Genomic DNA, 63,766 nt, shown 5'->3' on the forward strand with positions numbered 1-63,766 from the left:
ACTATCACAGTTGACCTCCGCCTCGCACAGGCTGTGTCAGGGGGCGCCGACTATCACAGTTGACCTCCGCCTCGCACAGGCTGTGTCAGGGGGCGCCGACTATCACAGTCGACCTCCGCCTCACACAGGCTGTGTCAGGGGGCACCAGCTATCACGGTTGACCTCCGCCTCGCACAGGCTGTGTCAGGGGGCGCCGACTATCACGGTCGACCTCCGCCTCGCACAGACTGTGTCAGCTCCGGTCATCCTGAGCATTCCACGACGATCGCAAGTAATCGGAAGGAGCTGGGTACTTCAGGGCCGCGTCCGGCCGCCACACTTAGAACATCCGATCAGACGTATCGGGAACGACGATCGCATGTCGGGAGGACTTCGCGGGGACTCATGATCTAAGGACACCATTAAACATGCACTTCCAATGAATCTTTGAAGGAAGACGGCGGTGAGCTCCCATCTGCATAAGCAAGTGCTAACCAACCGTATGCTGTCTCTACGCGTGGCACCATGTATGTTGTCCAGTGGTGCCGCGGAGGTGCAGGAATTCACGAAACGGTGGAGTGAAGTGTTTTAAAATGAATTTTTACCACGCAGTGCCGTAGAAAGAGTGTCAATTTTCTTCGATTCCGAGAGCCAAATGCGGGGTTTTAATAAAACTGTAAGACACTGAGCGGCCAATTTCTCCTTTCATCACTTCTGTTCCCATGCATTCATTTTTTATGACATTCCCGCCGAAATCCGTCGCGCCAACCGCAGCGGGGCAACCAGAATAGTAATAGTATGCTACGACTCAAAGACACTGCTTTCGCAAACCTGGGTGCGGCCACGCCGAGGAGACGGGGAGAGATTGTAGGTCAAGGCTGGGGGGGGGGGGGGGGAGGGGGAGGGGAGGCGACAAATTGCTATCTGAGGTCAGCCTGGCCTGGGATCCTGCTCCCGGTTAGGGCGTGACGTCCTGACCCTAGCGCAGCACACCGGGGCTGAGGCCACCTGCACATCAGGAAGCTCGACTCAACCGTACGCCAAGTCTGGACATTTTGACAGTGGCACTGGCGCGGGATGCCTTGTCAGAATGCATGCGAGTCGCGCCCCCATGCATACACTTTGCGCCGAATTTGTCGACAGGCCTTACGGTACCCGCACTTGGACTTGCATGTTCTGTTGTTATGTGAAGTGGGTTTCGTCATGGCTCTCGGTCAATAACGTGTCTTGCACCGTAAGCACCGGGCCTTTATGTTATGAATTGCAAACGCGTTCGGTCGCACGCCGCGCGCTGTTGTTTTGCTGCTGACAAACCCCAACCCCACGGTTTGCTAGCGTCGAGTTTCGCCCAGAACTCGAACGGACGGATAACGGCGAATTATCACAGAATGAAATCTGCAAAAAACATTGTAGCAACGCGTTAGGATCAGGAGTGCTGCTTGTGGTGCATGTTGTGCTAGGTTCCGTTTTGTTGCAACATGTGTTAAGCGTTAAACACTGAACACACGTTGTAAGATGCGCGATACTTGCGGCAAAATAATGCTTTGAGCGTAGCAGTTAAATCATGTTAAGTGATATTTAGTGTGAAGTTTAGAAATTCAACCACAAAAACGTATGTCAGATCAGAAGCATGCTTTATTCCGCTGTCAGATACCATGTAATGACGCATGACATTAATAATGTCGCGTGATGTCATCTATAACTTTTCCGTGACAATGACCATTGCCATTCTAACCATAAATACCTATTGCCTGTAAAAAACTGCCACTGCGGGTGATGTCCCTTTGTGTGCAATATTCATCACATATCTACGTGTGCGCCTGTCCAGATTGTGTGGTCGTTCTGACGAATAGCCGACGGCCACCTCCGTTCGCACGTCTTCAGGAGATACGTCATCATTGCATAAATTTTTTACCAGAGCTCACGCTTAGTGAGCTCTGACCCTTGTAATGCGGACCGTGATTTCACCGCCAGATCGAAAAAAACTCCAGCTCAACAGCATAATTTTGGAGAAATCTCGCGTTGCCGTCATATACGGCCTGGTTTGGCCCACCCTTTCGCCTCATTCACCCTTCAGCGGCCGCTGTTGCTGGCCGCAGGTCACCCCAGTCAAGGGCAACTAGTGAGCGCACATAGCGGCTCGAGCCCTCCACCCGTCACGTTAGGTTGGCAGGCAGGAGCTCCAACCGTTAAAGCTTTAAAAGTTTTAAGATTAGATCAATGCATCTATTCATTAAGCACAGATGAATGTACATTATATCTCGCCACCGAGCATCTCGCTTTCGAGGAGTGTAATTGTTGGATGTCCCGCACAGAGGTCCCGTCCAATCCAGGCCGCATTCGAAGGAGTGTGGACAACGGGTCCACGATCCCTTCCAAAGCATTAATTTGATGAAGATAGCAACAGCTATTGAACTGAGCCCCTAAACGGACTGGCCTTGCCCAAGATCGCATGCTGGATTTGCCCCCGCGTCCGGCGAGACCACTACTTTGTTTCCTTAATCGATTTGACCGCACAGGCATGCCATGCTCGTTGGCAATAAACTCGCTCCGTCTGCATCGACAAACAATCTTGGCAGTCCCTTTTTCTGCTGGAAAATGTGGCATGCGATACTGGTCCTCGACCGTTAACCTACATTTAGCGATGACGTCACCACCTCATTGCTTGTTGGCAGCAGCAGGTACAGTTTCACTAAGCAGTTTACCGCGGATAAGCGAAGCTGAGTTTTACTTTAGAGATTTGACATTCCCGTAACGTCGAAATCAGTCAACGGACAACTTCGCCTCGGATAAATTTAGGGTGCTCTTGTCCCACTTCGGGTTTCCTGAACTAGTATCCAAACGGAAAACCGTCGTTGACATGATGCTTGCAGTACTCCAAACTGGAAAACCGGTGTTATAATTTAAATTCGGAGTCACCTACCGCCATGCACAATGTCGTCACCAATTCGATCGGTGGCATGGCCTTACTGCCTGTTGTGTTATTTCTGTGTACGAGATGCTGTCACATCAACGTGCAAGACCACATCAATGGAGATAAATAAGTGATTCAGATATAACATGGCTTAGAACTACGGGTTCGTCAATTTCACCTCATCTAGGTCTTTCTGCGTTGCTGGGGTGCTAGTTTCGGTCCGGGATATTGATACGTAATGAATATTTAAGCACAGATACGGACTTTGCGCTACGATAGCTCAGTTGTTAAGGGCGTTTACAATTTTAATTCACTCGCAGCCGTCGATGTGGGTTTAAGTGGCTTTGGGCGCTCACTTTCCGTCCCTGACTCGGGATGGCTTGCGGCCGGTATCAGCAACCCTGCTACAGGTCAGGTCAGGTCAGGGCAGAACGGACCATGCCGGGTGTTGGAGCACCCTCAGCTTTCGCCGCAAAACTCTACCGTTGACCCGAAATTTTACGGTCGGAAATGGGGGTGAGGACTCGGGCAACAACCGCTGGTAAGCGTGGACGTTGAACCCCAAAATCCATCCAATGAAAATGCTTGGCCAAAGCCTTTGAAATGAGGGAACGAAAAATAAAGACACACAAATTTACGTTTCAAACACCAAAGGTCACGTTTAGATTTGGAATTCTTACGCAACTGCGACCTATAGTCGGATAAGAATAGACGGGTTGAATGTCTACATCAGCACATTCAAGAGATCCCGGAACTCTATGATTCGGCAGCGCTTCTTTTGCTATGGGACTCAGCCAACTATTTTCCACGAAATATTAACTAGCAGCTAGCCTGGTCTTTTACATCATCAACTACCCCAGGTGAAAACAATTTTGTGACTTAGATTAAACAACTTGGCTATCGGCTTTCGTTTTAACTGGCGTAATTGAGCGGATATGAAAGAAAGAATTGAGAGAAAGCGTGTCCCAGTAAGCCGTGCGCTGAGAAATGCTTCGGTGACTGGAAAAAAGAGCTTTGCAGATATATTGTTATTATGGTCGGGATGAAACAAGAACTTTGCAGACTGTTGTTGGGACTTCCAAGATGAAGCGAGAGCTTTTCAGAAATATTGCAGCGTAAAGAAGCAACGGATCGCATAGAAAATATGCACCACACTGATCAGGGGCCGGTGCCGCAATTTTTTTATGCAGCTGCAAAATATGCTTGTCACAAAGCTTGTAATAAACGAGAAGTTTGAGAACTATACGGTTGAGGGTGGGGGGGGGGGGGGGGGGCGGGGACTGAGCCTCGCAACATGCAGCGGAGTCACGACATGAAGCCGAGCCCTCCCGGTCTGATGCATTACGCTCATGAATAATTCAAAATCAAACAAAGAGCGAAGAAAAATATAAAAAACGGCATGCTTTTAACGTGAATTATTTCCGAGTTTTTGAATTCTCTTCACATATAATCCCAAAAACAAAACAAAAAGATGAAGACGGAAATGCAAGCATTGTTCCATCACTGTCTAGATGTTCACTTAACACGCGTACGAGTGGCCGTTCGGATACCCTTTGCTCGGGTGTGTGGTCAATTTGACCCCGTCCCCCTGAAATCTCAGTAATTAAGAGGACTAGACCAAATTCACAGGATGTGATGACCTGTATGTGAACTCACTTAGGTCAAAGTTTGAGGTTCCTGGGTCATGACCTCCTGACCAGATAAGGTCAAACAAAGTCAAATCCCAGGCTGGTCTTCAAAGAGCCCCTGGAACCTAGATGACTGTTCTAAGCAAAATGTCACATGCTCATATAAAGTTAGTGACTTTTTTACCTTTCGAAGATCATGGTGACCAAAAATGCAGTCAGTTAGAGGCGCCATACATCTCTGACATGCTCTCTTCGGCAACACAACAATTGAATGAACAAATTACGTGAGCCTAGGGTCAGGTGTAAAGGTCAGATTAAAGGCCAGAATCAACCTGCGTTATGACTCTAGGGGTTGCTGTATGGGGTAGTTTCTGGTGCTCCTTTCGAGTTTATTGATGACAGAAACCGCATATACACCCTCCATGGACATTTTAAAGGTCGGAATAGGTCGCTGACCTAAAATGACGTAAGTCAACATCTTTTTAGAACATACTGCCTAATGTAATCTCTGTTACTTATTCAAATGCAAAACTCAAAGCGGTCTTGTATCATTTTGGTCAATTTGGCCTTCAAAAGGTCACATAAGCTCACTGACCCTTAATAGCACGCGACCTTTTGCTTAGAACAGTTATCTAGGTTCTAGAGGCTCTTTGAAGACCAACCTGGAGTTTGGCTTTGTTTTACCTTATTTCACCCTAAGGTCATGCCCTATGAGCCTCAAACTCTGACCTAGGGAAGCTCACGTACAGTTTAACACACCCTGTGAATTTGGTGTCTCTAGCTCTCCAGTTCCTGATTTCTCAGGAGTCAAATTGACTCCCATCCGAGCAAAGGGCATCCAACCGGCCACCCGGGCGCGTGTGAAGTCTCTCAAAGTCGAGATTATATCTTTTGGAGGTACCGCGGCTTGATTAACATTGGCTGAGCCCCGAACTGATGTTGTGAAACTACAGATCTGGGTATTTGTTCTATTAACCGCAGTATATGAAATTCTAATATCCGCATATTTTCCAATGATCCCCAACACTCCCACTCCCCGAAGAGGGCTGGAAAGTTGTGCTGTATCTAGATGGACAGAACACGCGTGCCAGCTTACGCTTTCCCTTGGCTATCGCAGCGGTTGCTTAACATTTTAAGCTGTTCCACTTCAACGCGTACTGTCTTGGAATGCTCGCAACATGTTTCGCGGTAACGCCTTGCTGCTAATTGATACCATCGCTTCCATGATTGTTACGGTATCCTGAAACGCCATTAAGCGCTGAAATGTGCTCAGCTGACGTTTTAAGACAACTGGCTTACGAATGACGCAGCGCGTCCACTGCCAAGAGGAAAAAGCGATATAAGACACTAATGGCCTCTGTTTTGCTGGGTACTTGTACGGAGAACACGCAAGGATAGGTGTGGTATGAATGACGCGTAAAATTCCCCGTTCTGAAGCCCTGCGACTACGGCGTTGACCTGGTTGGCCGGTGTCAAATCCCACGCAAGACCCTGAGGCAGTGTCATTTTGCACTGACACAGGGTCTTTTGATTTCAAGGTCAACCACAACATGGTGGAACATTACACTGGCACTGTCAATGTCGTTGCCCACTACAGAGCCCTTTGACACTGGAAAAAAGACTGCGTCATTGTAGTCGAGGGTGTGGTTTCGCACCGGTGACACTAGTTGACACCAGAGTCAAACTACTCCGAAATTCGGGGAATTTTAGGCACCCAACTAACACGAACTTCCAGTAATTTTTAATCAGTGTGCAGGCAGCTTTGTCTCTTGTGGACAGTTCAAAACAAGATATGTAGGACCTATTGCGCACTTTACTCACGATTGCAAAAACTGTCAATTTTTTTGAAAATCCCGAGAATATACCACTGAGTCATCTAAATTAATGGAAAATGGAATGAAAGCAAATGCGCGATCAAACTGTTTAGTGTCTCTAGCCATTAGTTAGGTGGCCCATAGGCAGCGATTTACGCATTTCACTCTTAAAAATGTGCGTGTATTATTTGAGCATAACCCTTTTCATCAACCATTTTCCCATACAGTCGAATAGCGCAACTTGTTCGTTTGCTTACAGTAAACCTTAATCGCTAAGAGTGTTCGTGACAGGCGCATTTGGGTCCACAATCAATAACGTCTAGGTGAGCGATTCGTAGAATGCAAACAGCAATCAAATAGAGTGAGCTCACTGAAACACTTTTTGAGTCAAGTGTATAGGAAGTCATGCTTTGCTGCACTGACCAATCTGACAATTTTTCTTTTTGCTAGGAGTTTTCTTTTAGGCAGCACCAGCTTTTTGAAGTAGCGGCTAGTTAATTTACATCTAACTGGGCCTTAAAAGCAACGTTTAATGCTTGAAGATATTGAGGCAAGCGTCAGATATGACTCAATGAGCTCACATATAAATATTGGTACACTTTTAGTATAAAGGACTGCTCTCGACAACGCAATTTCTCTGTTTAGTAAACATGCTCCTCGATACCCCATTGTCGGATTACGGCATCCTATCCTGCATAATATTGATTGAGAGCCAATTGGCGGCCGTTATATCTGAAAGTCGTGCACACGAACGACAGACATGAACGGCTCGACCCGCATGGCTCGCGGGATGGCAGGATTTGAATGGGCTTATTTTGACGTCATGTATACCAAAGAAGCATCGAAACACTCTTCCCGAATAGTCTCCCAGCTTCGTCGGCGAGTAGCTCATAAGCTAGAGGGTTTTAGCTCTTAGGTCTAGCTCTTTTAGGTCTTAACAAGGGTAGGACTGTGAACTGCACCGAATGGTCTTCAAGATGGCGATTGCAGTCAAAATGCTATAGAAATGCGGAGCACTCTCTTTTGGATTGGCCCAGTGGGAGTTGAGACGAGTGGAAATGTCTTCATTGTGAGTGCTTAACCCATGGGATTACGTCTGAAGGTAAAGCGCAAATCAATCATATTTACGGCGCTTGTGTTGTTGGAGTTATACAACTAGTTTTTGGGGCCACAAACCCTAGCTCGATTTAGGTAGAATCAAATTATGGAACTTCTTTGATTTCCAGATTTCTTCAATGACGCTACCGGGCACAATCTCAATGCCACTTGAAGGGGGATATCAGCGTTAGGACACTTGGGTTGTGCGGAATCAGTTCACCTGCCAATAATTAGCCGATTCAAGTCCGTCGAAGAAGTTCCCACTCGGCTCAGATTGGTCCAGAGACGGTCAACTGCAGCACGCCGGTCGATAACGGCGCTCAGTAACGCATTCGCTCTTTGACGTCAGCAATTGTGGAGCCGTCTGCGGAATCCCACGCAGTGCGGAGCCGTCTGCGGAACACCACGCAGTGCGGAGCCGTCTGCGGAACACCACGCAGCGCGGAGCCGTCTGCGGAGCACCGCGCTAGCAGACGCGCTGTAACGTGACCAGATGGGCTCTTATCTGCGATCCAATGACGCCGCACCGCTGGCGACGCCTTCACGTGGCTGTGGGTTGTGATTATAACGGAATATCATGCCGGGTGCAAATGGAGGCGTGTCCAAATGAGAGGCATACTTCACGTGTGAGGCTGATGTGCCCCGTGAGCTGTGGTTGTAGTTTCGTGTAAGGCTGATGTGCCCCGTGAGTTGTGGTTGTAGTCACGTCTAAGGCTGATGTGCTCCGTGAGCTGTGGTCGTAGTTTCGTGTAAGGCTGATGTGCTCCGTGAGCTGTGGTCGTAGTTTCGTGTAAGGCTGATGTGCTCCGTGAGCTGTGGTCGTAGTTTCGTGTAAGGCTGATGTGCTCCGTGAGCTGTGGTCGTAGTTTCGTGTAAGGCTGATGTGCTCCGTGAGCTGTGGTCGTAGTTTCGTGTAAGGCTGATGTGCTCCGTGAGCTGTGGTCGTAGTTTCGTGTAAGGCTGATGTGCTCCGTGAGCTGTGGTCGTAGTTTCGTGCAATGCTGATGTGCTCAGTGAGCTGTGGTCGTAGTTTCGTGCAAGGCTGATGTGCCCCGTGAGCAGTGGTTCTGGTCATATGTAGGGCTGATGTGCCCCGTGAGCTCTGGTCGAAGTTTCGTGTAAGGCTGATCTGCCCCGTGGGCTGTACTGTGGTTGTAGTTCCCTTAGCGTTCATAAGAGCTACATTAATTATCTTATAAATGCAGCTGCGTTACGAAACACCGCCTTTAAAGACTTTCCTATGCACGAACTTCATGACCAGTTATGTTTATTCCCGAAATACATTTGCAGCTTTTAATGAAATCCCTTCATTTCATATTCCGTGGCCACTACCGCGCAACTTTGGGTAGCTTTTCTTCGCGCTTTCATGCAGACAACGAATATTAGCTAATGTTAATTGGGTTAGCGGCATGGTCGCGATGCACTGTTAATTACTCAATTACTAACAGTCGAGTGCTTGCTTGATGAGCATGTACTGAGCGAAGCTTACGGCTGAGATCTGTATGTGTTTTTTCTGGACTTGTTCATTCCAATATCAGCATAGGATTATTCCTATTTTCCTCTAGTGGTATCTCTCACGCGGGGTTACAAACGCCGCTTAAAGAGAGTGTGTCTAGTCAAGTTGGGATTTTGAATGTGCACGTAGGATGATAAGGAATTTCGATTTACAAATTGTATTGTTATTAGTTTCTACAAATTCGCCTCCACTGACGAGCTATTGCCACAGTCCCCAAACTGTCTTTGGTTTCTAGGGAAGAACGAAGTAATCGGGTCGCCCCCAAACAATGTTCGCTACTTAACACATCGGGATCACTGAGAGGGTATCGTTAGCTCTAGCCAATGGCTATTCGAGGATGTCGCTTGTCAGCGCTGACAGTAGATTGCGATTGCGGCGATGGCGACGGCCTTTATATTGTTTTTGTTTGTTTGTTTGTTTTGTTACATTCAGCTGAGGGCTGTGGGTGTACGGGATTAGACGCATGGTAAGGTTGGCCAGCCGACAAGCACCAATTCATGTCGGCCTGCTATATACTGAGCTGAGGAAGGGGTATTGTGTCGCGTCAGTCGGCTGCACCAGGCTCTAAGGAAATTTGATTGTTCTTCGTTGCTTAGCAACCAAAATAATGGTCATGTCTCCGGCGCGCAGTTACTCGCCACATATAAACCAGTGCATTTGTCCTTTCCTGCCCGCTGATTGGTATATCTTTTAGGGTTGTATTTGTTCACGCACAGCCATCGATGGGATCGATAGAAATATATCAATCAAAACTATTACAAGACCCAAATGCACATTTAGCAACTAAAACTAATCATAGACAACTGCCAAACCCCTCTTAGGCGTGTATTGAGAAAACCGAAAACATTAGACACTCCTCCTTTGACCTCCCAATATTCGACGCTTGGATTGTGAAAACGTACTCCAGATCTCAAATTTCTCCTCACGAAGCTTGGTATGTACCTTGAGTCAAGGAGATCTATGATCAGAAGTTGGAACAAACCCTGCATTCCGAGGTAACCTCCTGGCAAAGTTTCAAGACAGATCACGGATTTCAGAATATTTGATAGCCTACCACGGCAGACTATCCTGAATCCCGGTCGTGATTCCGGGACGTTCTTTAGCCAAAATTACGCTTGAACCATTGTGTTGCCACATTTTAGGGATTTTAAAACATGCCGCAAATAAGGCAGCAATCTGGATCATTTGCGCCACCTTCTAAGATGCTCTACCTTGCAAGGTAAATATTGGAAAACATGGAATTTCAAACAAAATTCACAGCCAGTCAGTGCTTTTCAATACAGGTCGTAGAAAGCGTGAGGGTTAGTGTAGATGTGTTGCATAATTTTCGTCAGCTGGGCAGCGTTTTGCGACTTTGGGGTTGAACTTAGTGAACTTAAAAGGTAAATCTAGCTTTGCTTCAAGCGTAAGTTAAGTAAACAAAATTGCATGCGAAATGCCTTCTTAACACGCGCCCGGGCGGCCGGTTGGATGCCCTTCGCTCCAGTGGGGGTCAACTTGATCTCCCTGATATCTCGGGAACTAAGGGAGCTAGAGACACCACATTCACAGGATGTGTTGACCTGTACGTGAACTCACTTAGGTCAAAGTTTGAGGTTCCTAGGTTATGACCTTCGGGCCAGATAAGGTTAAACAAGGTCAACTTTTAGACTGGTCTCCAAAGGGCGCCTAGAACCTAGGCAACTGTTCTAAGCAAAATGTCACACGCTCATTTAAAGTCAGCGATCTTGTTGGACCTTTTAAGACGCGCCCGGGTGGCCGGTTGGATAACCTTCGCTCGGATGCACGGGTGCAGGGGGTCAATTAAACCCCCTCCTGAGATTTCAGAAACTAAGAGAGCTAGAGAGACCGAATTCACAGGGTGTGTTATCCTTTACGTGAACTCACTTAGGTCAAAGTTTGAGGTTCCTAGGTTATGACCTTCGGATCAGATAAGGTTAAACAAGGTCAACTTCCAGACTGGTCTCCAAAGGGCCCCTAGAACCCAGGCAACTGTTCTAAACAAAATTTCACATGATCAGTTAAGATCAGTGGCCTTGTTTGACCTTTTAAAGGACATGATCACCGAGGCTATATGAGACTGCTTTGGGTTTTACATTTGGATAAGCGATACAGATTGCGCTGACCAGTATGTTCCTTAAAACAAAATGTTGACTCGGGTCATTTTAGGCCAGTGACCTATTCTGACCTATAAGAAGTCCATGGAAGGTGTATAACGCGGTTCCTTCTATCAATATATTCGGAATGAGCACCAGAAATCCGTCCATACAGCAAACCCGTGAGTAATAAAACAGGTTCGTTTTGACCTTGGTCTGACTTTCATACCTGACCCTAGGTCAATGCTATTTGCTTATTCAATTTTTGTGTTGCCTAAGAAAGTATCTCAGAGATGTACGGCTTCGTCTAAAACTCCGTCGTTTGATGGGATTGAACGATTCCCTAGAAAGTGCCTTCGTTCAAACCGTGGTGCCAACTAACGTTGACCTGCCACAGGTCAGCGACCTTACAAGGTACATCTCAATCGTTGATGCTAAACGATCCGCCATTCAATTGTCTACAGCTGTGCAAAATTTGGCACGGCTACGCCGTGCCGTTCGGAAACCATTCTGGGAAAACCGTCGGGGAGTCAATTTGATCCCCGCCCGAGCGCGTGTTAAAGATCATTTTATACTTGAACAAACGATTGAGTCTGGATCCTGAAAGATCTCGTAAACACTACTGTGATAATCTTGAATCATGGAAGATTGCTCGGCATGACAATCGTAAAGAACCTAGGACCCTAAGAGATTCCTCGGAAAGCATCGAAATCTAATCTTGATAACCTGAAGAAACGAGCTCCGGGCCCCAGGAGCCCGGTCTGCGATTCCTGTCTAAGATCCATGCACGCGTCTGCTCACATGAGCTTCTAAAACAAGGCACTCACTACCATCAGTTTGAGCACAATGCTGCCCATGATGTTCCACGTCACCACGTTGATCAGCTCATGCCTTACCAAAGCTCGTCTCTGCCGACTTTCGGTTGCGGCAAGTGGTACGTCATAGCCTCCAAAGTGGCATCTGGCATGTATGCCTATTATAGAGACTTTTAAACCTTTGCAATGCTCTACTTGAACGCGACTCGCACGCTGGACTCCACACAACGCCATGAAATTGTGCCACTTGGCGGTATGGTTTTCGGCGTCGCGGTGGGCCCCAGTTCCGCACAGTCCCATTTCCTCCTGTCGTTCAGGCTGCGACCCCGCGGCCGAGGTCAAAGCGTCGACAAAAGGCCGGTTTCTCGATTCTGCGTGTAATTGCGGTTAATGCTGGCTTAATGAATGCTGTGTGGGCAATCACTTCAGCACTTAGCCATGTTTGTGGTCCTTTCAACCCGAACGGCGCAGGGGCGTCGCCAGGCCGGCCGCCGGGGGAGGGGGTCGGCCAGCCGGGCGGTGCCAAGACGAACACGTCACACGTTTCCACAAAACCGGCTGACACAGCCCGGCAGCGGTAATCCCATTGCCGCCGCCTCCATTCCACGCCAGTCCTCGCCTCCCTGATGCCGCGGACGTTGGCTGCGTGCTGGGCCCGACCCTGTCATGGTTACGTGAACAGGGCACGTGGGGCACGCGCGCGTGGCTCGTGCGTCTCTTGCGATGCGTGAGTCGCGGACGTGGTGGTGCGGCTCGCCGTTAACGCGCCTTGGCCGCCCGCAGTCTAGGTCCTTACGGCCTATTAGCAAGAACACGACTCAGGAGTCGTGCGAACGTTTCGCATTGCATTTCGCAGTCATGCTATTCGCCCGCATGGTGCTTATCCCGGAGGGCGCTGAGCCGGACCGTACAGCTGGATAACGGTCCCGGCGAGCTCCGCTGCACCGGTCCCGACCGCGGCCGGCCGGTGTGACGTTGCCGCTTATTGCGCAACACGCCCAGCTGATAGCCTCTAGCAGATTTTCTGGCTTAGCAAGATCTTTTTCGTGTTGAAATGACAGGCGCGTGACGTTAAAACACGTTGCATCCGGGTTTTTGCTGATTCGTTCGGAAACGCTAGACGGTGGTCCTTAGTTTCCACTAGTTTCTATTGGTTCACTCGCAATGCACAGGATCCTGGTCCCTGGTTTTTCTCTGTTCGCTCGCAAGCATGAGCTGCAGTTGCCATTCGAGTTATTACCATTGAACATTCCGTCTGAAAAAGGAAATAATGTGCCCGGCACGGGTAGGTGGTAATACACGTACTCAAGCTGCTTCATTATATACATCCGGGTTTATGGTATAGGTGTTTTTTGTCATTCCAATGAATATCGTTTAAGGGCAACAGCAATAATGCTGTTCCCGAAAAGGAATCTGGGCTATTAGGCATATGGCTGTATAAAGGAAATTAATCACGACCAAAGCCAGGCAATAACTAAGTCGCTTCCACTCCCATCAGCTGACGAAACATCACCAATTTCCACCATCGACGTAACCACGCCTTGAATATCAATGGGTGCACCTCTGTTTTGCAGCCCTTTTACGTGGTCAAAACACCGAAGCGGTCCAATCTGCCAAAAAGTTACTGGGGTCCAGGCCAGAGAGGTCACCCTTTCCTAGATATCATCCCTAAGCCCGGGAGGCCCCGGCCAGCCAGGGATCCAGCCCGCAAAAGCTCGCTGTTTTACAATGCTGACCCGTCATTAACCCTCAAGTATTAAGTTGATTGCTGTCTGCGTTTTGTCACTTTCCCTGAAGTATGTACCTATGCATAAAATAAGCATGAAATGTCATGTCAGTGTCATCTAATGTACAGCATTCTTATACCAGTGATTTTTTTAGACAGCAGTGATAAAAATACCTGAAGTTTTGAATTTCCTTTCAGCAAAGAGCATCTTAAACACTGCGATGGCCGTTTCCAACTACAAATGAAAACGAAGGGGGTGGAATTAAAAGTGGCTTGTCACCAAAATGTACCAGAGATGCCATCTTGGTACCTAGTCGCGGTAAACCACAGGCTACGTCCCCAGGAATTGCATGCGTCAGCTGATGGATTTAAGCTGAGAGTGGGAACGTGTCGGATATTTCAAGTTATGAGAAGTCCCCTCAATCCATTACATTCTATACAGTCACAAACAACTCAGTTGAAATGAGGACCAATCAACACAAAGTTATAACCCGTATTCCGGAGCCAAACGCAGTTTATTGTATAATGTTTTCTTGTCACAGTTGGATGCATAATGCAACAACACGAAATAAATACCACATGACAGCTTTGAAATGATTCACATTTCCCTCTTAACAGCATCCATGCTCCATTCCACAATCCTATTCGCGCCGTTTGTGATACTACGCACAAGCAAGGACGACAAGAACATTTTGCCCAACAATCTTTGTCACTGAAGTGCTATCATTTACATTTAGTGCTGACATAAAAATACGTGATATATCATCAAACGCTAAACAAAATTTTATATGAAAAGGGAAATTGAGCAAACCAAGCCTAGGACTTCTGCTAACATTACACACACCCGGCTAACTGCAGCTTTCGAGCTCTCGATCTGTATTAAAAGTATATTTTACGTCATCTGTTGGACTGTAACTTTTTTGACACAGACCTGCATACAGATGCAGATATTAGAATACATGGCCAAAGCAATAAGAGCAAAAGTCTTCATCAGGCACATGGGTTGAAAACTAATGAAAATCGCAGTGACGGTGAAACGTATCTTACATAAGGGTTCCTGTTGTCACAGTCGTAAATTGCATGCTCTTCAGCCATAAATAGACAAACTCTGCCTTACTACCAAGGCCTTTTTTGATTTTGACATCTGCTGCGCATTTGATACACCAGCAATTGCGGGCTTTACTGACATGTGAGCGAGGCTAGCGCATTGAAGGAAATACCGTTTCCCTTTTCATTTTGTTAATCATTGATGTTAGTCAAGATATGGATTCTGTATGAAACAAGAAAGCTCAAGTGTACCTCACCTTCACAACAGTCGGCAAGTTCGGTATGTAGCTGTATTTATTTTAATGACCCATTCAATTGCTCCTTAATACAGCTGGATCAAGCTTTTAGACGTCTGGCGCGTTTTCTATACTTTCTTTTTTAGGAAATAGTGTGCTTAAGGTTGCTAAATTTGTGAAACCTAGTTTACCTGTGTATCGTGTTTGCCATGTTCTTGTTTGTCACCTGGGCTCTTGCTAAACAAATCATGACGTTATTTTTTCATAACCATATTGTGCTTGGCAGCACATATTTACGGTTTGGCACATTTCTTATGGTTTTAGGAACTTAAGTAATAGCAAAAATGCATGATTTTGATGCTAAAATTTTTGACCTGCAAGAGCACATCAAGTTTAGCCCACAGCCCGGCAAAATCCCGCAGGTTCTTTGCGGGTCAGATGCTGGCGGGGTGGCGGGTCGAAAAATTTCGTGTCTGGTCCAGACTCCACCACGTCTCTAGTCCAGACCCCACCGACGCTAGTGGTGGTTACGTCCACGCCTACCGTCTCTGGCGGCAATAGCCTGCTGGAAACCTAATACGTTTCGTCCCTAGTCCAGACCCCACCGACACCAGGGGTGGTTGCGTCCACAGCTGTCGCCTCTGACGACTTCAGGGTTCAGGGGGCCTTGTATCTCTGCCCCGATGTGCAGGAATACGATTGGAATCGAAAACGTTGACAACAAAAGGGAAAATACTTGCGCCTCGAGTTATATGTTTGTCCGCCGTGAATTCTGACCGCAGCTGGCGTGAGTCAGCTGACCTTTACCCGGGCAGCTATGAGTCCCGACCCGGCTTCTCAAAGCAGGCACGTACGTTTTTCATACTCAAGTTGCTTGACACCGCGCCGAGCGCGGAGGCGGACTCAGCGAATGCGGCCGGCGGTGCAGGAGGTGCAAAAAGTCATCGCGCCGAGCGCAGAGGCGGACTCAGCGAGTGCGGCCGGCAGTGCAGGGGGCGCAAATAGCCATCGCACCGATCGCAGGGGCAGACTCAGCGAGGGTAGGCAACAGTACAAGAGCCCAAATAGTCATCGCGCCGAGCGCAGAGGCGGACTCAGCGAGAGCAAACGGCGGTACAGGGCCGGAAATTGTCATCGCGCCGAGCGCAGAGGCGTACTCAGCGAGGTCGGCCGGCGGTACAGGGGGCACTTACAACACGATGCCATCAAAACAGACCAGCTGTCCACAATAGCCTTCTGGAATCCTTGCAGTGCCGAGCGTTGACAAGACATGCCTCATACAGGTGGCTCTCCAAAAACTCAGAATTTCTAAAGAAGCTACTTATTCGGTGTGGTTGGAAGATTAGCTCTGCGGAGACGCGCATGATAATCGATAAATATTAAGCATGGTTCATGCCAAACAGGGGTCGAGACGTAACCGGAATGTAACTGGGGCCGATGCCCCACGTACGTTGCATGGCATGAACAGAATAGCTGAATCCAAGCACTAGTTGCAGCTGCAGAAGGTGGCTGTTTATCGGGGCATGCAGCCGATAGCTCCAAGGCGTGGTGAACCTCAAGCCGCGTGAGCTGTGGGGCTGGCATAGAATGCAGCATCTAAAAATTGGGCCCGGGATCCCAAACCTTGCAACAAGTTATTTATCACAGTATCGCGACATAGTTGGGCAGACCTCGCCGTGGCCCGGAACGGTGTCGGTGGCAGCGATAGCGTGCACAGCACGTGGTGCCCGCATGCCCAGTCCAACGCGCACCTCATCTTCGAACGGAAATAAACGGTAATTTGCTTTGCTCGTGATATGTGATTGACGTGATGTTAGCGTGCGGCAAGAGTACATAAATCACGTTATGAACATGAGACCGTCCCTCGCCTGCATCTCGCTTTACCACACGGTTATGTCCGAGTTGGATGTTAGACAATTCCAAATCAAAATGTCCCAATGATATGACGATATCATATGACGTTAAACATGTGACATGTGAAAAAAGCATGTGAACCTCTTATGTGAGACTGAAGACGGTACTGCAGGCCCGTACTGCAAAATAGACCTGCAGACTGCACCGATACTGACCGGTACTGCACTAAAGATATCCTGTAAAGTAGACAAGCGAGTGCGGCGCACGGGTCTGTCGCAGTTGAAAGTTGGACAGGGTCCAATGGAAACAAATGAATACGGCTTGCACCAGACAGGATGACAAAATGACAACGTGCCCATAAACAGTCTTTAACATTCATGTATGGCAACGTCACCCAGAAGTCGTGACGTTTGAAGCACCTCCAGCCAATCCTAGATTTGTCTGTGACAGTCTGTGCTGCACAAATTCACATCTGCTTCTGTGGTATCCAGGCAGCCAGTGCCTGCATCATGGGGCTGAAGATCATATGCCTATTTTTTAATAGACCGATTACATTGTGTGCCTATCTCGTTGGAAATACGTATCGCCATCGTTTGGTGTGATGGTCAGTTATTTCTCTATGACAAGACGCGTCACATAATCCACAGTTTTGTAAATTTCAGCACCAAGGCCCATAGCTCTAAGCTGTATCATTATACGTTCACAGCATTCTTATGCGCAAAGAATACATTATTTTCCATGCTACCTTCTCTCTACAAGTATATTTTCAGGCTGCCTGTCGTTACACATATGTAGGAAGCGCTCGACACGGGTTACAAATATTTAATTTTCACTTTTTAGTCGACGGAGAGCACAAGCGCGCTGGTAAACCTGCACAAACTGGTAACCGCGCAGGGAAGCAATGGTAATTGAATGTAGCGTGATGCTTGGGTAACAGCACAACACAACAAAACCCGAGCATCTTATTTTATTTTGCCTTGACACTTTGAACGTTCGTGAAAATCAAATTACAGGTTACGTTTCCGTTTTGACACTGCCCCCCTCCAGACGGGTTTATGGAAGTTGATTTCCCTATTCTCTGCCCATCATAACTGAAACAACATCGGCCTTGTATCTTAGTTTTGCCAATTTAGATCCTGCCTACACAGTCACCTCATCAAATCACCCGAACCCACACCTCCACACGGAGTTACATCGATGTTGTACCTAGTACCTAATATGATGGAATGACAACACAGTCAACCAAGTGGAGCCGATGACGGAGCCTATCGCAAGGAAACACTTATGACCTGAAGTTGATCGGAGTAATGCAAGCTTTACAGTCACACTCGGCTTATTTGTACTAATTAACAATGATTCAGCTCTTTTTGCATCGGGAAGATCTCTTGCATTCATCAAGACCGTGACCTTTCGTATACGGGAGTGAGCCTTTGTTGCGCGTGCCAATGGCGTTTGTTTTACCGAAGCCGTAAACGCCTTTTACACTATCCGGCAGGTGTTGGCTCATACAAGTTCCATTTGAGCTCACTAACAACATTTTTGTCGGTGCACCCATTCATCTTCGTCATTTACCAGTATTGCAAATTGTGATGCCTGAAGTACATGATGAGTCATATTAGCCGGAATGGACCAACTCACGTTGCAGTTGCACACCGCGTCAGATTTCCATGAAGCCCGCTTCAATTTGTCTGCGTGCAGCTTTAGCTGGTTCAGCTGGCCTGGTCTGGCCTGGCCCGCCTGGTCTGTCTGGATGCTGGGACAGCCGGCCTAGCCTGGCCTGCCCGGGCCGGTCCGGTCCGGTCCGGTTCGGTTCTGTTCGGTCCAGTCCGGTTTGATTCGGTTCGGTGATGTCCGGTTCGATTCGGTTCGGTTCGGTTCGGTTCGGTTCGGTTCGGTTCGGTTCGGTTCGGTTCGGTACGGCCCGGTCCGGTCCGGTCCATTTCGATCCGGTCCATTTCGGTCCGGTCCGGTCCATTTCGGTCCGGTGCGGTTCGGCGGTGATTGGCCCGTGGCCACGTGACCCATGCCCGAGCGCCGTTCTTCACAAGCCAATGAAAGCTCATTGCTTACTTCGTGGTGAACCCATTCCTTACCTATGACGTCACGACCCGAGCCCATTGCCTATTCGGCCGAGAGGCGAAGTAAGCGCATTTGTTTACAAGGAAGTCGTCGGTGTTGACTTAGCAACGCCTAGCAACGGCCGATGCGCCGTCGATGGTCTTGTGCGTCTGGCCGGCAGGCAGGTCTCGATGTCATGTGGAAAGTGCGGCCGATCATGATGCGTTTAGCCACAGATTACTTTTCAATAGCTGTGATTGGAATCACATTCAGGCGTGCCGTTCCAATACAATACATTCCTCCGCTTGATGTATCAACGGAACTGAGTCAGCTGAGTCTGCTCATGCCCGCATTTGGAATACGGGCGCTCCCCACTGACGTGTATCTATGACGTCACCTCGGTGGGCGGAGCTCGCACTGTAAGTCAATGAGGAACCGGGCTCTGCCCTCGTGGTCTTCGCTGATCTCTCCACCTGCCCCCGCGGTCCCCGTCGATCTCCCCACCCACCCTCTCGGTCCCCATCGATCACTCCACGTACCCTCGTGGCCTCCCGTCGATCTCCCCACCTGCCCTCTCGGTCCCCATCGATCACTCCACGTACCCTCGCGGCCTCCCATCGATCTCTCCACCTGCCCTGGTGGCCTCCCGTCGATCTCTCCACCTGCCCTCGTCGCCTCCCGTCGATCTCTCCACCTGCCCTCGCCGCCTCCCGTCGATCTCTCCACCTGCCCTGGTGGCCTCCCGTCGATCTCTCCACCTGCCCTGGTGGCCTCCCGTCGATCTCTCCACCTGTCCCCGCGGTACCCGTCGATCTCCCCGCCCACCCCCTCGGTCCCCATCGATCTCTCCACGTGCCTTCGTGGCCTCCCGTCGATCTCTCCACCTGCTCTTGCGGCCTTCCGTCAATCTCTCCATCTGTCGTTGACCAACATTCGGAACCCCGTTCGGCAATTGTTGTCACAGCATTATCAGATGCTGCAGGCCATATTCCAAAAGGCGGCATAGTCTGATCACTACGGCCCGTCCAATCGACTGGATCATTTGGCCGCATCGCCCACCGCGCCTGCAATATTTGATGGCCAAAACATCTCTGGAGCAAGACATTTGCTATCACGTAATGTAGTTGCAGCGATTGAGCGCGAAATACTCGGATTCCGGCACAAGACAGCTACCGTTAATTCATGTCTAAAAAGCAGGCTGTTTCCAAACAGAAAATACATTGCATCGAGGTAAACAGAGCATCGCAAGCAATAAGTGAAATACTCCTTGCCATTTCTAAAGAAGTGGCGCGGGCAAGGGGCACTGGGGCATGTGCCCCACCCCCATTACATTTTGAGAGCCCGAAGAGCCCTTGGGACCTACGATTTAGAGCCTGATTTGAAGGCCCCTAAAATGCCGGTCGGAAATCGTATTCAGGGTTCTGTCCGCTAGTCCAAGCACTCCAATCCAAGATAAAGTGCCCTGCACGCTGATACCCCCCCCCCCCCCCCCCCCTCCCCCAGAGTCGATAAGGGCCCATGTGTCGGTCAGACACCACCAATAATGCACAGCCGGCTCCGTGTCGGCATGGGTCTGAGGGCTCATTTCCCTGGCAGGGACAACGCTGGAGCCAGCAATTTACATTGGCCGCGGTCCCAGCATCTGTCAGGGCCCCTCAGCGCCTGAAAGGGGGCCCTGTGTTGACAAGGGGCCCCGATTCGGCCAGAGGCAATGTTCGAGGAGCCCTGAGGAGCCTAGAGGACCCAACGGGCTGGCGATCGGGGGTTCGAATGGAGGAGTTAAGGACAAGAGGTGCTGGTCGGAGTCTTATTCAGGGGTCCAGCCTGCGGGGGCGGTCCCTCAAATGATAATCAGGGGTCACTTTACCTCGATCGGAGATCCCTGAGTCGATATGGGCCTATGCGTCGGCCAGGTACCACCAGCACCGCACAGTCGGCTCCGTGTCGATATGGACCTGATGGCACACTTCCCAATCAACTACAAAGCCGGTGCCAGCGATGTATAACGGTCGGGACCCCTTTATCTCTGGCCTGGACACAGGTTCTGAGGTCTGACACAAGCCTCCGTATAGGCACCTGGGGCCCCTGACACGGGGCCCACAGCGCCCAACAGGGAGTCGTGTGTTTGCACGGGACCCCGGGCCGACCAATGGAAGTGTTCGATGAAACCCGAAAGAGGCACCCGGGCGACCCACCGGAACGGACGATAAAGGGTCCGTTTGGACGGCATAGGGGCCCAAATGACTGGCTGTAGTAAAGAATACCGGCCCGTGGGGTCGTGACATGAAATATCAGTCAGAGGTCCTCTTGCACTGTTTGAGGACCCACTGAAACAATGCGGGTGTCCCGGTCGGCCAGGGACGACGAACACAGAACAGTTGGTTCCCTATCAGTCTGAACTCCCCGGGGTCCATTTCCCACACAAGAGCAAGGCCGAGGGCCATTATTTGCATTGGTCCGCGTCCCTGAAATAATGGTTGGGCCTCTGTGTCGGTCAGAGACCACAGTGCCTAACAAGGGTCACGTGCCGGTTAGTGGCCCCAAGTCGGTCACGGGCTTTTTTTGAAGAGGTCCGAGGGAGGGCCGAAGGGCTCCTCGGGACCGGGGATCAAGGGCCCGATTCTAAGGCTGAAGGGCCCGAAGTATTGGCCATGGGCCACATTAAGGATGTTCTCCGGCCTGTAAAGCTATGACCTACAAATTTCAAGCAGAGGGTCTTTTGCACCGATTAGCAACCCCTGGGACAATGCAGGCGACCTCTATTTCGGCCAGAGACCACCAGCACCGTACAATAGGCTACGTATCGGTCTAAGCCCCGTGGATCCGTTTTTTTCAGCATGAGCAAGGCCGGCGCACGATTGGCATTGGTAAAGGTAACTGAAACCATGAGGGTGTCGGCCAGGGGCCTCAAGAGAGTCCAACAGGCCGTCCTGTGTGACAAGAGGCCCGAGTCGCCAGGACCCGTACTTGCGGAGTCCGCAGAGTGACCCGAAGGGCCTCTCGGGACCAAAGACTAAAAGTCCGATTGGACTCGGGAGGCCTCCCCCCCCTCCCCTCTCCTCCGCCCGCATTGCCGTGACCTACCCTTTTTTAAGTGCGGCCTAGACAGGGAGCTAAATCGCCGGCTCCATGTCCGTCTGACAAGTCCTTGGAACTGTGCCCGGGCCTGCGACTTGCGCTGTTCGCGGCCCATGATACAGTGATTGGCTTTTGCGTCGGTCAGGGTCCACAGTGCCTAACAGGGGTCAGGATGATGGGTGTTAAAACCATGGACATTGAGACAATGGAAAGGTCTGTGCTAGCCAGGCCCGCAGTGCCGAACGGTGGGCCGTCCAACCCAATTCCAGTATAGGTCTGTTAACCCGAAGTGAAGTCTATTTGGGAATTATTGGAACATCTACAGCGATTAGGGATGCTGTTGAGTCATTTGGAGGTTTTTACGTCGATCCGGGGTCAACTACAGTCTGCACAGATCAGAAGGAGGGGAGGTCCTGAAACTCCCTCGTCAGGGAGGGGGCCGATGTGATACAGTGTATCCTTCTAAGGGCTTTTAACCAGAGGATCCCGCTCCGTGTCGCCAGAATGGCAGCCGAAAGACACCCCGCGGTGAGACGGAATGGTCTTTCAGCCCTCGACCGGGAACAACAATGTGCCCCAAAGTGTTTTATCCAAGATGGGCCCTTGCCCGGAAAGAAATAAGGTGCCTCATTAGTGTGGAATAGAGTGGACCTAGCTGAGTTGAAAAAGGAGCAAGGCCATCCTATATTTGCTTGAGAGCGCTCATTCTTTTGTGGAATCAACTAATGAAACAACTTGTGAACATCAAAAGATTTGAGCCTGCGCACCCGCAACCTCGGTAAGTAATGGCCAAGTGATGCCCTGAATTTCAATTTCCGCAAAATCGAACGGCGTTGGCCACTGCAATTAACACCAGGCGGCGGGCGTCGTGCGCGCGAAAACGACATTCGTGAAATAATGATTCCGTATGTCTTTACAAATTAGGTTGTGTCTTTCAGAGATAAGAATGTACGAATCTTTTTAACAACTTTGAAGATGTTCTCTGACAAGCTCAGCAGTTACAACAATATGGAAAAATAGAGAGTCTACATTTACTCTTCTTTTACCTTTTTAGTTATCATTTTTATATCTTTATATTTTACTGATGATATATTTAATTTTCTAGTCCCGCCATCAGGTTTCAGAACCACTTCGTTACGTCGTAAAGGCCAATCCGTTTTTCTCAATCTAAGAATCGAGCAGGTGAAAAAGCGATCCGGACTACGCTCAATGTTAGCCGCCAGTCGACGCCGCCTGGCCAGCGGGGACTGCAACGCCTGGCATCGACGCTTTTGTTGCTAATATTTGCGCACGCGCACGTTAAACAAAATCATCACATTATGCGCATCACTAATATATTTTGACTGCATGTTGAGCTTTTCCAGACAGACATGACTGGTTCATGTTCACGCATATTGTTGACCCATTTCGATCTTCAATCTACAAACACGGGGTGCTTGATATTTCTGTAAAATCCGTAAACGAATTGTGACAAGTCTTCTGAGCTCTGTTAATTTAGTACTGGACCATTGTAAAATAAAGAGCGCGGGCGAATTGTTTCATGCAGTCGCTGAACGGATCATTTCTTCAGTTTATTACTTCTAAATCCAGGCAGAATTGATCTCGCGGGAGCTTCTGGCTTTCATTGCAGTTATAGAAGGTAAAAATGGAAAGATGTCAAAGCGAAACGTGCTCTCATTAACAAAAGGGCCATATCCGACAATTTCGTTTCGGGGAGTCCTTTCGCTACCAGGGGGCGCTTTGTTAGCCCTGCCCCCCCCCCCCCTCCCCCTAACAGATCTTGCTGCGTGTCTGTTTTAAAGTGCACGATAACCACACCAATGCGCCAGATTCTTCCTTGATTTTGCCGTGGCGAAATAATTTCCGCCTCCGACTCGCAGCGTATCAGTATTCCGATTCTGACGTTGGGCAGCGCAGTAGCATCTAGAGTGACTCCGATTCCGATTCGGAGAGGCGTGTGTTGGTGCCGGAATCGATTTCAATGGGGGTGATGCCCGATACAGCTGCTTAGGATGGAAACGCTTCCTTAGACCACGAAAACCCTCACTAGCTATATGTTTTCTTTTTAAACTGCATGATTTAATGTTTTAATTGCTGCACATAAACAGTTGTCAGAATAAGCAAACCCAGTGTTATTTAAGTTATATTTGAGTCCACTCATGGGTGATTGTAGCCGAACTAGCTAACATGATTTTAATGCTGACTCACTTAAGAGTTCAAAGAGAATCGATTCCACCTCAGCTCACCAAAAAGATGACTGATTACGGGGACCATTAATCCACGCTGAGCCAAGCACAAAATCCGCACCAAAAAATACGAGTTCAATACTCTTGACCATGACAGCAAGTTGGGAGAAAATGTAAACAAGCATGATTCACAGTTTCGAAGTGACTAGCTTCCAAGAAGAACGTCTGGGAGAGGTCACCGCTGACCCTCTGTTTGCGGAGGCGCTGCCGCAGGAGTGTGCATTGTCAGCAGGCGCCGGGCCGTACGCACCACTTGGGAATGTGGGGCTTGTCTGTCTCATTATCAGGAGCAATTTGGTATAAATACAGGGCACATGACATGCCTAAAACAGGAACGCTCCATGCTCGCTTCGTTGTCAGGAACCCCATTTACACAGTTCGCTGCACTTTTTTGTCTCTCACCCAACCATGCATGCTGGTTACAGTTGAACAGTTGGAAAGCCTGACAACGCCCCACACGTGAGCCTTGGGATGGAGCCTGCCAACAGCATAGACTAGTTGAACCGGTTCAATATTTTCCGCCATTGCGGTACTTTAAACGAGTTGAATGGGAATCAATATTGGCCGAATAAATGTGGGTGTCGATCTCAAGCGGATAGTGGCATTCTGCTGTTTGATCACCCGTTGGAACGACTGTTTGAAGGGGAGCATTTGATTCGTGGGGATATGTCCGAGGTTGAGTAGGCATTACCACAAAGGACACTGCGGCTTCCTGGCAGCACGTAATAACCTGCGTGCTGACGACAAATGAAACTGGCAAGTTGAGCGCAATCCAATATCACATTCCAGATTTCATAGCTTTAAGTCTCACTGACTTGAGGAAACAAAGACACGCGGAACCCGACATTTTTATCAACTGGTTTTTCTCGCAAACTTTTCCTCTTTCGACGCTAAGAGCTTTCATAGCGACTAATTTTCCACTCCCCCATCCACTTCAGACATGTAAACAAACCCATCATTCTGTAAACGCGGTGTATTATGTAGGAATCGGGTGCCATCTTTGGTAAAAAATGGGATTAAGGGGAAGGTTCTCCGCGTTTTCAGGGAGGTCTGCTCGTGGAAGGGGAGCGTGCGCAGGCTCTGGCGGCTAAAATGAGAAAATCCGCAAAGGCGAATGGTTGCAAGCGGGGGGGGCCCACTCATGCACACAGAGGGGCTTTCAGAATAACCTGTAACAGTTAAAAGAGCGTATAGCTGTGTCTCATTCCAACTGTACTTGCTCACAGACCGTAAAACTGTACACGCATAGACTACGTGAGCAAAGTACTGCATCGCAGGTGACCGATTACAAGGTGCCTAAGAGCAAACGCTGTGATGATCGAGAACAGCTTAAAACGTTCGTTTTTGTCCTGCGCATCCAAATACGAAATAACCACTCCCCTATGCCACATCTTTCCCATAAGGCTGGATCTGTAAGTTTTCTCACCTTACGTCAGGCATGACGTGCTTCGGTCAATGCCACTGGGAACACTTGTGAGAGAACCCTGTCGAGTTTTTGCCAGCGTGCGTTGAAATAAGCCCGGCCTGGCCGCGAGACCGTTGGCTCGGATCCTCTTAACTAGTCTGTCAAGCACCTCAAGGTAGTGTGACGCGTTCAGATCACCACCTCACCAGCCAACTGCACTGCTCTGCACGCATCATGAGAACAGGCAGGCGTAGCAAGACAGCCGTGCTAGGCCGTCAGACCACCCGAGACGCCTCGCTCCCCCCCCCCCCCCCCATCTCACCGACAGCTTCCCAGTCCGCCTATGGTGTACCCCTCGCCCGCGGAGAGGACTCCTATATCGGACACAACGAGACGCCGTGTATCGTTTGTCACCGGTCGGATCTTATTAATTCCTCCTAATGTTATATGTCACCCACTTCGGGGCTGCCTGGCCGCCTTAATTCTCGGGTCACGTTTTATTCGAGCCGCGGCGAGCGGCGGACGGTCTTCCATTGCGGCTGTATTGCACGCACTGGTGCTATAAGGGTGTATACATACACGCGCGCCTGCTGTGTGCTTTTTGAACGCCGGTAAGCCGCGGTCTCTCGCTTACGCAATGCTGTGCGAATGCTTGCGATCGGGAGCCCTTACGCAGTGCTGTGCGAATGTTTGCGATCGGGAGCCATCACGCAAGGTTGTGCGAATGTTTGCGATCGGGAGCCATTACGCAATGCTGTGCGAATGTTTGCGATCCGGAGGCATTACGCAATGCTGTGCGAATGTTTGCGATCGGGAGCCATCACACGACGGCATTGGAAAGCGTGCCCCGGAAGCGCTCCAGTGCCGCATAGGTATGGCTCGAGAGGGCAGACGTAGCAGGGATGTGCTCTGCTGGGAGGACAGCGTGGGCCGACAAGATGCCTTCTGTGATTGGTGGACAAAGGAGGTTGTCAAACGTTAGAATCAGCATGCCTTGCATTTCAAGTTGGTCTCTGGATTATTTCTCTTGCGTGCGCACAACTACGTGAGAGCGTGCATTAACTAAGCATATGCACAAGTATATTGATGAGCGCACTATGTGCATAACTAGATGTATCACTACATAGGCACCAACTACATGACGTGCAAAACTGCGAACGTAAATACATGCGTAGTTACATATACAGGCACGCACGTACTTGCCGTGTTCGTGTTTAGGACACGCACACGTACGTACCAATTTCATTCGCTCTTTTCCAGGGCCTTCTTCTTTTATGAGCATACTTCTCGACACAATATCGAAACTTCAATTCCAATAAGCTTCGCAATTACGGAGCCGTTTCTCTTGTTCAAAGGACATCCGCCAGATGATTGAGCCTGTTGCAATGAAAGAACATAGAAACGCTCTCACAAGAAGAGAGATTTTGACGAATCCTGGTATAGCACTTACCCAGGGTTAGAAGCGTCAGTTTTTATTATATTTTTATTTTATTTTATAAATATTCGTTGAATATTTATTTATAAAATTTTATTTCATTCCGCCGCTGACAAAATTTGGGACAGTCTAGATTGTCACCTGGAACCTGATCTGCCAGAACCCGTTGCGATATCAATATAATTGTGATACACCATGCAAAGTAGAGAAGAATTAAGTGCAATGCGTCATTAACATCATGCATACTTTGTTTCGGGAATATCATTTGCACTCCAGTAGCATTTGCTGGCCATGCCAAAAGTCCCGATGGCTAGGGCCTCCAAATTAGAAATACCAACCAGAAATCCAACACTGGATAGCCTATTCCATGGCCCAGATTACATGTATGGCGGATCAAGGTCGGCGTTACAAGCCGTGCTTAGCGAAATTGGTTGAATATTTCAGATTTCGAGCACTGGGACTATTTCGCCACATGACGACATTGCTTAGACTTTAGCAACAGTTACGATTTTAGCGCCGTTCACGGAACAAAATCGCGACTTTTTAGAGAGCATTGGGGTGGCGCACACGTCATAGCCGCTTAAACACCTGTCCAGCAACCTGTTATGGGAATATTTACGTACCGTAAACCATATGTTCCATGTATGCACCTAGGACCGGCTAAAAACACATCACAAACCCATGAAAATATGGCAAAGCGTGACATCTTTGTTGCATTAACCAGCATTACGCCGTTATAATGTTCTGCATCCTACAAGGATCTGTATGGGGTTTCTACATCTGTATGGGGTTTTGAAGAAAAAGAATCGTCTTGAGCATCATTTGGTGCAGTGCCTAGTCCTGCCTTTCTTAATACCTAAATCCTCTAGTTGCTGAGCTACACGCCCGCGAATATGAGCAGACTATTTCATGGTCAACCAGGCATCCATGACGCCATCATGTTATCCATATTCTATGACTTCATCGGCCATGCGGCGATCAAGGCCAACAAATTGTCGAGTTGTTCATATCTGGCGTCTGTGAGCCCAATTTTCAGCTATAACGGGAGTCAACTGGCTCTCAATCAATGTTGTACAGGGTACGATGACACCATCAAAAAACGGTGTATTTGGGAGCATATTCACTGAATACAACAAAAATTTATTGTCTAGAGCAGTCTCTTCCATTTGAAGGCACACCATTCGTTATAAGTGAGCATATTTCATCGTATCTAATGCTTGCTTCAATATCTTCAAATGTGGAGCGTTCCCCTTAAGAGAGTGGGTCTGCGCCAGTATCTGACTGAACCGACGGTGAGCCGATCATTGAAGCGTCGCTGTTTCGATCACTGGGACTGTTGAATGTCCGGCACAGGAACGGTCAGACGTCCGACACAGGGCGGTCAGATGTCCGACACAGGGGCGGTGAGATGTCCGACACAGGAGAGGTCAGATGCTCGACACAGGGCGGTCAAATGTCCGACACAGGGGCGGCGAGATGTCCGACACAGGGGCGGTCAGATGTCCGACACAGGGGCGGTCAGATGTCCGACACAGGGGCGGTCAGATGTCCGACACAGGGGCGGTCAGATATCCCACACAGGAGCGGTGAGATGTCCCACACAGGAGCGGTGAGATGTCCCACACAGGGGCGGTCAGATGTCCCACGCAGGAGCGGTCAGATGTCCGACACAGGGGCGGTCAGATGTCCGGCACAGGAGCGGTCAGATGTCCGACACAGGGGCGGTCAGATGTCCGACACAGGGGCGGTCAGATTTCCGACACAGGGGCGGTGAGACGTCCGACACAGGAGCGGTCAAATGTCCGACACAGGGGCGGTGAGATGTCCGACAAAGGGGCGGTCAGATGTCCGACACAGGGGCGGTCAGATGTTCGACACAGTGGCGGTCAGATGTCCGACACAGGGGCGGTCAGATGTCCGACACAGTGGCGGTCAGATGTCCGACACAGGGGCGGTCAGATGTCCGACACAGGGGCGGTCAGATGTCCCACACAGGAGCGGTCAGACGCCCGACACAGGGGGAGGGGCCACGCGTCCGAAACGGGAGCGGTCGTCGGGCAGAGTACAGACCACGTGCCATCATATGAGACGTCGCATGTCCAGCAAGGGAGCAGCCGTCATGCACTAGGGCAGCCGTGTTTCCGACACAGGAGAGGCCCCGTGTCCGGCACAGGAGAGGCCGCGTGTCTGACACAGGAACCGACTTCCAGCACTGGAGCTGGCGCACCTTCGACACTGGATCTGTCACATGTCCAGCGCAAGAGAGGCTACGTATCCAGCGCTGAAGTGAGCACGTCTCGGTCAGTAGAGTCGGCGCGCGTTCGCCACTGGAGCGGCAGCGTGTCCGGCACAGAAGAGAACGTAAGTCCGACGCAAGGCTGGGAAGCGCTGGCGCCAGGCTGTGGAGCGCTTAACTCTCGCTTTGATTTGCCGTTTTTCATAACGCGAATTGATGAAGGGGAGGGGGCAAAGAGGCCCCTGGCATTTCCAAACTAAGCGAGATAGGGCCTCGCAAAAAAGCAGTGGATAGGCCTCAACAACATCTCGCCACTGGCAATAACTTGTATGCTACTACCACAATATTTGACCCTTTTGGCCCAGGGGCGCCTAGTTTCAAGGAGGTTTGTAAAAATAGATGATATCAGAGGCCGCGAAAAACACCGATGAAATCACATGCCGCTGGTTTACTTGACATAGGCCAGTTGAGGTGTGAACTAAAATGGATGTCACCGGCGTGGGCATTACACTTCCTGCCACGGTCTCAACCATCGGAATCCACCAAAAAACTAATACAATATTGATATTCGAAGGTGCACACAACGTTTTGAACACCTCAATTGCTTACATTTAGCTTTACATGCAAAATGATGACAATAAAAAGCGTTTCATCTAACACCTTTCAACTTGAGAGTTCGCTGAATATGCGGTGCGGTGGGCAGTGTGCGAGACCTACGTCAGCGACACTCGGGCCTTCTACCCCAAAGCAGTCGTTCCTCTTAGCACCAGGAAGCTCTGGATGAATCCTTGACATGCGTTGCTTTAACACGCGTCCGGGTGGGCAAGAGTCAAATTGACCCCCGCCAAGGTTTTCCAGAATGGTTTCCGAAAGGCGCAAAATTCTGCATAGCTGTGGAAATTAAATAGCAGATCGTCTGGGATAAAAAAAACTTCGATGTACCTCAAAATGTTGCTGACCCATAGCAGGCCAAAATCAGACCATGGTTTCAGCGAAGACAATTTCTGAGGAATCGTTAAATCTGATGTAACAACGAAGTGTTAGACGAAGCCGTACATCTCTGAGACGCTTTCTTAATGAGCAAATTACGTTGACATAAGGTCAGGAATGAAGGTGAGACCAAGGTCAAAACCAACCTGTAGAGCTTGCTGTATGAGATAGTTTCTGGTGCTCATTTGGAATTTATTGATGGCAGGAACCTCATCATACATCTTCCGTGGACTTCTTCGAGGTCTGAAAATGTCGTTGACCTAAAATGACCGAGGTCAACATTTTTTTTTTTGAAACATACTGCCTAGCGTTATCTTTGTCGCTTGTTTAACTGAAAACCCAGAGCAGTCTTGTATGATTTTGGTCACCATGTCCTTCAAAAGCTCAAACGAGGTGACTGACCTTAAATGAGCATGTGGTCTATTGCTTTGAACCAGTTAGTTAGGTTCTGGGTTCACTTTATGAGAGCAACATGGAATTTGGCCTTGTTCGACCTTTTGACCCAAAGGTCATGACCTAGGAACCTCAAACTTTGACCTCAGTGCGTTCACGTACAGGTCAACACACCCTGTGAACTTGGTGTCCCTAGCTTTCTTAGTTCTCGATATCTCAGTGTGTGTGTGGGGGGGGGGGGGGGGTCAAATTGACTCCCCACGCGAGCGAAGGGTATTTAGCCGGCCGCCCGGGCGCGTGTCAACCTTCGCCGTTTACCTCCCAAGGTACAGCTCGGGTATTCACAAATGACGAGCCTCCTAGATCGGCAGGGCTTTCTGGCGCTACTACCAGGGACGCCCTTCATGGTAGATCCTTTGGAGAGGCGCACAACGCCTTAAACAAACTGACGATTTGCTACATCCTTCAAATCGGTGACCTTCTCACGGCCCAAACACAACCGACGGCAGTCTTGCACTGAACCCAAATCACAGGCGCATGGCGAGCATTGGAGGCCATCTGTCCCGAATGGCAAGACGCTTTAAAACGCAGCGTAGCAGACCGATCACACCACATCACATCACATCACGTCACATCACGTCACATTACGTCCTTCGCAAGGTGCTATGGCCAGTCACGACTCTTACCACTGGTAATAAGCATAGGTATGTGGCGTTTTATGCTGTTTACTGTGTTGAGTGAATCTTGGCCGAAACATCCGTGAAAAGCATTGATCTGAGGGGCATTGAAAAAAACTGAGTCACTGCCGATCTGTGATGTCAGCACTGGTTTGTCCACTGTTCTGTATTGTCATTGCTTTGCAAGATCTCGGAGCGTAGTGTAGTTTCAAATATATTTATATCGTCTGTTAAAAACTATCCTCATTAAAACTGCTCTATTTGGAAGCATTTCATGGCTCAACTTGCTTACACAGCGAAACGTCAGTGCTTCGAAATGCGCTCTTCACAAGCTAACGCTGCAAGCGCTAGCGAGTACAAACCAATACCACCTTTAAGTTTCGTCTATCTGGGATGGTCTGTTGTAATCTATTCCCATTTTTGCAATTTTGTCACCAAATTTCTCACAAAGTGCTCATTTTCCTCCGATCCTATTAGGTAAATTGGTAGCTTTTCACCCTTGCGCTTACCGAGCATACACGGATTTGTGCTAATGGCTTGATTTCTGTATCCCCCAGTGCCAACCGGAGACGTACAAGGTTTTATGCTGATGACACACGTAAGGGTGGCGCACCAGAGAAAATATAGGCGTACTGTAGTCGTCAAAATTTTATTCCACCATCAGAATCTCATCACGGGTTCTGGCGCCGCAACTTTGTTCCCGTCCTGTCCAATCATACAACGTTTCGTTGCGACATGCCCTGGAACGTCTCGTTTTATTGCAAATTATGTTGGCGCCCTAATGCGCCACAAATCTCGCATGATATGACGGTTATTGTGGGGTTTTGGCGGCTGTTTTTATACCGCGGCGCTCGAGTGCCTTGACGACAGTTTGCAAGCCGGGAGTACTAACGCGCCGGTCCGTATACATCAGTCCAAGCCAGGGTCTCTTGCCGCTCCGCCGCACACGAACCGAGCTTTTTCACGTTATTGCTGAATGGCATGTCAAGGCATTTGGACAGTGAGCAGTCCACGCTGGTATTTTGTTCCACGGATCCGTTTCTGGCGCGGTGAAGGTCCGGGAGTCAATACCACTACTGCATTTGTCAGCCGCAACGCACCATGTGATCAACTCCCGGGGAAACCAGAAAAAAGTTGCAAATCAATCAGTTTTTTATTGATTACAGCTGAAGCGGATTTTCCCAACACTGAGCCGGTCGTGTAGGAATAAAATCCAGCATGCCTGTATTGAGTGGAATCATTGATAAGCTGTCACTGGTATTTCACGACGCACTCAGTGGCCAAGGTTACATGGCGCCGCCTGCCTCTCACCCAAGCAGGAAAGACAGGCGCCGCGAAGATTCGAACCCCGTACCTCTAGTTTTCCGGAGGCGCGGCTCATTGACTAGTCACCTAAAAAAAGCACGATTAACAGCTGTTGCGACTGTTCTGACAGCTCACATGTACAGCACACCTCAATAACGAGGCGTGTTCAGCGCTGTGTTTGTTGCTGCTTGCATTCCATCACACATTGCGCGTTTACGCTTAAGCATCAATACTTAACCCGCGCTGCATTTCAGTAAACACGTCCTATTTGCAGCCCATGCTGTCACCGACAGATAGTGGGGTGAGACAATGTTTGGAGTAAGAGAGGTGAGAGCAATGTTGAATGTTTTCGCAGAATTTTCTCGGGGCTCCATCCAGCAAAACAAATGTTACTTATCCATGGTATCAAAGCCACCACCAGTCAGGGATAAATCATAAATAAAGCATAAATAAATAATACATAAATAAATCATAAATAAAATCATAGATGCATCAAAAAGCTTCTCAGATATATTTTATTGCATTTTTGCCAAGAATCTCATTCTCCAAAATGCGCACACATCCCGCACACTGAAGGCCCAAGCAGCTCGAAATAATGGCAGCCCACTTCCATGTCAATCGATGCACGCTTCGCGTTCATACAGTCCATGTCAGTATGGACGGCACGGAGGGGCTGGCAGGCGGGCGCCCTGCATTCGGTGATCACATCTCGCCTGGACCACCCCACACACAACGGCGCACTGCCGCACGCAACGCCGACAGGGAGACTCCCCTACGCGCCCGAGCAGCACCTCATATACTCCTTCCAAGCTTCATACCCGCAACACGATCTGCGTGCGACTGGCCGGCGCCACCGTGACGCACCCCTGACGGCGTGCCTACGGAGTAACGCACCGCCCCGAACCGTGACTGTTCTCCTCACTCAGACATGAGTCATCGCCCCACTCAGCTTGCATGCTGACACACTGTCCCGGGGCATGGTCTACCGCCACATGCCCTCGGCTTGATGCTGTCCGGTGGCCCGCAGTGCTGCTCGTCTAAGACCCACACTAGACCCGTGGCCCGCGGTGCTACTCGTCTAAGACCCACACTAGACTCGTGGCCCGCGGTGCTGCTCGTCTAAGACCCACACTATGTCCGGTGGCCCGCGGTGCTGCTCGTCTAAGACCCACACTAGACCCGTGGCCCGCGGTGCTACTCGTCTAAGACCCACACTATGTCCGGTGGCCCGCGGTGCTGCTCGTCTAAGACCCACACTAGACCCGTGGCCCGCAGTGCTGCTCGTCTAAGACCCACACTTTGTCCGGTGGCCCGCGGTGCTGCTCGTCTAAGACCCACACTAGACCCGTGGCGGCCACTCGTCAGCTGCCCATGGCCAGTGGCGTCGAACCTGTGAACGCACGGGCCCGTCGAGCGAGTTAAGCATGCTCCACTGCACCGGGTCAAAATGGCAAGGAATGCACGAACCGGCAGGGGCATGCGATTATCAATCATGCCTAACAACCACCTCAGGCTCGTTACGGCAGATCCAGCCGGGCTTTTTGTCATAGAGGCATTATTAAAGCCGAATTGAAACGCAGTTTGCACCCCTGAGCTGCCGTTAAGTCCGGAACTAGGAATCCACTATCACGTTACTCGCGGAATGCACGAAGGATCGCTTCATTCTTTCGCGTTTTGTTGAAAAGGCGCCGACACGAAACCCATGAAGTGACGATCTCCAGCACGCAAACGCATGTCATTAGCACGGCGTTAGGAACATTTCAAGCGTCCGAGGAATGTTGAACCCAACAAACCTTGCACTCAGTGGTGATGACGGCCCGTACGCAATATATTGTGCAAATGTGACAAAGGCAGTGTGGCATGTTCCGACGCATAGTGGCATGATGCTTTATCGGAGTTTGGTGCTGCACGCTTGAAGCAACGCGCGTGGAGAGTAAAGGCCTGATAAATTTGGAAAAGCGAGCGTCATTTCAGACACCTTTTGCTCCGAGATAGTTGCAATGACCGCGCGATAACCTTTTCGGACAGTCTTGCCACCAACACTGTCAAAATAATGTACAGTTGTGCACTGATATCCTACGCCTTAAAGACAACCTTCTATGTGCACATAATCATGATTTTATCTGCAGGCATAGGAAATCAGTTGGATATATATATATATATATATATATATATATATATATATATATATATACGTATAAGTGCTATGCAATAACTTCGCGCGAAGGTGCATTTAATTAGCTTTTCTGCACTTGCTCTAGTCTTCTTATTGCGTTTGTGTGGTTGTCATCGCGGCTAAAAGCAACTCGCTGATGCTTGGCATCTCTTGATTGACCTGAGGTTTCGGAATTGCATTATTTGATATTTTGGAATTGCAATTACATAATAATTTACACAGCAAGAGAAAGACTTCCTGAAATAGATTCTAAACTGCCATTGTGCGTGTGCGCGTGCGTGTGCGTGAACATATGCTCGTATGTGTGCGTGTGCATGTGCGTGTGTATGCGTGCGTGCATGTGTGCGTGCGTGTGTGTTTTTAGAAAACGAATTATTGTTTATGCAGCGTTTAAATGCAAGGCACAGTTGATCAGCATTTAAAATCCCTTTTTCTTTCTTTTTTTTGCATTCACATCATGCTTGAGGTGCTGAGGCTGGATACTACCAAGGCACCTTGCGACGCCCTTCATGCAAGCTGTTCTACCAAGCAGACGGAATGGAAATGGGGCCACTAGTCGGAGCCTCGTATGCTCAAGCTTTTATGTCTTCGATTGGGGAATAAGTTATGCCATGAAATGTCATCGAATGCCATCAAATGACATCGAATCTCAGATGCATGGGCGATATGTTGATGCCATTCTGGATGACATCAAAGACATTGTCGCTCTGAACTCGCTGCAACCCAGGCTAGGACTTCTATCAAGACTAAATGTTACTATCGAGGAGAGTATTCGGAATATCACCAGCATCTTCGACGTTGATGTTTGGAACCCAGCGAAAAATCGCGGCCGAAATCTTCAAATTATCAGCCCGAAAACTGGCGGACGGCGAGATATCGGTGCTGAACATGGGCTGAACTTCTTCGGACTGAACATGGACTGAACTTCTTTGGACTGCACATGCAATTAAATTCTTTTGACTGAACATGGACTGAACTTCTTTGGACTGAGCATGGACTGAACTTCGTCCCAGCCCGCAAACAGCCTCTGGCTCAAGTTGTCTCTGAGCTCAAAGGATGAGAATGTCTCATGCGTCTGCGTGAGTATTGCGTATCGCTTCTGAGACCAGCTCGGATTGCAATGTCGATCCAGACCGAAATTATAAAGCTTCCAGGTGGTGTCCGTCAAAAGGATATGATCCATGCCTGGACATGCATATTGAGGAGGTCGTTGGATACATCATCCTTTCTATAAGAACGAAGGGTACCAATAACGGGGTTGAGGAGGGGAGCAAGTCCCGCAAAATCTCATGAGGGACAATACCATTGCCATCCGATGAGCTGGCGAAGGATCCGGGCAAGTCGCAATGGATAAAAGTAATTGAAAACTAAAAAGCGAAAAATGAATAAAATAATGAAAAACAGAACTGAGTGACGCCACCAACCAACCCGTCCAGACAAACGTGACAAGCAAAATAAAAAGACAGGTTAAAGGCATCGTCGACAGCATGTACAAAAAGGCTAGAAAGGAAAATACCAGCGCAGCTACGTGGCTCCGGACCAGCCAAGACCACACCAGCTGCAGGACAGCCCAACACTCCACGAGAATGGCATTCCTTCAGCTGCCTCAGTTGCTGCTCCTGCGCAGTAGCTGCGCTGCGCAGTTGACAACATGCTCTCGGAGGTGCCCAAGTTTCTTTTGTTTGGCGTCGTTGACATTTCTTCACGTCTTTTCCCGGTAAGAGGAGAGCTCTGCGAGCAAAATCGTGAATTCGCTGGTGGTATGGCTTCCTTTGAATTCGGTCATCAAGTGGCAGAACTGCTCTCGAAGGTCTTTTCCTTTGTATCCGCCAGGTCGAAGCAAAGCTTGACCAGCTCATGCGATGTCCTTCTAATCATGTGGTTTGCTTGTACGTCAGCGTCCAAATGATGGAATCATTCAGGAAAGACACCCTACGACACGCAAAAGTCTGCTTTACAGGCGACAAGAAAGGCACGATGGTTGGCGAACCTCTCAGTTTTAATTGCAATCCACCTCAGCCTGCTGGCTTCAGACCCCAAGCCGCTCCGTTTCATCTGGGGGTTCATAACGTACCTCTGTGACCTCAGGTCATCTTGTTTGAACTCTAGTGAGATCGTGCTGATCGGCAGCATTAAGTTCTGCTGCTTCTGACTTGACCCCGATCGTGACCCGTTGACCCCGTTTGGGGTCATCACCCTGCCCGAGGTGTGGAGTATATTTGTTGGCGTGTGGCCTCGGGGCAACCGGCCTGAGCTCAGAGGTCAAAACCGAAGACATTTAGTACCTGTTCAGCTCGGACGAGGAATAATCGATGGGCGTTAATGGCTGAAAGCCAAAGACAATCGAAGCTGACGTAGACCATGCATACATACATGTATGCATACCTACATAAATACATAAACACGCTCGTGTAGAAATTTCATTGTGTATATATATATGAAATGGAAGGCCTCATGTGGAAAAGGGCCACCTATTGAAATCTGGCATCAACAATATCCAATTTACTATTTTTAACTTAAAACAATCTAGCCCTCTAGGAAGGATGTGTTGTATTGCATTTCGTAAAGGAGGAAATATCCCTTTATGTTTCAGAAAGCACGAAAAAATTACCAGCCATTATTTACTCGTCAGTGATGAATTCCCGCGACGAATGACCACATGTGTAGCACCTGCGCCTGGTAATCCAGACAGATACCGACAATACCATCGTCCTTAGCGCGGGCGACGCCTCGGCTGCGGCAATAACGCAAGATCCGCGCCGCGCCCAGCCAAAATGGCTGCCATTTTTACCGCATACATCGTCAGATCGCGGCGCCGTAGACGGTCCAGTGAGCAGATGTAACAAAATCAATAGCATTCAGCTGCCGAGGCGGCACATTTGGAGGCCCCCGGCCGGCCGACGCACGGGCTCGGCTGCAGTCACGCGGCGTCTCGGGCGACTGCAGCGCCACCTATGCTCGCGCTGCTCGCCGATGACAGGCGGTCGGGGGCACGGCGATGTCCCGGGTCTGCGCACGGTCGCGGCCAGTGTTTCGAGAGGCCAGCCCTGAAACGCGTCGGTTTGGGAGATACTGAAGAAGCGGTCTCGTGCAAAGCCGTTTCACGGAAACGGTAACCATATTCGTGTCGCGTCCCGTTCATCATCATACGTCCACCGACTTAGTTCCTGACTTCGTTTGTATGCAGGGGCGTGCGCAAATAATAGCCGCTGGGGAACGTGCCCCCTCCTTACCCCATGTATGGAATGTACTAATATGTATGTGACTCCGAATGTTGACAGCTAGACAATACGGGTAGACACGTAAAAATAGGAAGCTTGAGAACACGCAGTGTTGTTTTGCGACACGCAAGCAATTGCGCACGGCTGCGGTGGCAGGTGGCCGGTTTCAGCTGCGGTTGAAATGCACCTCCCCCCCCCCCCCCTCCATTTTAAAACCCTTCGTGCTCCTCTGTTTGGAGCAGTGTCTGTGCATCTACATGCTTGTTGTAACAACGGCATTTGGTCGTCTCATGATCGGCTTCAAGGAATAAACATGATCAGTTCCGAAAGGTCAGTTCAGAATCAACTAATGATTCGTGCACCACCGCTGTGCCAACCGACGCACTAGACATCGAATGTCAAAGCGACAGGTTGTAGCTTTAAAATCCCAACATTTGCGAGTGACCCTCCGTGCCGATATCGGTGATGACACTGTGACGTCACCAAGCCGCCAGCTGACCCGCTCCCAGAAGCGTCTGCCTCCACCATGATGCAAACAGGACACGTCGCCGGCCGGGACCGATAGCTGGGCGGGAGCGTCCCAGGTGCTGCCCCCGGAGCAGAGCCAGCCGACCCCAGCCGGGTGGCGGAGCGGGTGCCGGAGGTGAGATAGGGGCCGGTACTTAAGCCCTCCCCAGGCGGTCGCTAGTCCCTCCCTCCCTTCCGTCAGAGCAGCTCGCGGCAGCCCGCATCCGGTCGGAACAGCGGCCAAGTGTTCAGAGCAGGCCTGCAAGCGTCACATCGGCGAAAGTGCGCTGGAACGGGACAGCAAGGTGCTTGAAGTTCGCTGTAACAGTGTCGGGTGGATCGGACTCGAAGCTCGGGCTGTTAGGAGCGCGTCGGAGCAGGATCTTGAGCCGTCCAGAACGGGGCGGATCAGGCGGCACACCTGTCAGCAAGGCTCAAGGCTGCCTCTCGAGATGGCGACCCTGAGGAGCGGGCTGCTGTCGCTGCTGCTGGTCAGCACGCTGAGCGGCATGCTGACCGGCTGCGCGGCCGACATCATCGAGAACTTCGAGAACGGCATGGGCAGCAACTGGAAGACCTGGTCAGACGACAACGGCGGGCACTGGGTGAGTGACGGCTTATCGGACCTGTCCGTCGGCTGTCCACGGTCAGTGAAATTCCTCTCAGATCATCCAGACTCTATGGTAATTATGGAAATGTTTGGTGCGTCGAGTCATGGTCACCCGATTGCCCGAGAACGAGGAGAAAAAAAACAGGATGACATGATGTAGTCGAAGTTTGATCAACAGGGAGTTAGGTGCCTCAGATACACTCTTATATTGCGGGATCTGGGAGAGTTATATGCCACGCCTTTCTCAAGGTTGCCTCCATATCTGTTTAGCATTACTACCCATGATGTAAAGGTTATGCGCTCAAAACATAACACATAAATTAGGTTCATGCGCAAGGCAAATCGCTGGCTCTTAGAGACGTTCTCCGAACTCAGAGCACTTACGAAAGTCCTGAAAGGAAAAGGCGGTCTGAAATGTGGGAGGAGCTGTTAATGTCATGTCTGCTGCCGTATAAACACTTTACCGAGGTTATGCCTACGTCAAGTCGAAATGCAGTAGCCGCTTTTGCGTCCATACTCGCATGTCATGTCGCGAATGCCCCTTATAGTCGGGAACAGACAACTCTGACATCGCATAGCTCTGTTTTTTTCAACAGATGCCGACGGTCGCACGGTCTGCTATCGATGGCAGCATGGGTCCCCGCCTCTGGCGTACAGTGCAGCACTGATCTGACGAGCGTGCGAATGTCAGGCGGCAGACATGCGGGATGGGAGCGTAAAACGCTGGTGTCCGCCTGACAACAAACAGTTTCGGAATTCAGTCATGCTCAGAAGGTCTCCACGTGATCTGCCCGTGGTCGAGCGTCGCGTCGGTCAGACGGCTGGGCGCTGGGATCCCAGACGGACATTTGACAGCTACCGCAGGCTGGAGCTTTCCTCGAGGCGATCGTCTTTTCCGACGAGGGGAGCCTTACCACGCCGTGTTCGGTCATTGTGCGTCCAGTCGCTGAATCATGGTGAGGTTAAATAACCACTTGCTTCGGATCACTCAGGTGGCGGAGTTAGTGTCTTTGCACAACAGGGAAGTCGTAACTAGCTCTACGATTCCAACGCAACTGGAACAGAGGATTCGTGTGCCTTGATCTGTACAAAGGTAGCATGCCAATGCAGAAGACAGGGAGTTTCGACACACATGGGTCATGTGGGCTATTTCTCGCGACAGGCACGAACCAAAATGATCGTGTGCAAAATCAAAGACGGTCCGATACTTTCTACAGAAAGTTAAGAGCTTGTATTGGCAACGATCCACAACTTGGAAAGGTCAGAGGAGTTTGGAGTTCCTCCTGCTGGAGCATAGGCTCAACATGGTCCGACGGCCGCCACAAATGTCATGGGTTACGAGACTCCCATGGCAGCCCAACGCTTCCGAGGGGATCCACCGCAAGCAATCAAACACTGAAGACGTTGGGCGTGAAGAACAAGCGATCTACGCCCACATGTCAATGCCACGTCACTGAGACTATCAGGGCCTGAAACTGCCAGATATGCACAGATGCTTGAGAGATCATTCCAGTATAGGTCATGCTCTTTGAATTTATCATTATCGTCCAATCCCCTCAAACGCATATCACTTCCTAACTCACGCAGCTGCCGTATCCACCCATGCTTGTCGTTGGCCTTCCCAGCGTTGACATCACGCGCCGAACAATTTAATGGAAGTAGAGCTTTGCCGTCGGTAGATCGCCGAACAGCTTAATGGAGGAAGAGCTTTACCACCGGTAGATCGCCGAACAACTTAATGGAGGAAGAGCCTTACCATCGGTGAATCGCAGCCTCCTAGGCTCTTTTCGCCTGATACTGCGTTCCATGCGAGGCTTTCTGTCTGTTTGCAAACAATGTAAAGGGCCAGAAAGGACAAAGGCGAGCCACCCAGCTCTGGGGAGCGATGGAACGCTGGGTCAGTTTCAATGCATTGTTCCAGCAGAAACTACCATTGACGCCGTGCGTTCCTCTGCTCTCCAGCGCCACTTAAAGCATGCCTCTGTAAGATCTCGTATTCCAGTTGAGCGATCCACGAATGGGCCCCGCCGCTGACCAGCCAGCATACCCCAACCGGCCCTAGGCAGCTCAGGAAGGGTCCCGGCCCACGCAGAGAGGAACGGAGGCAGGCCACCCCGGCGGCCGGTCGGCCCCGCCCCAGCAGGGTCAGGGCGTGACCGCGTAATGAGTACCGTCAATTACCGGACCGCCACCCGGTCTAATTGGGTCAGAGCTGGTCCGCACAGCGGCAGTTCCTTAGCAGCGTAAAAAGTGGATCATATAAGTAACTTTGTTTGCTTACGTAAATTCTCACTAAGGAATGCTCATGAATTTTCAACAGCCCGTCGTATGTTGTATGAGTAATGCGCTTTTTCCGTTAATATACGATTGTTGGGAATTATACCGTCGGGTCTCACATATACGACCGGAGGTACGATGCCAAGCTCGATTTACTTTACGAGTTGAGTGCGCAGCACTTAACCCATCCCAAATCATTCAGAAAGCTATATACTGAGGATCAACGTATTGGTCGTCGTCCATTTAACAAACCACGTGCTCCAGCCTTGAATGGGTACATTTGATCTAGCCATAGCGGGCGGGGCTCCCGAAAGCCCCTCCATTTCTTCGAGAATAGTCGAAGAAGAAATGAACGTTGTCCGACTAACGTTTAGCACCATTTTGAGAATCTTGTCCACCGTGTAGCCACTCGGTGGCCGACCCGTTATATCAAAACGTTTCATATTTATCCAATCGTAGCCGATTAGTACCAAATATACAGCTGTCGTGGGAGGGGACCTTTTTATGCGTGTGGATGACTGGCTCCGAACTCGTTCATGTTCCGACATTGGGCCCATGGCGATCCATGGAACAAAGATATCAACAACCCCAGGATTCCTTCTGACGGCCCAACAGTTTGTTTCGAAATTGACTTCCCCGTACCGTGGTGGAGTTCTGGATTTTCGTCAGCTGCGCCGTCTCTAAATTTTGACACCGGCAAAGGTCACTATTTGATCATCACATTGACGGAATTTGTTCAGTTCGAAAATGACAGCATGTCAGCAGTTTCCTGAAGATAAAACTGCCGCACGCCAAAGTAAGTGAGCTCAGGCCAAGTTCGTGGAATGCGGCAAGTATGGCAGCTGTCTCATGAACTTTCCACAAAGCACCCTTCTTTACTGAAAATGTTTACTGCAGTAGCCTCACCATACCAACTCTTCTCAGCACCCTTAGCCAGCGGAGAGATCACAGCTGATGTAATTTTTACCATTGTTCTTTTGTACTTGACATAAGCAAGTCAGAACATGATCTCCTCACTTGTTGGCGTTATTAGATCAGAGATCTTATGCTGACAGCTACCGGCCTTCGATATCCTAGGAAGTACTAGTTAAACGACGCTATCAAGTATACCTTAGTTATATCACTAATACCCATACAAATCGAATGCCCCTAATGTCATTCCTTGAATATGACTGGTACTTCTCTACATTAATTTGATAGCAGCATTTAAGCAGCACTTCCTGTTTTATCAAAGGTCAATAAATGTCATATTTTCTTCTTGAGAAGCACACTGTTGAGCCTTGTGTTTTCATATTTCAGTGCGTTCTGGAAGTCCTTCCTGGGTCTCAGATGGCATGGAAAATGTCATCCGCTTTAATGATCTGACCTACTCGACCTGGCCTGACTTTATCTGGACCTGCTCTGACCTCTTTTAACATCATTCTGACGGATGTCTTATTTTAATATTGCAGCATTTGTCAGTGTTGACACAACGCAGTACTTGACATTCCGCGTGTGTGGCTCCAACGAAAGCCGCGGTCAGCTCAGCAAAGTTGAGTGATCCGCTGTGTTACAATCCAATGACATGTAATATTCTAAGAAAGGATTGAAAGGTGTTTCAGCTATCTCAAAGATCATGTAATTGGGTTACTCCATCCGGCCTGGCGTGCTGACGTGACTTGCAGGATTTTACCCAAACTCTATCTCAATATGGCTTGGGGATCTTAAACTAATATTCTTGAACTTGCAACACCTACAGGTATCCAGCGTTCGCCGATGTCAAATTCGCGATTGAATTCGCGTGACTATGGTCGACCCAGAATGTGATTAAACCTCATCCCAAGATTGGTACAGGATTAAATCAAAGGTGGGCTCATGGATAAAACGAGTAGACTTGTGCAGAAAACGTATAGAAAACGAGAAGAATGTAATATCTCACTGACATGCTCACATTACCCTAAGAGATCATCCTGCCTGGGGCGTTTTTCAGGGGGTTTTGAGTGGGAACCCCAACGTGGCCAATACAAGACCCCCTGTTAGGCGGCACTGCGGACCACTGGCCAACACAGAGCCCCTCATTGCTTTAGGGGCCTCTGTCAACGTAAATCGCGGTCCCCGGCCTTGTGCATGCTTGGGAAATGAGCCCCTGAGGCCCAAATGGACCGGGAGCCGATTGTTCGGCGTTGATGGTCGGTAGTTGACCTCCGGTAAGGCACTGTGGTTCCCTGACCGACACAGGGGGCCCTCAATTGTTTCAGGGGCCCCGGATAAGGTGAATTGCGGGCCCCGACCTCGTCTATGCTTAGGAAATCCCGACTGTACGCAACCGACTGCTCAGTGTCGGTGGCCTCTAGCTGACGTAGAAGCCTGCATTATCCCAGGAGACTCAGTTGCTGCAAGAGGCCCTCTGACTGACATTTGGGGTCTCGGACCGTAGTTCCGTGCCCCTGAGAACGACCTCCGGTCATCCCTTCAGGCCCATTGGGCCCTCAAATCGGGTCGTTGATCGTCGGTCCCAGGGATTTGGAGATCCCTCGACGCCTAAGATGGGGATGTACGTAGCCCCTGTGCTCCACCTTGCGTGCGCCCCTGAGTGCAGAGCAAAAAAAACCCGGGCCCGCATGGCAATGGCGGGGCTTTAGTTAGATGCATCCTAAATAACATCAAACATACAACTGAGTCATCCTTTGTGAGATCGATTCCCCCACTGCCAAATTTTACATCCTCAAATCAAGAGTTTACCTCAAAATTGCAACACAGCGTCATGAGCAACGCTGAAGCTGAATATGACGATTTCAATTTGTTCAGGTCGAGGGGTGAAAAATTAGTGCCTAGGGCAAGTTGGAAGTGCCGTGCGTCATGGGTTGTTTCAAATGCGCTTTTATCTGCCATTTTAACTGGCAAACACATCCAACTATCCATGTTCCTGCACTATGAAGCAAAAGATACCCATTGAAGCTTTTCTGACCTTAATTCACTATTTCAAAGAATGACGGCGTGACCGTAGGTCAAAGGTCACGCAATGACCTACAATGGCTTCGAAAGTAAGTATTTTGGTTTCCTCAAGATAGTCCCCTTGCTTTCTGGTTAACAATAAAGTAATGGCATCAGTGTGGTTTTATCTCCTTGGACCTTAAAAGCGTATTACATGTCGATCGGCCATGCTTGAGCTATGAATACCCCATTTCATTACTTTTGACCGCAGTATAATGCAGCGGTTACCTTAACCAGTAGCAAGAACGAAAACGCACTTGATGAAATGAAATGCGCATCTTCCATTGCACTGACCAATTATTTAACCTATGTTAAAGGGAATACTTGAAGATTTTGAAGCAGGCATCAGACATGAAACAAGCTCACGTATAACTTTAAAGTTGAAAATACTGCTCTAGACGCTACAATTTGTCTGCTTGGTTAATATTCTCCTCGATACGCCATCGTGTGATTACGCCACCGTGCAACTGCGGGGATTCGAACCGGGGCCTCGTGATCGGGAGCACACTGCTGTACCAACGGAGCTTGCCGGCTTGGGAGGGTGGGCAGTGGGGTTGGATTGGAGAATGAAGAAAGCATGAACATGGACAAGCACGTTCAGCGTTTTGACTTGTTTCAAAAGCTCTCCCTCACCGGTAAGGCTTTTAGCTTCATTGATGAGGTTTTCCCCAGCCTCTCGAAGCGCCCTATGCACCTTTGCTTTATGTGGTTCAGAATGACTACGCCAACCGCGTCGCCGCCCGTCGTCGGCTGCGGACTGCAACTAGCCACCGTACCTTCGAGCGTGAAGCGAAACCCGAAACCCGACTGTTCCATTCCGTCGCGAAGGAAGGATCTCATTGCCGAGACACTTTTCACTTTCAATTTAGGACAGCAGAACACCAGGTGAAACAGCATGCTAGCGGCACGTGATTGGAATACCGTAAATCTCTCATTGTCATGCATATGCGGGAGCGAATCCGAAACTAGTGTGCGTTGTTACCAGAAATTGAGCGATTCATGTCGCTGCTGATGAGACTGCGGGATCCTATTCCTCCCAACTAATTTACATGAGTACATAGATTCAATCAAATGTGCATTTGAAAGCACTTATCTGGAAATATGTTACGGTCGGTCGGAGACTTCCAGTTTTCATGTCAGCAGTACCACTCACAGGCGATGCGTGCGCTGTGTGTGTTATGTACATTATTACAGCCTCATCCCACTTCCCCGATGGTGTTCAAAGTTGTTGATTGGTTCACCTTTTGATAAGAAATGACCATTCATTACATGCGAAACATACATGCCGTCATCACCCACCGAGCTTGTCACTGGAGCAGACCACTGCTAAAAGTTCTAACACTGGTCAGCTTAAGTCCGGACATGGCCTGCTACCATGCTCGATCGCAGGACCATGTAGATAAAAACACCGTTTTCATGGACTAGTCATGAAGAAAACACATCGATGCTTGTGTGCATCTTGTGCAAACACAAATTCTTACTTTCAAAGCCATTGATAGACATCATGTGACGTTTGGCATAAGTTCACGCGTATTTTTCGTAATCATGACCCAAGATCACAAAAGCTCCGAATTCGCATTTTGTGCTTTATGGAGAGTCAGAACATAAATAGTGATGGGTTTACTACATTTCGTGGCAGTGAAAGGCGCATTTGACACACCCTATGTCACAAGCGACTTCCAATTTGCCTCAGGCTGTAACTTTTCTAACTTTTTTGTAGCTTTTTATAACTTTGACCACTCAACTTGACTGAAATAGAATTATCAGGCTCCACCTGACCAGCACAAACAGCCCCAAGACACAATTTGACAAGTACTAATGCTTTGAGGGCGTACTGGGTGGGTTATTCTCACAGAGAAATCGCCCAACTATATTGGACGTGCCAAAAATGGTAAAATTACGCTACAACATGCTGTGATTTGAGGATAGTTACAAGGAAGGCTATTCCTTGTCAAGCTCGGCTGTTTGCCATGTTTCACACCCTTTGAAGAACGAGCAGTCTGGTGATCATACGACTGGCGTGCTAGAGCAAAATCTAGAGAAACGTAACGGCAACACTGTTGGTGATCTATAACTACTGTCCGCGTAATTCTTCGACACCCTATGCAGTTTTAGATAGCCTGTGATGTTGGGTCAAACGGGGTCAAACGGCGTATTTGCTGTCTCCACGGACCGCCTCTGGCGGACAGGCATGCTCACTGCTTTAGCGGAACACAGGAAGCAAGAAGGTGGTGCGGTTATGCTATCTAGATAACGTACATTGGTGAAGGTATGAACTCACCTTACATCATATCGATCGTTACGTCACGATTAATTCCGTTCTTAATTCCGTGTCAGCATCAGACCCAGCAGGCAGCCTCCCGAGGTTGTGACGACTTCGGCGAAGTTCGCTAAAGTCACCGCGATCTCGCTAAAGCTGGCTAAAGCTCACTCTGAGACAACAATAGCCTGATCAATAGCCTGATGAAGCTATCAGCCGCGTTGGCCGCACATCTGTGCGTCACGTTCATGGCTGTCTGTGTGTTATACGCCCCGACCTCACCCCACCAGGCCCTCCTACCCTGCTAACGCTGGCAGGCGCTCCGCCGCAGCTCTGGAGGAACGCCTCCGACCTGGACATGCCGCAGAGACCTGACGGCGACTCGGGCGTCACCATGGTCTTCCCCAACGAGGGAAAGGACTCGGCGGCTGCCCATCTCTACAGTCCGTTGCTGACCTTCCCGGCCGGAGCCAAGATCAAGTAATGACCACAGTGCCGTTCTCTATCTGTGGCATAGCATAGTCAGGGGTGGCCCGACCGTGATCGTGCGCCGCGCATGATCCGAACTGGGGCGTGTTGCAACAGGAGGTATGGGACTCCCTGGCCGGGATTTGGGGGCCGAGAACGGAGCGTTCAACGAATTCGCCTCGCTCCAATAAGGAAACATGTAAAGTGCAACTCCAGAACGGGCTTTCAAACAACAGCAGTGGCTCGTTTGTCCCTAGTAGCGCATCATTTACGCAAGCGAGCAATTTATGCCTGCATTTTCTCGCGCCGAGCAACGGAATCCTCATAGTCAAGAATCCTCGAGCCCTGCACAGTGCATGTACGGTTGTTGCTAGAATGTTGGCGAGCATAACGATAACTCGTTCTCAAACAACCGGTCGATGCACGCAGACTGAGCTACTGGATCCGGTCGATGTACATCGGAGCAGCTAACCTGATCCTGAAGCGGGTGGAGGGCGGCCAGGAGCTGAACCCGTTCCTCGATCTCTCCTCCTACGCCACACCCGACAACAACGAGTGGCGTCAGGCTGAGGCTGATGTGCCGGCGTCGCAAACTACCCAGTCCAGGGTAAGTCTGACGGAGCTGACTCCCACGCCCGCTTAATGACTCAACATCGACGCATGTCACCCTCCGAGCGAGAAAATATGCCATCATTTTTGGAAGGTATGCATGACCTAGTCAGGTCATCCTGACGTCCTCATCAAACTTGACTACTCGACTTGTGTTTCGGCTTGTTACCTGAGGCGCCACAGCTTATCGCCTAAATGGCGGCTCTAGACGTCATCCGTTAGCGCGTAGTTCAGGTGTTCACGCACTGTGCGAAGAGGTCCGCGCCCCACGCACCACATTGAGTCACACGCCCCACGTACCACCTTGAGTTACACGCCCCACGTACCACCTTGAGTTGTACGCCCCACGTAGCACCTTGAGTTACACGCCCCACGCACCACCCTGAGTCACACGCCCCACACACCATGAGTTACACGCCCCACACACCGCCTTGAGTCACACGCTCCACGCACCACCTTGAGTCACACGCCCCACGTACCACTTTGAGCCACACGCTCCACGCACCACCTTGAGTCACACGCCCCACGCACCACCTTGAGTCACACGCCCCACGCACCACCTTGAGTTACACGCCGCACGCACCACCTTGAGTCACACGCCCCACGCACCACCTTGAGTTCCACGCCCCACGCACCACCTTGAGTCACACGCCCCACGTACCACTTTGAGCCACACGCTCCACGCACCACCTTGAGTCACACGCCCCACGCACCACCTTGAGTCACACGCCCAACGCACCACCTTGAGTCCCACGCCCCACGCACCACCTTGAGTGACACGCCCCACGCACCACTTTGAGTCACACGCCCCACGCACCACCTTGAGTTACACGCCCCACGCACCACCTTGAGTCACACGCCCCACGTACCACCTTGAGTTACACGCCCCACGCACCACCTTGAGTCACATGCCGCACGCACCACCTTGAGTCACACGCCGCACGCACCGCCTTGAGTCACACGCCGCACGCACCACCTTGAGTCACACGCTCCACGCACCACCTTGAGTCACACACCCCACGCAAAGGCCAAGGCCGAGTACCGCGATCCGACTCCACAGATTTGGTGGCCACCTGCGCGATATACGGGCATGCATGTCGTGAGGGCATCATTCCATGAGTGAACAAAGACCCCCGCTGCACGCGTGCGTCACACAGTTTATTGGTGACGGTGACTGAGACTGCACTCTGTTCGACAGATCTGCATTTTCGGCTTCCGACGCAACCACAAGCTGGATGCCATCGCCGTGGACAACCTGGTGTTGACAGGGGTGGACGGGTCCGAGACCAGCATCCCGCTCCACCCGGCCGCGGTCTGAGACCACAGGATGTGACCCACCGGATGTTGATAGAGCCCCGTGCCTTCTCACATCCCGACACATGTGTTATTAGGAGATGTAGGTTCTGGCAACAGTTTCAAGTGAGTCGGCTCGAATGACAACAGCCGAGAACATCATGCGTTCGGTATTGCGCCTGCCGGCGGGTTCATATTAGAATACTTTCCAAAATAAGACAGACGTCATCAATGGTTGAATATATTGTGTCCGCTTGGTGTCGAAATGGGACATTACATGTAATTTCCATGTCTAAGTCAAGTAACGTCTGATTCCAGTTAAAAACACTTCAATGAATCCCCGCTGGGCCGATGAGACTGATAACAATATTACTGAGAACAATATTACTGTGCAAGTCGACTCATATCATTCGTGCCAAAAGACACATCAGGCTGATTGCGGCAAACATGCTCGAGTGAATTCTGACTCGGTAACAATCATACTTACTGAAGATATTTGATTGGAATCATACCTGATCGTGTACACAGTCAGGGAGGGAATACCGCCTACTCCCTCCCCTCAGGTCAACAATTTTGTGATATTTTACCGCCGTACGTGCCCTGTGATGGGGGTTTAAAATCAGTGCACACTGGATTCGAAAATGAAGTGAGATTATCAATTAAACCAATACATTCAAACGAGTTGAATTCGCGATCTGCTTTGGCTTTACTAAGAAGAGTCCTATGGTCTGACCCCCCCCCCCCCCTTCATGAAATTTAGGCCGCGAGTCTGTGCACGAGCGCAACGTTTTATGAACTCTCTGTTACACATCGTAAATCTACTGATCCTGCCTGACACACACAAAACCCGACTGATTCCGCCTATTTTATCTCCATCCAAAAGCAAGCTAGCACCTGGGTCCCCTCCGATTACCACTTGTCTGAATGGCCTTCCCCCCAACGCTGCTTGAACCCCTCGACATACTAAAATGGGCAGATTTCTGAAAGACGCAAAGCTGCACAAAATAACTCTACAAGTTAAACCCTTCGAAATTGCATCCTGCGCGAATATGGGACAACAAATGGTACATTTTACTCGCCATTTTTACATAAACGCCACTGATGAGTAGATAGCGGATAATCGTGGTGTGGATCGCCTCAGATTCCGCGTCCTGTCAGCACCCAGTCTACGAAAATTCTATTCTGCCGCATGATCCTCGTATATACCGCAGAACGAGCTGGTGAACCAGAGCGGCTGGTGGCCGGGTCACTCATGCAACGTAAATACAAACTCCAATGTTGTTCCTCTGGTGCAGCTGGTCAGCTGGCCGTTTCACGTAGGACCTCAGCAGGCACCAGTTGCGGGACCTCTTCTAGCAGGTGGCGCTTCACGTGGGACCTCAGCAGGCACCAGTTGCGGGACCTCTCCCAGCAGGTGGCCGCTTGATGTGGGCCCTCAGCGGGCACCAGTTGCGGAACCTCTCCCAGTAGGTGGCCGCTTTACGTGGGCCCTCAGCGGGCACCGGTGGCGGGACCTCTCCCAGCAGGTGGCCGCTTCACGTGGGTCCTCAGCGGGCACCGGTGGCGGGACCTCTCCCAGCAGGTGGCCGCTTCACGTGGGCCCTCAGCAGGCACCGGTGGCGGGACCTCTCCCAACGGGTGGCAGCCTTATGTGAGCCCTCAGCAGGCAACAGTGGCGGGACCTCTCCCAGCAGGTGACCGCTTTACGTGGGCCCTCGGCAGGCACTGGTGGCGGGACCTCTCCCAGCAGGTGAATGCTTTACGTGGGCCCTCAGTAGGCACAGATGTGGCGGGACATCTCCCAGCAGGTGGTCGCTTCACGCGGGCCCTCAGCAGGCACCGGTATGGCGGGACGTCTCCCAGCAGGGGGCAGCCTGAGGACCCGTGCTACCCGGCGTACCCCAGCGCAGCACCATGCCCCAACGTGCTGACCCTGTCAGACGGAGTACACGAGGCGTCAGATCACTTCTGTGACCCCGGACTCCGAGAAGTCGTTTTGAAGTGGCCGCAGTTTGTGTGGGATCAATGGCAACGCCCAGTTGAAATGTACAGTCTGGACTATGTGAGAGAGGTGCTCTGTTGACACACAGACACAAGAATGCTCCGGTGACGGCCGGACCCAGGTGCAGCACATGGTCGTTGCGGTGGGCGAACGCACATGCCTGACAAACGCAATCAGCGTAGCTGTCACGGCACCCCACAATAACCCGGCAGTCGCAAAGTTACAAATCGCAAGGGGTGTTGCGGCGATTGTCGCAAGCGGATTTCACTCGAAGAAGTGGCGCAGAGAACACGGGAGCTCAACGAGAGACGGGAAGGCTGACCCACTGAAGGCTGAAGATGAAAGTGACTGGCAGCGCACGGCGTCTTCCGCACGGGGACACGGTTTTCTTCATGGTCGCACGTGTCGAATGCAGAATCAAGTTGATGGGCGAATGGGTTCGAGGAAGAACACACTTCAACGTTTCGGCTGGGTTGAGATATGGCACGCACCCGAACCACACCATGCTGGAATTGTCTCGCCATGTATTGAAATCACACTACTAAACGCTATCTCAAGTATTAAAATCCCTCAAAGTCCAATGCGTGATTGCCAGAATACAACTTCCCTCACGGGCTAAACCGGGTTCACCACAAACCGCGTGAAACAACAAATATTTAACACACAGCAACCAAGCCTGACTTCCCTCAGGGCACTCCGACTCGCTAGCCCCCGGCGGCGGCGCGGTCCGGCGGCAGTGACCTGGCCGCGCCAGCAGCGCCTGGGCGAGTGACCGTGCCCTGACCGGCGGGCGACGACGCCCCAGCACTCGCGCGCAGAGGGTGACTTGCACAGGTAAGAAAATAAAATAGGCCTATCGAGGAATGGCTACCATGCCGCGGCATGCGCTGAGCGTGCAACGAGCCTAAGGCAAACAGGGCGAGCGCCCGATGGGACTCGATAATTAAACTCACTACAGGCCGACGCGGTGCGGGCGGCCGGCGTCCCGTCCGGGCGGGCCTCGCGCCGGGCCGACCGCCGGTGGACCGCGTACACAGAGCGCCGCCCAGTCGGCCGGGTGTCTGTCCGCACGCGTGCCAGAGGCCAGCAGAGGGCCCGGCGGCCGGCGCCGCGTGCCAGAGGCCAGCAGAGGGCCCGGCGGCCGGCGCCGCCTGACGAGCTGGCGCTCCATTAAAGCTGGACAAGCACACGGAAAGGCTCGCTCACGGCCGGCCGGCAATGTCACTCGCCCTCCGCGGTGAGGCGCCACCATCACAGACAAGCGACCGCGACACTAGGCCCGCTTAGCATCACACTGTGTCATCTGGAAAAGGAGGGTGCGTTGCGTCAGCGCTCGAGATCCTCTCCACCGCAGCTATCAGACCATTCCAGCAAGTCCCGGCACACGGTTCCAAACCCACCGATGTCGGCATGATCCCAAAGCGCGAAACAAACAAGATGTCGGCATGAAACCAAAGCACGCTGTCGGATGTCGCGAAGCAAAGCGCTGGGCGACCATCTTAACGCTCCGAAAGCAGCACGAGTGTAACCGCCCATCTAGCTGCCAATCAGAGGTCAGCTGCAAGCGGCGCTTTCCTTACCATGATACCACCATCGGGTCTTTTTGGGGTTTTTGTTGCACGTTTTCACGTAGAAGGCATCGTCTGGCGGCCGCTTCTGCAACACAGCGGTGGCACGTGAGACCAGTACCCCGCTACGCAGCAGAACAGCGGCGGCACGTGAGACCAGTACACCCGCCAGCCAACAGGACACGGTAGCACGTAAGCCCAGCAAACACCACGGCCAACAGGACACGCATAACAGGACAACTGTACGGGGCATCCCGCCACGCGCCTGCGCCAGTACAAACGCCGTAAGTCCTGCGCTTCGTCGCAGAGCAAGCTCGAGATTCCGCACGGAGACCGCTGCTGGCGACAGGGCGATGGCCAGAGAGATTGTGTGGTCTACACCTGCCTGCGTATGCCCGCTGGGGAGGGGTAGTGGGGATCACGTGTTCTAACCACAGTGAATTCAGCATCGCACCATGACCAGGGCGAAGTCTCCATCATCGCACCACATACCCGCAGACCTTGCATAGAGAGAGCACACGTGTGCTTTTCGGCCTGTGGGGGCGCAACTGTCTGTCTGCTAAGTTCCACGTGCGCCTCATGGTAATCCGCACATTGACAAAGCGACTGAACCCCACGACTGTACCCATCGCCGCCTTAGGAGCGCAAGTGGCCCATTACACTCACTAGCCACAACTGCTGATTGACTGCATGGATCACATACGGTTCGCCAGGTCTTCAAATAAGCATCAGGCTGTGCCATTTCCTCATCCATGGAAATGATGCAGGCACATCTCCTGCCCAAGCTGGCTGCAGCCCTCTTCAAAGGACTTTCTCCTTGTTTCATTAACGATCAGCCTCCCTTCAGCTCGAATGGACCCCTTGGACGCCGGGAGAGGGGTGGGGAGGTTACAGGAGCAAGGCAGGGGGTGGGGGCTGGGTCGGGGTGAAGCCTAGGCGGATACAGACATCGCTGCGAATCTGCGAGGAAGAACACCGCGCCGTGAATCTGAGTCCTAATTCCGCACTTCTGCTGGTCTTCTTACGGTCCACGTCTTACCATTAACTGCTGCATTCTCGGACACAATGCAATGCCAGCCGTTGGCAGCCCTAGCTCCGGCGTCACCATCACACACACGCCGGACTCAGTCCGGTAGGCTGCGTGCAGCACTCACCTTGTCCTTGCAGCTAGAGAGCATGGACGTGATGGAGAGGCAGACGGAGGCGACGGAGAGCGCCGGCGACCAGTCCTCGGTCAGGATCGAAAGGCAGATGTGGCCGTTACTGTAGATGTGCGGATGTACGGGGATATTGGGGCGCAGGAATACCACCTGGCGGCGCAGAGACCGAACACAAGTTAGTCGCTTGTCCACTAGGTGGCAACGCAGATCCGTTCCAGCCCGGTGAACACTTTCGTCTCGTCACAGTGGTGTCACAACGGCTACCGGATCTAGCGGCGCAGAAACCCGACGCCGTAGGGCGCGGAGGGGCGAGACGGAGCGATACGGCCGTTCAGGCTTAATGATACACAATCTCTATAAAGGTAGCAATCGCACACGAAAAGCAAGCCAGAAAGTCCACTCCACTTACTGTCACATCCTCTGACAATGGGAGGATATACAACCCCTCCCAGGTGTACTGCGTTCCCTTGATGTGAGCCAGTCGAGTCAAATAGAGTCAGAGAGACGAGTCAAAACACGTGCGCACCCGGAGGACACCGCTCATCCACACCTCGACGGAAAATGCACGTGCTGCTGCACTTCCACTATCAACAGTACTTGAACAATGTCGCGATCCACAATTTCGATTGGATCTAATCGTTCTGCCAACGGCCGACCAGTCCCCGACGCACCCACGTCGTGCGCGGGATTTATCGAGCTTCTCGGACACGCCTTGATCTTTGGAGAACAGAGCATGGTTGGTCGAGCAGTCACCACATGGCTCCGGGACGCTAATGCGGGTCTCCAGGCGCACCGGGCGCGAGGCCGTGCAGCGTCCCAGCACTCGTCAGCCTACCGACGTTCGCGCTAGTACACCAGGCGAAGGGCAACACCTCCCACTGGCGGGGACCGTGCAGACAGGCTGCCACAGATTGCGGATCTCCAGGGCCGACTCACGTGGCTTCGGCACGGCGATCGCGCCGATTACGTCATCTATTCCCCACCTGCTGACCACCCCGCCCCCAAAACCTGGCAGCTTCTAATGATTTCAATCAAGCTTGCTTTTCCGGTTCCCCAGAGGTTCGGAAAACTTTATCGCCGAGTTGATCAAAATACATCAAACGCTAAAACTTCCGTTCGTATTATCGCTGCCAAATACAACCAATGTTCTTTCTTACACGTTACCTTCAACTATAAAGTAAATAAATCCAAATATACATTTTTAGCCCTGTCGTCAAAAAATACCGCGCCGCCCACTACGAATACGAATACGAATACGAATTGTTACGCCGCGCAAATACAGCTTCTCCCTTGCACCAAGATCACTTTGGCCTGTTTGCCGCGCGCCAACTTAGGTGCTAGGAGCGTTGCGGTGTGCAGACATATTGGGGCTCACTCAGCTGTGCCGCTCGAATATGATTTACTGATGTTATTGTGATTTTCCCTTTCCAGCCTGACGGTCCACAAACATGCCAGCTTTCAAGGCGACGATACTGATGCAGCGGCGCACCGAAAGTGCACGTCAAAAACGCATACACCGGAAATTACCCTACCACGCACTGACAGCTGTCCAAAACCGCCATGAAATTCCGTCGATTTCCAGCCAATACGTATCCATATCAGCGCGAACCTCGACAACACAGCTCTGTCCCATCTGCAGACTGCACCTCTCCCTGACCCCCTCCCCATCCCCCATCCCCACCCACAGGTTTGAAGACGTCCGCCGTCGCAAGACACGTGGAGATACGTTACCTCTGGCGAATCGAACGGGTACTTTTGGCTGAAGCGGAAGTTGAGGCGGTACGTCTCGCCCTCGTACAGCGAGGACGCCGGGCCGGCCACGGTCACCGTCCAGCTGCGGCGAGACGCGTCGGTCAGGTCACACATCAGGTCACTGCGGTCAGGTCACGTGCGAGGAGGCACCGGCCACGCAATGCCCCGCTGCGGTGGGTCGCGGAGGTCAGGTCACAAGAGGTCAGGTCACAAGAGATCGGGCCACCTCAGAGGGAGGGGGCGACGGACAGGTAGTCACTGAGCAGTGCCAGGGCGGGGGTCATGTCACACACACAAGGTCACGGAAGACGAGATCACACACTATGTTGTGGGGCCAAACGGTCAAACACGTTAGAGTAGCCACCGTGACTGTCCAGTCGCAGCGGGGAGCCAGGGCGAGGCCACGTGGGGTCAGGTTAGTTACCCCGACGAGCTGCTAAGGCCATAGGGAAGGGCACAGGTCGCGTGACGCGAAAATGCCGGAAACCACGCATCGTGCCCCAACAGACAGACATCCGAAACGCAGATCGCATTCAACTCACCGTTATGTCACACGTGCGCAACATTTTTTTTTTTTTTAGGGACGGAGGCTCACCAATAAAGCATTAAAACTGACGCGCCGGACCCATGTGTTTCAAATTGACTGTCGCAGCTGTGGTGTCGAGATTGTGCCACTCACTCGGACAGATAGGGACACGTCATCAGGTGTGACACTCACTCGGAGAGGTAGGGGCACGTCATCAGGTGTGGCACTCACTCGGAGGGGTAGGGGCACGTCATCAGGTGTGATACTCACTCGAAGGGGTAAGGGAACACCAGGTGTGACGCTCACTCGGATAAGTAGGGAAACATCAGGTGTGATCTAACTCGAAGAGGCAGGGGAACATCAGGTGTGATACTCGAAGGGGTAAGGAAACATCAGGTGTGACACTCACTCGGAGAGGCAGAGGCATGTCATCACGTGTGACACTCACTCGGAGGGGTAAGGGCACGCCATCAAGTGTGACCGTTGTGGCATACAGGGTGCCCGTGTGACAGTGACCGCAAAAAATGGTAGGTGGTACCCACTTGCGGTGCTCCTACGCGCCCGACGGTGGCGTTTTCGTTACTGGCGCGTCAACCAAGTTGAACATGTAAGCGTTTACGGGCATATTCTGACCTTTTCTGCATTGGGGCGTCTCTGTTTGCATTGTTCTCACTTCCGGCGACATTGTCAGTTTTTCAGTTTCTTAAATTATTAATTTCGTAGTCTCATTTCCATGTCTCCGTAGATGGCCTAATACCCCCGTTACTTAAGACGAAACACGCAGCGCAATAAACGAATGCCCTATTCTGCTCGCATTTTCGCCGGCGTCTGACGTGGCCCGGTATCTCGGCAGTCTTTCCCTGTTGTTGTGCCGAGAAGGAAGCGGATAAGGCCGATGCCGTTGTCGTGTGCCCGCCTGCCTGGGTCCTGCTATCGCTCCGTCGCAAGTGCAACATCAGATGGAGAAGTACGGAGTGCGTCACCAGATGTGGCGCAACACACTCACTCCGAGAGGTTGTCACCGATCTCCTCTGGGTTAACGGTGACGCCCGGCGGCGGCTCAGTGGTCAGGTTCATCAGCTCCTTCTGCAGCCGCCGCTGAAACAGGGCCGCCGCATACGTGAAGCCACCACACCGCACCGGAAGGGCCCACCAGCAGTGATAGGTCCACACGAGCTTCACCTGTGTAAGCCTCTCGTGGGGGCTGGGCACGTTGTACAGGACAGGAATGCAAACACTCGAATCCGTATGTACGCAGGTGCCTTCATTGGAGTTAAAATCAATCACACATAAATCGCCTTGCAGCTCAATTGCCGATTAGCAAACAGATCAAGGCGTTAAAGCCACAACATTTGAAACGTTCATCAGAAAGGACAAACGTACAAGATCATGTTCAGGCACAAACCGACCAAGGAACGTTAGCGCCCAGTGAGACCGAAGCGAAGACAGTGGTTTCAATGAGCAATGTTGTTGGCGTTCCACCCAACTTCGGGAAACACCTGGCAAGAACTAACCGAAGGGAGAGGAGGAGTCACCTTTAAAAACATATTACATTGCGGGAAGTTTGTAATGGCAACATATCCTCGTCTCGTAAGCGTACAAAAACACAGCAGATATCAGCCGGGGCGGGGGGGGGGGGGGGGGGGAGGGGACGCGACGTGACAGGCCGCATTGATAGGACCCTTATCAACGACGCGGGGCAAGAACGGCCCGCTCATCCATTGGGTGTTACCATTTAGTGCAGCCACTCAGTTTTAAAGAATAATGACCCACCAAATAACTTACACTTCATATCACCACCACCATCAATATGGGAGAAAGGTAAATAATCACAAACGACAAGCAAGACAAACTGCGTGAAGAAAGCTCCACATGTTAGATGATGAGGAAGGAAACGATCAACCAACATACGCCTCGCTACAACTCGTGCCTGCAGGTGCTTACTCTGCGGCTGCATACAGATGCACTGTATGAGGCAAACATACAATGCGTACGTCCCAGATCGGGACAACTTATAACACGTTCCCCTACCCTCAGGCAAGGGCCAATTGATGAGCAGCTACATGACCCTCTCCCCCCCCCCCCCCAAAGAGGGTCAGGTGATGGCCTGGTACACCCCAGTCCGGGCCGGCCGACGTCAGTCCTGTCCGCGGGCTCACAATGCAGCCTTCTTCACGCCCGGATCCGGAAGGGGCTTCACGAGCCTGCTGCCACACTTACCTCGGCTGGATTCGCCATGGCCGCGCCGCCGGTTCGAGGCTGAGGGAGACTTCGGCCAGACCACGCGATTTACACAGCTGTGGGAAGGCATCGGTTTCCGTAATAATGAATATTGTAGCGTGATGGCAGGCATCAGAATGGTGATCAAGATCAAACTCGCGACTTGGTACATGGCAGTCGCGACCTAACGAATCGAGGATGGTCGTGGGGGAATGCTTCAGCATCTTCTCTTTCTAATCCTGGACACCATATGTCAGGTTTCTATATGCATGTGTCAGGCCCGCAGCTTCATGGCAGATAAACATGGCCGGACATTGATTCCAAGAGCCTCTATGGCACTAGCATCACATGTCACTAAAGGATCGCCAACTAGTGTCATTATTAACAGCAGAGTACTGCAAGGATCAAAGAGGTATATTGAGCTGATATGTCAAACAATCAATCAACACTTTGTGGAGGCACTGATGAAACTTCTGTTGTTGTTTATTGGAGTTTATAGTGCGCCGATTGCGGTGGTGACTGGTAGCTTATTTTTGTCTTTAAAGTTTAACTTCTGCTGATAATTATGAAACAAATAATGAAAAACAGGCACAGACACCAGCTGTCTTCTAATGTCCAGATAACAATGATGAACACCTCTTTAGAAACCTCTATAGAATGTGAGTTGCACACATGCACATGCATGCAAATACAGCTCAGCAGTGAAGCCAGATATGTGAAGATCTGAGACACCAAATATTTCTACACAGGTGGGCATTATGAAGCAGGACATAGTGAAGGACTTTGGCATTTGCACTACACAGATAATTAGGGCTATTTGCCTGATTATGGAGTTGAAAACCTGCATAATATTACATCACATACTGATGTCTCAGGAGTGCATAATATTACATCACATACTGATGTCTCAGGAGTGCATAATATTACATCACATACTGATGTCTCAGGAGTGCATAATATTACATCACATACTGATGTCTCAGGAGTGCATAATATTACATCACATACTGATGTCTCAGGAGTGCATAATATCCATTGTGTATGACTGTTCGGTTGAATGATTTTCTAACAAAAAAGAACTGAGAAAGTGGTAGCAGTGATGGCATGCAGTCCAAGCATGGTTCAGGATATGTGCATTGTGTGTTTATGTGTGTGACATGCACTCAAGGTTACATATCTGAAGTCAGTTGTAACATCCCTGGGAAATCAAACCAACAAGTTATTGTAGTGTCCCAAATGTGTTCAACCCTGTCCTAAGCATACTGATATGTCATGGGAAGCTATTGTTGGGTGTTGGTCCTTGATTAGTCAAACAAGTGGCTAAATATGATGTTTATAACAATGGGACAAAACAATAATTGACCAAAGGCTGATCTGAATCTCAGCCCTTCTTATACCCAGACATGCAATTTTTTGTTATGTTTAGAGAAGTTACAGACATAATTGACCAAACACTTATCATGTGTGCCTCTCTCAGCCTAATCAAAAAATAACATTTTGTGGTCTGTCAGGGGCAGCCACTGCAAGGAGGCTCCGGGTTGGGTTCAAGGAGGAAGAGGGAAGATAAGATGCAAGGGCAAATGACGGAGTACATGAGTGCAGAATTTGGTGTATAAATAGGTTTAGGATTAGGTTAGGTAAAGTTGCTCACATAACCTATTTGTTCAATTGCTTGGTGATATAACAAAAGACTTGCAAGATGATCTTAAACCCAAATTCACCCTCTCATCCTGAATTTTGGAGATGAAAGTGGTCATTGTTGCTTGCAGGAGCTGAACAGTATCAATTTAGAACACTGTTCTATGGAATTTATCTGATACTGTTGACAAAACTACATTGCATCGCAGCATAAGCATTCAGTATATTTCCTCCACGCCAATGATACTGTGAAAGGACCCTGCCGTCACTACGATTGGAACTGAAGCCCACCACTTGAGAGCGTGATGTGTTAACCACCTGCCCACTCGGCCTAAACACATGTCCCACAATTCAAAGACAGACAATTTGGCTCTGAGAAGACACACAATTTCATGAATTTCTCATGTGCATATCATCACAATATTTTTACATGGTGTATCAGCCTCATGCACAGCCATAAATTTTTGACTTGGATGGAGGACATGTCACCAGACATACCCTGTGGAAGAAGATATGATCTACTTCCACAGTGCATCTTCGATGAGACCAAACATAGCTAGAAAAGTGCCTACTTTTCATGCACATGCACTTTTTGGGTGCTAAAATATGCAGAATACAACTATTAAAACCACCACGAAATGTGACAGAGACAGTTAAAAAGATCAGACTTCAGCAAGCGATTCCTCACAATTAGATTGACGCTGTTAATGAATTTACTATCAACAATGGAGGCGGCAGGCGGAAAACCCGGTATGCGCCTATCCTACGTACCCTCCGGTCCACCTGGAACCGTCTTCCCAGACCCCACGACGACGAATAATGGTTTCAAATTACAATCATACGCCCACAGCACACCCCGCTTCCCCAAATGTTTACTCTCAGGCCCGACCAAGGCAATGCAAGGCCCGAACCCCGCTAGACTTTCTCTGGTATAGTCAAGGTTCACTCTATCTAAGGTGTGTTTCAAAATCCAAAGTGAAAAGAACGTGCTGCGCCTGCGCTTGCGCCCTCCACAACGATGTATGGCGCTTATACACCCAAACAGAGGACTTACACACCCCTCCTCCATGAATAACGGAAAACTGACATAAAAGTGACAAGGCTTCCAAAGTGACCCTCGGTTACTGCCGGAGTCCGAAATGCAATATTCTCGTGTCGTTAGCCGGCACGCCGCGCCAGCCGCCGCCGTGAAGTATCAAGCTGCACCAGCTTTTCACGGTAAATGCAATCGTGGTTCAGATAACTCCACACTTGTTCCCGCCTCTCACACACAGCGGCTTGGGTGTGCGGGACCCGGAAAAAAATCGTTTATTCATCAAAGCAGAGCGATTCCCGGCACAGCGCAACAGGAAGGGGAAAGATAGGGTGCTCCAAAGGCTACTGCAAATTTGGGCACGATAACAAGACATACCGGAGAGATATCCTCAGGTTAACTTACGGGGGGGGGGGGGGGGAGTATTCTCACACTCTCAGTTCGATGTTTATTCTTGTGTTATACGGTGACTGCCACTCTACTAAACGTTCTGCTACGCAATAAAGCCTCAGTAAGCTCGACGCAAGTGGCGCTTTAAGGAATTGATTCATAGGATATGATAGTTCAGCATTGCTGAGTGACACATGCCTATAAAAAGGGCTGAAAGCATGTGTCCTAAAGCGATTTCGCGCTCAAGACTACCAAGGCGGTAGTCCATTTCGTGCTTGGCTCTCTGCTGGAGCTGCAGCTGCAGCACCCCAGATTAATCGGAGGCCGTGCCTTCTGTGCTTCCGACCGGATCTTGTTTCGGCGAGCCACTGTCACGTCTGAGGGTGCGCGGGCCTCGTGCTCCTGTAGTCACTGAATTCCACCGACGCACACATGCAGCTCGCGATACTCGGCGTTCAGCGTGTACGCGAATACCGGGAACTGACACGTGGTGCAGTGACGCTGTACTGCATGGGACGCGTCCATCACGTGCTGTAAGAGAGGTGTCAGCTTCCCCTTGAACTGCATGCCACACTCGTGACAGCGGCGTAGCCGTGGCTGCGTCCTCGTCACTGGCACACCCTCCAGCCGCGCCGCCACATTGTCGAATTTGACCCGCGCCAGCTGTCGTGACACATGGCAGCCGTGCCACATGACGGTCCTTCCCTGGCGACTGCACCGGACGACTGGCAGCCGGCAGAGTCGACAGCGGGCCTTCAGGCCGTGGCCAGAGCTGAGCGCGTGCCTCACACATTCATCCCAGGTCAGGCTCTCCTCCGGGCAGGTGACGCAGATGAGAGGGCGAATCTTTTCCATCGGGCGAGAGCGTCTCTTAGTTTGACCAACCAGGCGGAGGTGTGCCGCCCTTGAAAAGTTGCCGACAAGCACACGGAAACCATTCTGCTTGATACCGCGGCGATCGCATTGATCACTAGATATCGTGGCGACCGCGACCGCATCTTCATCGTCATCTTCAGTTCCTTCGGGAGGAGCTCTACTCCGGACGGCGAAGTCGTCTCCCACGTAGACGGTTGTGAGCGCACCAGTGGTGTGCATATCATACATGTCCTCCGTGGAGGCCGTTCTGGCAGGGCGAGTCTGTTTGGTGACCTGGGCTGAGGATCCGAAAGGCTGGTCACATCCAATCTGAAGGGAGAAAGAACGCGTTAAATAACGCGATTGCCGGAACTACTACCGTGGTTGGGCACCGTTCAACAAACGACCACACCATCGTATGATCCTTTGATGGACAAGGCTGCGAGTGGTTATGTGTGTGAGAGAGAGAGAGAGAAGAGAGAGAGAGAGAGAGAGAGAGAGAGATAGAGAGAGAGAGAGAGAGAGAGAGGAGAGAGAGAGAGAGAGAGAGAGAGAGATAGAGGAGAAGAGAGAGGAGAGAGAGAGAGAGAGAGAGAGAAGAGAGAAGCGAGAGAGAGAGAGAGATAGAGGAGAGAGAGAAGAGAGGAGAGAGAGAGAGGAGCGAGAGCGGAGTGAGAGAGAGAGAGTCGGGGCGCGCACCCGGCGGCGGTACCAGTCCGGAGGTCAACTTAAGTACGAGAGCAAGCGTAGGGAGAAATATTAGCTTCACGAACTCACCGCTAAACCCGTACAAATGCCTTGAGGGTGCCTGACCCAGATATTACATAGCAGCCCGTGAAAGTCGCCGCTGCCAGTCCTATGAGGGGCAACCTTGCGCTGAGATCGGCCCCTGGATTACCAACATGCCCCAAACAATGTTAGTTGCCAGTCTTCGAACTGGGCCTGAGTCCATATGACGCTGGGTTGGGTATGACCGCGATGGATGCGCCTGCTGGCGGGATATGGCGGTGTTAACCAAGCGTCAGCCTTTGACCGCCTGGGCTGAGTACTTACTTGTAATGCTACCAGTGAATTTCTAGGTCGAGAGGGTGATATTTTTTGCCCGGTCACAATGGCGTGCCCTAAGCCCTGTTCGTACCGAAGCGTTCCAGTCGGATCCCCGTCCCCCCCCCCCCCCCCTAGTGTACTTTCGCAGATGTGGCATTAGCGCGCTGCTCGATATCACTCCGCCTACTTCATTACGTCACTTCAAAGGACCAATGAGAGCGCCTGTATGGTCCGGTTGACCTTGACGGTTGTATGTGGTCCGCCGTGCGTTTCACCCTTCTGGGGCGATATGTTCTTAAAAACAAGATGTTGACCTGGGTCATTCCAGGTCAGTAATCTATTCTGACCTTTAAGAAGTGCTATGCATTATACACCTTATGGCAGGTATATATGCGGCTCCTGTTATCAATAATTCGAAATGAGCACCAGAGACCACCTCATACGGCAAGCCATGGAGGAATAAAACGAATTAGTCTTGGCCTTGGAATGACCTTCATACCCAACCCTAGGTTAATTTAATTTGTCCATTTAATTGTTGCTTTGCCTAAGAAAGTATCTCAGAAATGCATGGTTTCGTCTAGCACTCCGTTATTGGATGAGATTGAACGATTTCGTAGAAAATGTCTTCGCTGAAA

At 50.6% G+C, this 63,766-nt stretch overlaps 2 protein-coding genes across 2 annotated transcripts; one reads left to right on the forward strand and one right to left on the reverse strand.

Moving 5' to 3' along the window:
• Positions 1–38,575: 38,575 nt before the first annotated feature.
• LOC119106292 (uncharacterized) lies at positions 38,576–49,630 on the forward strand. The gene is made up of 4 exons (XM_037229909.1): positions 38,576–39,055; positions 46,902–47,050; positions 47,468–47,645; positions 48,846–49,630. Exons 1-4 carry the CDS (start codon positions 38,903–38,905, stop codon positions 48,963–48,965), a joined length of 600 nt encoding a protein of 199 aa, XP_037085804.1. The 5' UTR covers positions 38,576–38,902; the 3' UTR covers positions 48,966–49,630.
• A 1,819-nt stretch (positions 49,631–51,449) lies between these two features.
• LOC119106408 (ubiquitin-conjugating enzyme E2 W) lies at positions 51,450–60,689 on the reverse strand. Its single transcript, XM_037230052.1, has 7 exons — positions 60,578–60,689; positions 58,169–58,245; positions 56,955–57,046; positions 55,402–55,504; positions 53,665–53,820; positions 52,523–52,598; positions 51,450–52,245 (listed from the first exon to the last, which is right to left on the reverse strand). Exons 2-7 carry the CDS (start codon positions 58,184–58,186, stop codon positions 52,232–52,234), a joined length of 459 nt encoding a protein of 152 aa, XP_037085947.1. The 5' UTR covers positions 58,187–58,245; positions 60,578–60,689; the 3' UTR covers positions 51,450–52,231.
• Between the last annotated feature and the right edge of the window lie 3,077 nt (positions 60,690–63,766).

The sequence above is a fragment of the Pollicipes pollicipes genome, unplaced genomic scaffold (assembly GCF_011947565.3).
Source record: "Pollicipes pollicipes isolate AB1234 unplaced genomic scaffold, Ppol_2.1 Scaffold_6138;HRSCAF=7277_pilon_pilon_pilon, whole genome shotgun sequence".
Taxonomy (NCBI): Eukaryota; Metazoa; Arthropoda; class Thecostraca; order Pollicipedomorpha; family Pollicipedidae; genus Pollicipes; species Pollicipes pollicipes.

Bases quoted from the DNA above. Each gene is read 5' to 3' on its own strand.
- LOC119106292 (XM_037229909.1), top strand. From the start codon at position 38,903: ATGGCGACCCTGAGGAGCGGGCTGCTGTCGCTGCTGCTGGTCAGCACG. The intron at 39,056-46,901 runs GTGAGTGACGGC...GCTCCGCCGCAG, and splicing joins ACGACAACGGCGGGCACTGG to CTCTGGAGGAACGCCTCCGA. The intron at 47,646-48,845 runs GTAAGTCTGACG...TCTGTTCGACAG, and splicing joins CGCAAACTACCCAGTCCAGG to ATCTGCATTTTCGGCTTCCG.
- LOC119106408 (XM_037230052.1), bottom strand. The intron at 53,821-55,401 runs GTAACGTATCTC...CTGCGCCGCCAG, and splicing joins ACCCGTTCGATTCGCCAGAG to GTGGTATTCCTGCGCCCCAA. The intron at 52,599-53,664 runs GTGAGTGCTGCA...GCTGTGTTGCAG, and splicing joins TCTCTAGCTGCAAGGACAAG to AAGCGGCCGCCAGACGATGC.